This window comes from Salvia hispanica, chromosome 1, assembly GCF_023119035.1.
Source record: "Salvia hispanica cultivar TCC Black 2014 chromosome 1, UniMelb_Shisp_WGS_1.0, whole genome shotgun sequence".
NCBI lineage: Eukaryota > Viridiplantae > Streptophyta > Magnoliopsida > Lamiales > Lamiaceae > Salvia > Salvia hispanica.
Window position 1 is genome coordinate 49,717,138 of NC_062965.1, and position 71,140 is coordinate 49,788,277.

The 71,140-nt window shown below is 35.2% G+C and overlaps 6 protein-coding genes, 1 long non-coding RNA gene, 1 other non-coding gene and 1 pseudogene across 13 annotated transcripts; 5 read left to right on the top strand and 4 right to left on the bottom strand.

Annotated features, from left to right (window-relative positions):
- Window positions 1-7,791: 7,791 nt before the first annotated feature.
- LOC125200557 (DNA-directed RNA polymerase I subunit 2) lies at window positions 7,792-19,700 on the bottom strand. Its single transcript, XM_048098206.1, has 27 exons — window positions 19,350-19,700; window positions 19,050-19,129; window positions 18,840-18,959; window positions 18,326-18,405; window positions 18,179-18,242; window positions 18,026-18,096; window positions 17,489-17,566; window positions 17,368-17,413; window positions 16,473-16,653; window positions 16,341-16,393; window positions 16,043-16,116; window positions 15,779-15,896; window positions 14,903-14,990; window positions 14,317-14,432; window positions 13,323-13,450; window positions 13,128-13,207; window positions 12,553-12,791; window positions 12,198-12,362; window positions 11,889-12,053; window positions 11,722-11,796; window positions 10,659-10,762; window positions 10,511-10,586; window positions 9,537-9,665; window positions 9,317-9,457; window positions 8,876-9,088; window positions 8,543-8,791; window positions 7,792-8,454 (listed from the first exon to the last, which is right to left on the bottom strand). Exons 1-27 carry the CDS (start codon window positions 19,564-19,566, stop codon window positions 8,050-8,052), a joined length of 3,555 nt encoding a protein of 1,184 aa, XP_047954163.1. The 5' UTR covers window positions 19,567-19,700; the 3' UTR covers window positions 7,792-8,049.
- Window positions 19,701-25,919: 6,219 nt separating this feature from the next.
- On the top strand, window positions 25,920-25,992 carry TRNAA-UGC. The gene has a single exon. It is a non-coding gene; the product is annotated as a tRNA-Ala (tRNA).
- A 202-nt stretch (window positions 25,993-26,194) lies between these two features.
- Window positions 26,195-29,428, top strand: LOC125201730 (non-structural maintenance of chromosomes element 1 homolog). The gene is made up of 6 exons (XM_048099965.1): window positions 26,195-26,367; window positions 26,685-26,893; window positions 27,630-27,710; window positions 28,070-28,309; window positions 28,768-28,845; window positions 28,931-29,428. Exons 1-6 carry the CDS (start codon window positions 26,253-26,255, stop codon window positions 29,174-29,176), a joined length of 969 nt encoding a protein of 322 aa, XP_047955922.1. The 5' UTR covers window positions 26,195-26,252; the 3' UTR covers window positions 29,177-29,428.
- A 401-nt stretch (window positions 29,429-29,829) lies between these two features.
- Window positions 29,830-30,766, top strand: LOC125218197. The gene is made up of 3 exons (XR_007175902.1): window positions 29,830-29,963; window positions 30,456-30,529; window positions 30,646-30,766. It is a non-coding gene; the product is annotated as an uncharacterized LOC125218197 (long non-coding RNA).
- Window positions 30,767-32,875: 2,109 nt separating this feature from the next.
- On the top strand, window positions 32,876-42,299 carry LOC125200640 (histone-lysine N-methyltransferase ATXR7). Of its 6 annotated transcripts, none has more exons than XM_048098330.1 (17): window positions 32,876-32,960; window positions 33,049-33,586; window positions 33,670-33,789; window positions 34,214-34,918; window positions 35,017-35,307; window positions 35,486-36,025; window positions 36,115-36,517; window positions 36,612-36,704; window positions 36,847-37,265; window positions 37,343-37,465; window positions 37,809-37,889; window positions 38,356-38,409; window positions 38,506-38,657; window positions 39,308-39,454; window positions 39,841-40,467; window positions 40,606-40,667; window positions 41,893-42,299. In XM_048098330.1, exons 2-14 carry the CDS (start codon window positions 33,236-33,238, stop codon window positions 39,327-39,329), a joined length of 3,354 nt encoding a protein of 1,117 aa, XP_047954287.1. In that variant the 5' UTR covers window positions 32,876-32,960; window positions 33,049-33,235; the 3' UTR covers window positions 39,330-39,454; window positions 39,841-40,467; window positions 40,606-40,667; window positions 41,893-42,299. The 6 variants fall into 6 exon arrangements, with proteins under 6 accessions (XP_047954287.1, XP_047954288.1, XP_047954289.1 ...); XM_048098331.1 differs by having other exon boundaries at window positions 32,903-33,586; window positions 39,841-40,056; window positions 40,338-40,467; XM_048098332.1 differs by having other exon boundaries at window positions 32,903-33,586; window positions 39,841-40,056; window positions 40,397-40,467.
- A 331-nt stretch (window positions 42,300-42,630) lies between these two features.
- LOC125202404 (tRNAse Z TRZ4, mitochondrial-like) lies at window positions 42,631-46,631 on the bottom strand. Its single transcript, XM_048100794.1, is given in 10 exon segments — window positions 42,631-42,980; window positions 43,222-43,753; window positions 43,836-44,160; window positions 44,163-44,199; window positions 44,334-44,357; window positions 44,449-44,567; window positions 44,647-44,701; window positions 44,791-44,835; window positions 44,921-45,010; window positions 46,112-46,631. Coding segments are annotated over 10 exon segments (1,668 nt in total). The 5' UTR covers window positions 46,259-46,631; the 3' UTR covers window positions 42,631-42,686.
- A 1,587-nt stretch (window positions 46,632-48,218) lies between these two features.
- Window positions 48,219-49,752, bottom strand: LOC125196949 (protein FAR1-RELATED SEQUENCE 3-like). The gene is made up of 3 exons (XM_048095654.1): window positions 49,328-49,752; window positions 48,634-49,257; window positions 48,219-48,543 (listed from the first exon to the last, which is right to left on the bottom strand). The coding sequence occupies exons 2-3, from the start codon at window positions 49,243-49,245 to the stop codon at window positions 48,394-48,396; spliced, it is 762 nt and encodes a 253-aa protein (XP_047951611.1). The 5' UTR covers window positions 49,246-49,257; window positions 49,328-49,752; the 3' UTR covers window positions 48,219-48,393.
- A 1,992-nt stretch (window positions 49,753-51,744) lies between these two features.
- LOC125199559 (protein FAR1-RELATED SEQUENCE 5-like) lies at window positions 51,745-52,706 on the bottom strand. Its single transcript, XM_048097546.1, has 3 exons — window positions 52,608-52,706; window positions 52,360-52,524; window positions 51,745-52,275 (listed from the first exon to the last, which is right to left on the bottom strand). Exons 1-3 carry the CDS (start codon window positions 52,704-52,706, stop codon window positions 51,745-51,747), a joined length of 795 nt encoding a protein of 264 aa, XP_047953503.1.
- Window positions 52,707-60,013: 7,307 nt separating this feature from the next.
- LOC125202458 lies at window positions 60,014-68,160 on the top strand (annotated as a pseudogene).
- The last annotated feature ends 2,980 nt before the right edge of the window (window positions 68,161-71,140 follow it).

The following is a 71,140-nucleotide window of genomic DNA, read 5'->3' on the forward strand; positions in this document are numbered from 1 at the left end:
ATAGCGAGAATATCGAATGTCAACAACTCATATTAAAATGTCAACAACTAACAAATAACACTTAGGGTTAGTTTGGTTTGCCATATAGTGTTACTCCTGAAAAGGGATGGACTCATTAAAAAATGTGCTTTATTGAATCAGCCTCTTATCAGCCTATTGTTTGGTTTGTAATATTGCATTTCATGAGGCTGCCAAATTGGAAATTGAAATGACTTAATTACCCATTCAACTTTCTGCTATTGACAAAAATATCCCTGTTTGCCCTAATTTATATTTGGAGATATACCCAGCTTCAATTCAGATTGGAATTGCGCCGCACCCTCCTTCACTGGGTTGTCTGCGCTGCACACACCACCTTCCCAACCGTTCAAGGTGAGTTCTATATAAAATCTCCATTATCTCTGCTTGCAACTGGGGCCTCATTGAAATATCGATTATTTGCAGTCGCCGATTTGAAATGTATGTTGGTCTGTTAAAATGACAAGATCGATATTGATCAATTTGTTCTTGTTTTACTGATTGCAAACTTTCTCTAGTATCATTTTTGTATATATGTTATGTTTGTCTGTGATTCAGTGTTGCTTTGTAGATGTGGTGGAAAAATGTTGATCTTTAGTTCTGCAGAGTTTTGTTCACTGTTTATACTTGCATTCTGCAGAGTTTAGTTCTGTTCTTACATGCTATTGAACTTCATTTATTAGATGCCTAGATAAATGAAGAAATGATTTCAAAGGTGTGTGTAACTATTCTTGAAACAGATTTGAGGATTTCAAAGCTTAAATATGATTGGTTTCAGTAGCATTTGCTTCCAGTCATTTGTAATTGTTAATTCAAATCAAATAGATCCCCAATTACATCTGACTAAATATGATTTATTTAGGTAGTATTTAGCTTTTCATATATGCAAAGTGTAGGTACTCCAATGATTTTTATTTGTCCAAATACATCTGACTACATTCGTTCTTCATTGTTTCAGCAAGATGTCTGGATTACATCAGTCTGTGGCTTTGGGAGACAACAGTCGGGGTACTCGAAGTAAGGATTCAGCATTAGCCTACTTTGTTAGCCAATGTTTTTTAGTTTCTTAAATTTTCCTCAGCATCCGTTGACTCCATTATCATTTGTGTATGCATTGTATGTCTCCTTTCAGTGGTGAATGCCTGTCTTGGCCGCCGCCGACACAAGCCCAAGGGTGACCGCACACGCCGGAGCTGGACTGAACGGGAGGAGGAAACGCTAGTTGTCTGGTTGAAGGAGATCTCTGTCACCGGATGGAAAATTGACAATGGATTCCGGGCAGGCTATCTCACACAGCTTGAAAATGCAATGAAGCAGCAGTTTCCGAACACAGACATAAAGGGCACTTCGCACATCAACTCCAAATTAACCGCTTGGAAGAAGTTATACAATCGTTGGTATGAATGCTTGATCGCAGTGGAGTGGGCTTCAACATCGACTACAAGATAGATTGTGATGACCATCAGTGGGAGCAGATTGTTAAGGTGTGAATATATTGCATTTATTACATTCTATATTGCTTGCAATTTCTATATGTACTTTGACGTGTAGTTTGTTTATGCATAGGCTGATCCTAATGCACGTTTGATGAGGGACAAGAGTTGGCCGTATTTCGAGCATTGGCAAGTAATTTTTGGCAAAGACCGTGCTGATGGTACGTTTTCAGAGGAGCTGACGGACGCGGCCAACACTCTCTCCAGTCGTAACATTGTGCGCTCCTCACCAGCCATGGAATATGGCTCCTCGATGGGACTGGAGGATGAGAATCCCTTTGTGACTCCCACTGGGTCTGTGCCTCCCGAAGGTGTGCCTCCCGAAGGTGTGGCTGACAGTACTGGGCAGAGTACTCAGCGAACAGGATCTTCAATGGGAACTGGGAAGAAGCGCAAGAACGATGATAGCATTGACGGCTTGGTAGAGATGCTTGCCAAGATGCAAGAAGATACAAATGCTAGGCTCGACTGTCTCTCTCTTCGAATTGGCTATGAATTTGATTTGAGCAAGGCGCGGAAGGAAGTGTATGAGGTCCTTGGCCGTCTCCCTCTGACTCGAGATCAGAAGTTCGATGTTGGTGAAGTCATCCTCGAGAAGGTTCAACGTCTTGACTTCTTCCTTGGGATGCCAGAGGAGGACAGGTTTGCTTATGCGATCCGCCTCCTCGCAAAGTATGGATAGGTAAATTGCAAGTGATCCCATGCATCGGAGGGAGCTCTGTATTTTGCTTTTTACCCTCCATTCGGCATCTAACCCATTTGAACACTATTATGTGATGTTTTATTCTGGAACAAGTTGGTTGTCTGCACAAACTTTAAGTAGTAGTTATTATTTTTTGATGGGTATGACCAGTCATGGGATATGTCTAATTTAGGTGGAGTGTTGGTAGTTATTGAACTAATCCTCTAGAAGGTGCTATATTTTGTAAACTATTGAACAACTTATGTTCGAAGATATGGAGTTAGTTTCGGATCATCTTGCTCTATTACTTTGTTTTGCATTCATACATGCTCTCTTTTTACTTGCATCATCAACATATTCACTGTCTTATTTTGTATTCATACTCACCTTGATCTAATTAAATTTTTTGTCTTCAATGTTTCACTGATATTAACATATATAGAAACATTTTGTAGAAAGTCAGACTACTTTCATTTATTTGTTTACTTATTTATTTATTGCTAACACAAGAAATCAGTAACATAACATAAAAATGTACTAAATTTATGGAAGATATATTACTTGTTGATAGTGCTGCGAATTATTGCTTGATTTAAACTGTTTTAAATATTTCAGTATTTTGATATATATTAATCCTCTACTATATTTTAAAGCATTATAATTATTACGTTTGAATTTTTAGATTTTTTGCTCCTTGCCATTTAATTTTTTTATCATATCACTCTATCTTCTTAAAGTATTTTAATTATTATATAATGCATTTAATTTCAAACTTTTCGGTTTCTAATGCATTAATGTTTTTTAATTTGATCTATTTTTTAAAATTTAAAATTAATAGAAACATACAAGAATTAAAATAAATTGTCAATAATAGGGCTTGAGCTTGGTCTTTGGGTTTGAGCAAAAGATAACCATCTCAATACAAATTCATAGCACATAAGAAACGAAATACAAATCACACACACCACAAGTGGTGTCTTCTGGCAACAAACCTAGAAACTACAACACACAACAAACATATAATGATAAACCACTCTTAATTTCAGCTAACAAACCTACGGTGATAGTTCTTCATTAGGTACATGCATCCAATTTACTTGAAGTTGTTTCTCCACCATTGGTTTGGGCTATTGGACCCACAAGAGCTGCCACGAGGAGATGCAACCGGGTTGAAAGGTTTTGAACGCGACTTCGAGCGGTCAGAAGACGAAGCCTTCCCCTTCAGATCACTTTTATTTCGTGGAGCTAGAAAAACATGATCACTTTCATTGCCAGACTCATTATCCAAATTTTGGTACGCATCAGCAAACAATTTGCGTCTTGGGGGTGCTACATTGTGAAGAATCGGGGAGCACACGGATTCACTTGCCGCTCCGGGTGGGTCATACTCCCCACCCCTAGGACTCGGTGGATATTCTTGACCAACAATGCGATTTACTACAAAAGCGGTAAGTAATAACATAATTTTAAGATCCAATCGGTTTTTGAAATTCAAAAGAACGAACCTTGGACCAAATTAAAAAACGAAAGCACCTATCTCCGTCGAATTTCGACCAACTGTGCTCGATTAGTAGCTTCTAGGGTTTCAAACGTAAGCTCGATAATCAAGCTCACCAATCTCTGCAGATTTTCGACCACTTCACTCTTCTCCTCGCAGCCTCTAGGGTTCCAACTTCTCTCTTGGTAGTTTGTGGAAAAGATCGACTTTGCAGCGTGAATGGGAACAGATAAGAGAGGGTAAAGTGAATTTGGTTTACTAAATGGACTACTGTTCAAACCCCTTTTGGCTATCGGAGGTTTTTACGCAGATATGTAAAATGTGCATTTCAGCATTTTTTGAGTGGGCCTTCACCAATTTGCCGGGTCAGACAGTTTTGTTATATTGCAAACCAAACGTAACTTATTCACATTTAAAATCACCTAAATGCCATTATATGGCAAACCAAACGGACTGTTATAATTCACATATCAATGGCGAGAATATCGAATGTCAACAACAAACATTATTTATGTCAACTACAATGTCAACAACAAACTTTATTTATGTCAACTACGATGTCAACAACAACTTTATTTATGTCAACTATTATGTCAACAACAAATATTTTCATGTCAACGACGTATATTATTTATGTCAACAACAATGTTTTACTTATAATTCATGTCAACAATAATGTTTTACATATAATTTATGTCAACAACATTTTTCATAAAATTTATACCAACGATCTATATAATTCATGTCAACAACAAACGTTATTATGTAAACGAGCTATATAATTCATGTAAAAAATAAACATTTTCATGTCAACAACTTATATAATTTATGTCAACAATACTATTTTAGGCAATATCACAAACACCTTATCTACACAACTCAAAAATTCCAGCAACATAATCGAATTAAAAACTGCATCCATATATTTCACAAATTTCATCGTACAATTAAACACACGCAAATTTAAATCTACAAATATTGACAAACACCAAACCCAGCATGGCTCCGAACAAATACACAAAAAATACAACCTAAACTCAACCCTTCTCACCATCACCCACAACTCCATCTCATCCACAACTCCCACACCTTCCACAACATGACTCTCCACATCTTTCTCCACCACCAATCCCACTATTTCTATTCAATTTTTACAGTGAACAAACACTTCATTTTATTGCTCAACATATGAACACAACAATCACTTATTATCTCTTTGCATCATCAACAATCATATACACAATAATTAATGTCAACCACAAATATTTTCATGTCAACAACCTATATTATTTATGTCAACAACAACGTTTTACGTATAATTCATATCAACAACAATGTTTTACATATAATTCATATGTCAACAACATTTTTCATAAAATTTGTGTCAACGACTTATATAATTCATGTCAACAACAAACGTTATTATGTCAACGAGCAAATGCAAGTGATTTACGAAGCAGATTTGAGAGGCATAAATCGAATTAAATAAAAAATTGCAAGATCTGTGCTGAAGTCGCGAGATAAAAGCGAAATTCAGCATTGAAATGAGCAAAAATCAGTATTTTTAGATTTTTTCCCAAATGTTCAAGCATTTTGATAAAAACAGCGAAAATCGTGAAGATGAACCTCAAAATAGTCGACTTTTACACAGAGCTCCGGCGAAAAAACAGAGGTAGCAATTTCTCTCACTAAAAATCAGTTCACATCCAACACAATTGATAATGCAAAGCTTAATACCTAGAAGAGGATGAATCTAAACCCCTTTCCTAACTAAAACATGGAATTACTATTCTACCCTTTCATAATAAATTAATCTAAAATTATTTTTTATGTGGCAAAATCTGGACCACTCATTTAATAAAAATGAGTGGCTGATATTGCATCTCATTTCTCAATTAGCATAAAAAATCTCAATTGATCACAATCCTATATATATATATATATATAAACAGTATTCCGGTTCAACCGGTTCGACCAGTGAACCAGTAACGACGCCAGTTCGCCGGCCGATCCGATTTTTAAAACATCGATTAAAAGTCAGCATAGTATTTAAGTTATTAACAAAATGTAACACAAATTTAAATTTTGTAAGTATGCTTACAAAGTACTACCTCTGTCCCTGAAAATTTGATACATTTTACCATTTCGGTCCGTCCCTGAAAATTTGATACACTTCACTTTTATCATTTTTGGTAGTGGACCCCATATTCCACTAACTTATTCTTACTCACATTTTATTATAAAACTAATACTTTAAAAGTAGGACCCACATCCCACCAACTTTTTCAACTCACTTTCCATTACATTTCTTAAAACTCGTGTCGGGTCAAAGTGTAGCAAATTTTGGGGGACGGAGGTAGTATAATTAAGTAACCATTGACACTAAATTAATTACCCGATGTATAAAGATGAGAAAGTGGTCAAGACAATAAATGGGCTTGCAATAAATTAGCTATTGCTAATCCAATTAACTACTACCTCCGTCCACGATTAAGAGTTTCATTTCTAAATGGCGCGAGTTTTAAAAAATGTTAAGAAAAGTGGGTGGAAGAAAGTCAGTGGAATAGAGGTCTCACTTGTATATATTATTTTAAATGATATGTGAGTGCAATGAGTTAGTGGAATGTGGGTCTCTTTACCATTTATGGTAATTATGAACCGGGACTCTTATTCGTGGACAGGCCAAAATGGAAAAACGGGATTCTTATTCGTGGACGGAGAGAGTACTAGTTAGTGTGTTAACACACTTTTATTTATTTTACTTTATGGCGTGGCCATAATATATAGACAATGGCTATATATAACCTTGACAAAAAAAATTAACATGTTTATGATTGAGTAGTGAATTAAAAGGCTATATGTCGTTACACGAACTTTCAGTATTTTCTGATTTTTTTTCTCCAAATTTATGTATTTTAAAATCTAAATATAGTATAAAATAAAACTCTATCTAGTGGGACCCCAACAAATAACGTGCATAATCTTCTCGGCCTTCTCAGCTTCCCTTGCTCTTCTCGTTGCACAATCCTCATGCTCGGGATGAGATATCCTTGTGCTCTCCGCACCACCGCTGTAAACCCATCTAGCACGGCCAGCATCGGCGGATTCCCAGGCGGAGATCGACGGTGGAGAAGGAGTGATGATTGCCATGTTATTCCTCTTCAACATATTGAGCAAACTTAGCATATTTAAAGAGATTATGAGTGAAGATCAAAGTTTAGCTTCACCCCTTTTGCTATTTGCAGTTGTAGTAGAATTGAGTGGAAGAAGAGGTGTATTTATATAGCTAATTAATGCCACAAGCCAATCATTGTGAAACACAGATTTATTAAAAGAATGAAATGGAAAACACGTTATGACAATATGTATCCCTTTTGACTGTTTTCATAATTAATTATTACTTCCACTAACCAATTATTGTAAATTCTTAAAAAATGAAATGAAAAACACGTTGGGATTACTATTAGATTACTAAGGAACTAGCCAGGAAGATAACATAAGCTATGATTTGATATTATTTATTTTGAATTACCAATCACATGTACATCAGTACATATAACATACCATATGATTTGAATATATAATGATTCACTACATAAGCTACAATTAATTAAAAAAAGCCATACCAACAAGTAGTCAATTTAAAATTATCGAGGAAATTATTTTATACTACTATTTGGATTTAGGAGGTACCATGGGATTAAATAATATCTAGACAAAATGGATAAGCAACCCAAAGTTGACTTTTCAAGAATCAAGATGCACATTGTAAACTTCTGTTGCAAGACGTGGTTTGTATTATTAGTAAACCCACGAGATAAAAATTATCACTTGAATATCTTTTCTCTAATCAAGAAGCTATAATCCTAAATCATGTTAATACACTCTAGTCATATTATCATAAAAAAATTCATTTTTATTACTCATTCATTTAATTTAATGAGGTTATTAATTAAACTGTTAGTACATATCAAGTTAAGAATGTAAGGGAGCTAGCAACACTACAGACTTTCTAGATCCATACGCATTTAGCATGTAAGAACATTCATGATCAACTATCTTACAATTATCACCAGAAAAAATTAATGATTCAAGAATAATTCATCAGAATAAAACTAAACATAATGAACTCAGAGTTTACAATGTTACACTAAAAATCTGGACCTCATTACAGATCAGGACATACTGAATTGAGAATCCAGAACAAAATCGACAATGAGGCAAGCAAGGTTGAAGCAGAAAAAATGCTCATCTATTCTACACACTGCATCGTCTTCCTGCCATCATCGAACGGTGTAATAATACTGTTTCCAGGGAACATTAGGTTGCCCCGAAGCACTTGTGTCTTAAGCTCCGGCTCAGTTACTTAGTTCAAGAGTCATTTTGATGTTCATGCCTGCCAATTCCGCAGCTAAATATCTGAAGACGTAAGGCATGGCAACGGTCTCCATGCCCTTACTAGTCTTGCAGGAAACACACGTAACCTTTTTCGGAGCCTTGCTAGGCAGCCTCATACCAATCATTTCACGCACTTTTTTCTGATCCGACTGGATTAGTGATGTCGTCAGGATGCTTCCACAAATGGAGCACACGTCAGCAATGTGATAGTCGGAACTCTTGTGGAGCCTGTCGTGTAACAGGTATGCAGCACCGTGTGCTAGAAGGGAATCACGTTCCATTTCCCCAAAACGCACACCACCACCACGCTTCCTTCCTTTGATAGGTTGTCTCGTCACCTGGTCAATTTTTCCTGTGGAACGAACCTGAGAAAAAACAAATACGACATGACATTTGAGAACCGAGCCAGTAGGAAATATGCAACTGATTGTGCTCCGAGAGAGAACTTCATACCTGAAATTTATCGGAAACCATGTGACGGAGACGCTGATAATATACAGGCCCAATAAATATTTCGCATGTCAGCTCCGTCCCATAAACGCCACTGTACAGTACCTCCAGCCCGTGGTGATTAAACCCACGTTTAACCAATTGCGAACCAAGCTCATCTATAAGTGAACTGTCAGATTCTGACCCGTCAGACTTCTTCATTGAGCTCGAAAAAGGTGTAGCATCCACAAAATTTCCGTCCAAGGCGCCTCCCTACAACCACACACGATCACATACTCTAAAGTCAGGCCAAGTCTGCTGATATCGAACATCAGATGCCTCACTACGTGCACATACCTTAGCAGCAATTGATTCTAAAAGCATAGCAATTGTCATCCGAGAAGGAAATGCGTGAGGATTGATGATAAGATCTGGCCTCATTCCGGTGGCTCCAGAGAAAGGCATGTCAGTATCCTGCCAAAGCTGAGAGCAAACACCCTTTTGGCCGTGTCTGCTGCTAAATTTATCACCAATAACTGGATTTCTCGGGTGCCTAAAACGAATGTTTGCCTGCATAAAGAATGAGCAAACAGTTATCAGAGTAATACCTGTACAAGCTTACCATAAGGAATACTACTAGTAGGCAGATATGAGGATTTTCAAACAGTAACAAGTGATATGTTAAAATTTAGAGATAAAAACTGAACATGATATTTCAACAAAATGTATCCAACCTTTATCTGAAGATATATTAAGAAACAAAGAATATTTTATAAGTCGAAATTGCGTACTACTTACCTTTTGCAAGTGTTTTTTGTTTTTTGAATCAACAGCAACATAGTCCACATATGCGTGATCTGAACCTTTTAACTTATTAGTTGATACTGAACTTGTAACTTCGTTATAAACGCTACAATATGGATCACCAGGACCTATGCTCTGAAATTACAAAAAACTTATGTAAGATTCAATTAGTTAGCTGAGAAACTTAAAGGAAACACATCTATACACTATCTACCTGCCCAACAAATGGTAGACCATCAGAGTCAATAAACTGATGACTTGATTTATCCACATTGCTTCTCCCAAATGATCTTTGGAAGCGATCTCCCCTGAACTTATCTTCAGCCAAGTCAACTGTTTCTGTCTGCAATGAAGTTATCGTAAATGTCAGCAGCAAACTCCTCCTAGCTAAATGTGCTATGCAATCTTCACCATCGGTACATACACAATCTGAATTTTATGCAGCACAATTTCTAAAGCAATGACTTAGTGTGACACATCAGATCTATATGAACTAGTAACCACTCACTATTTCTAAAAGAATATTGGCAGTGGACTACAGAAGCAACCCCTTCATCTTTCATATGAATTGCTATTTAATTCTTTTATTTTAAGGATGATTTATTAACACATTATAATCTTTTTTAGTTGACATTTTTTTAATAGAGTCCTGGGGTTTACGTTGATTCTATCTTACTTCACAATTGTGCCTTGTCAGCTCATTCAGTGTAGAAAAGTTTAATCAACCTCGAGCCTCGCGACTAAACATAAATTACATTCTCAAAATATTTTGGCATGTGAAAGTAGCAAGAAAACATCAAATCCATACAACACGACGATTTTCAATGGGCAAAGACACCTACTCAAATAACATGATAGCCTATTCAAAATTGTTAACTCTTTCCATCCATGCCTTTCTATTTATTTGATTGGATAAACAGAAACTATAGTGGCAGCATGGAGGGCTTGAGCCTCATACCTTTGGCATGTCTTTCTGTGGCTGAACCAACTCACTTGCACAAAACAATTGTTCCATCTCTACCTTTGTTAGAGATTAACGATAAACTAAATGCTCTCAAAACACAGAAAAATAGTGGTTCTCTGAACTCTATTAAGCATTTTTGTAGGTGATTCTAAAAGATATCCTATTCAAACTAAGATATTAACATATTGCATTTCAGTAAATAAAATGATAAAGTCTAGGTAGACCTGGTATATGTATCCACGGAACATGCCACGATCCACAGATGACTTATTTAAAACCATTGCATCCTCCATGTCATATCTGAAATAAAGAAGATATTAAATGAAACCATATTCTAATAGGTGGTCCGGAAAAGAAGAAACAATATTTTACCCGGAATATGCTAAAACTGCTACAATTGCATTAGTTCCAAGTGGACAGTCATCGATATTGTACTTTTCATATGTCTTTGTCCGCACAATTGGTGTTTGTGGGGTCTGTAAAAAAAGAAATTCACAATTACAGTAGAAAGTGAAACTTAAGCATTGAGATGCATTTTCACCTACCATACTTCCACAACAGTAATATAGAATAAGTGAACTCCTTAGGCAAGAAGGCTCAATTTATTAAAAATTAAATTAAATTAACTTGCACAAGTTATTCAACAAAGTTTCTCAATTACAACTTAAAATAAAAATATTTGGGAAAATACCAAACTTTGTGTGACATCCATAGACATCATTCCATGTCCTAAAAAGGAATGATTGAGAAAATACCCCAACATTTAACCCAAATATGTGGCATAAACCATATTAGAGTAAGAAATTAATACAAAGAAAAAACTTCCTGATTAGTTAATGGACCATAATATTAGGATTGATGGAGTGACAGAATGATAATTCCGCTGCACATTTGCGAAGGAGTTCTTGCTTGTTTAAGCCATTAGCTATATTCTATACACTAATTCACAACCACGATAATAGGGCAAAGATCTTAATAGCGCATTTCCAGTTTCTTTGAATTCATTCTCAGCAGTTCTAGAAAGTAAAACCAATTGCAGAATATATAAAACGCTTCCCGGCCAAAGAAGAATTCCGAATTATGTATAAAAATGGATTGAGATTCATAGTTGCTGAAACTCTCAAGTGCTCGACCTTGCAAATGGGCTACCTGATCACTCTGCTAACTACTATACTTTGAAAATGCATATATACTTCAGAGGCACCAAAAATATTCAAATTTTATGCTAAACAAAGTTGGGTCAACCACAACAGCCATTTTGTAAACATCTATTTCTAGAATTAAACTAATATACAATTGAATTCAATGTAACCAGGATCACCAAAAATGTTCAAATATAAGACATAAAACCCTTTCATAAGTTAAGGATAACAGGAAAGCACATGGAAGAATTCACAGCCACCAATTTGGAGGGCATGAAAGAACAAGGGCTAACCTGAAGATGATACAGCTTTTGATCAGCTCGAGCATTTAGAGATTGACAAGAAAAACCCATTGTTTGTTTTGCCATCTGTTCAAGTTATTGAAAAGTTTAAAAATGCAAACTTTGCATGGGGAAAGGGAAAGATATTAATCCTCGTCCAAAATGAAGAGATGAAAAACCTGGCACTGGTACATATTACGAGGACTCTGATTGTGGTCAGACCAAGGTGTAAGATTTCCAACAACACTCAATATTCCAGTTGGATGAATTTCAGCATGAGTTGCAGGAAAAACATCCTTCCTTCCACCATTTCCTCCATCAGGACAACTTATTTCCATGTAAACCTAGACAAGCACACGAACATGTTATAGCTTGCAAAATCTTGATAGAGGATACTGCGGATAAAGAAGAAAATTTAAGTTTCAGCCTATTCATGTATCACAGAGATACAGACAGGCAATGCAATGTCACAAAGAGCTTCTACCCACCTGCTCAAAGGGACCTATGAGCTCAATATTATTGCTCTTTTCAGAAGGTATTTGGAGATTCTGCACTGGACGAACAAATCTAGATGCAGATGTGAACAGGTATAAGCCAGGGTAAGCCCCACCCATGCTCAAAGGAACATAACCAACCTCAAGATCTTCAGGTATCTGCAACATTTTAAAGAATAAAATGGTGCAATTCAAAATAAAACAGATAGATCAGGAAAAATTATGAACCCACGGTGAAAGGAACATAATCAACATCAGGATCTTAATTTATCTGCAACATTTTAAAGAATAAAATGGTGCAATTCAAAACAAAACAAAATAGATCAGGAAAAAATTATGAATAACTCACCTCTGAAGCTTCTGCCTTGAACCTCCGCATATGGGAGACAGCCTTTTCTATTATATTAGAAGCAATAGAACCCACTACACGACCATCTAGAAGAACAGGAAGTACTTCAGGAGGGCCAGCTAGCAGAAGCTTCGGCAATGCTGGAGTCATTCCAATGCTTACCAAAACTTTTGATATTGACTTCCGGATTTCTAGGAAGTCTTTTAATTTCCCTTTTGAATCATAATATGAAGTTAACCCTGCCAAAGAGTAATATATGCCATCACATTCAATTTATTTCCACAGAAGAATCACTAAAGTAGTAAGCCTATAAAACTCATTCGTAAGCAATCTTGTATCGTAAATTCTAAATTTTTGCCGATTGGTTGTCTTTGTTCCTATCTGCTGTGACTGTCATTAGACTAATTACAGAATAGTTTCTTAGAAACATAGTAATGGCAATTCTGGAACTAATTAAATCTTCATATACTTCTACTAATAAAATTCCAGTATGTTTTACCGTCCAATTCACTGAGTGGAAGGAATAACTCTTAATAACCCCCAGATGAAAATATAAATTTAAAGTGAGTACTTACGGCAAGAAGAAGTCATATGGTTCAGCAACCCACATGGCTCACCATCGGGTGTGTGAACAGGACACATAAAGCCCCAAGATCTGCACCGTACATATATCATTAAGTAGGAAACAGATAAAACGACATGAAGAGACGAAGAACATGCAAAGAAACTATATCCACAGAATCTCCAAGTAATAAGGTACTAGAGCATACTCAGGCAACAACTTCCGAACACTTGTTGTACGAAGCCCAGCAAATGCAGCACCCCGATGAACAGCTCGAAAGTGTGAAATGAAACGCAGATAGTTTAATCTCTCAGCCATAACTGTCATCCCAGCTCTCTGCAAGTAGCAACCGAGAATAGAACAAAGACCAACAGAAAATTAGTAATATTTCATGGAGTTAAGAATCAATAAAATAATCAGAGTAAGGTGACATCTAGTGCCCCATAGTCAAATAGAAGGTGGGAATTTGTGTCACTTAGAGATTCCCACCAGTACAAGCCATATGTAACGTAACAAAGATATATAATCTGATCTAAAATGCAGCCTCAAAAGCAAAATTTTAGACAAAAGAGGCTGGTGTAAAGCTTAATGAAGTTAGAGATACTCCAGGTTCTACACTATGTTCTAAGTAATAGTAGTTCATACAAGAGATAAGTATAACCAAGGAAGCATACAATGTATCAATGTGATTTTACAGTGGTATGGTTCTTATTCTCTATAGCCTAGAAATTGCACAAGACATTTTTAGCATGCTTATGATAATAAAAACACCAAAAGTTTGATAGATACTAGTACATATGACGTTCAGAATCTTAAGATAATAAATTAATCATGTATCCTTTCAAATCAAAACAATCAACTTACCAATTATTAATCTTATTCCCCATTTCTATTGCGAAGATATGTGGTACTTATCTTATCTGGCATGGTAAACTATATTATCTATAAATATTCAGCATGTGTTATGTGTGAAACATTTGAAAGAAAAGACTGTTATTTCAACAAGTAGATTACAAGAGTTTGCTTATATTTTCCAGTAGTTTAGGGGTAAATTACGAATTTATATTGAAAGAATATGATACTCAAATAACAATCACAAGATATATTTTAAGATGAAATGGTATATGAATACATTCCAAATGTTTTTAATGCGCATAAGTTGTGACTTAATACAATAATGGAGGGTCCTGTTGCTTCTGTACCTGCTGTAAATCTAGACCTGATTGTGTGTTCAACCTTCCAGTCTTCAGCAAATTTTCAATAGCTGCCCCAATTTGCTTCGGACCACTTTTATCAATGACTTTCCTAGCATCTGCCACTGCCATTAACATATTCAAAGCACATAAAATGTCAGGACAACAACGTATATTACAATTCTTAATATATCCTCAAGCTCTGAGCACAAGACACCATAAGAGTTCAAATGACAATAGCAGATAATTTCCAGATAATCATTGACAATTTTTGACTGATCAGCATATTACACAGAAGTTTCAAAACAGTGCAATGACATCATCACCACTCTATTCGTGGAAAATCTGTTATCCATTTTATTCCCATAAAGTTTACTACGGAAATGTAATTGTTTGTAGCAAATCTAACATCCATGTTGAATTTGCAAAATTGGTCAAAGACCATGATTTATCTGGCAATTAACCCCTTATAAAAAGCCTACAAGGAAGTTTTATCATCTGTACAAATGTAATGCTACATATCTATAAAACTACAGATACCACACAACAAAATCAAAAGGACACCAAGCTAAATTATATGGGAAGTGTAGCATACCACTGCTTAATTCAAATTTTTTGTCGTCTTTGTCTACTTCATCTTGTAGTAATCGTTTTGCCCTCAGTAACCAGTCTTGTAATTTTTCCTGTACGAATTACGATACCGAAATAATGATACCCTAAGAAACACCCAGGACACCAGAAAGATGCTAGAGAAATCAACAGAACAAATATTCTGAGACAGTGGATGAAATTTCTTTATAATGTTACAGCAAATAAGCCAATTAAGTAACAACACACTGTGTCAAGATCAATTTAACCAACTGTTTAGAAACACTCATTTTCTGCTTTAAGAAGGACGAAGAGGATAAGATAACAGTTACATATTACCAATATGAAGCTTCTTAGGAAATAAAGGCAGTGACAAAATTACAATTCCAGGGTACTTGCCTAGTACCAATTACAACTCAATTAAAGTTATACACCGTATTAAATACAGAATCGATAGAGGATAACAACAAGGGATTTATTTTATACTGTTTTGACTTATCAGGGTTGTCTGCTCATCCATAAAGAATGAGCATATCCTGCAACAGGTTCACAACTCAAGGCACATGTGAATGAAAGTTCATGAGTGAACATGAATATTTTCAAGAACAGTTCATCGCTCATACTAGGAGTACTACTATGGCATCCATGACAATTCGATTCACAGAGCAGTTCGACACATTCTTTCTCTGAGGAATGATATTATGATAATAGTCCTCTTTTTAGTTTTTACAGTTGGAATTGTAACATGTGGTCCTATATAACCAGTGATACATCAACAATTACATAGAAAGTGAACTTAAGGATGGAGTAAAACTAAACCAGATGGATATTGAAGTTATCCAGAAAATAATGTATCCATGGGTACTAAAAAACAGAGTTTTACCTTGAGATAAATAGTTATTAGGTGGCCAGGCAGTAGAACCTCATGGTGTTGTAAAGAATCAGGGTTGTCTGGTACTGATGTGTGGTCAACCAGAGAAAACAATTTCTGCAGCATTAAACTAAATTGAAAAATGAATCAGCAAGAAAATGTCGTGTGAGCCTATATAAATGTGGAATAGCCAAATAAGTAAAAACAAGACAGCAGATTATCTAAAAATCTGTCCATGTGAAAAACTAGAATGAGGTGAAAACAAGAGACACTAACATGAGTAGATTGAACTTGTCAATATTGTCATCTAGATGGACAAATATGTAATCTCTTAACACAGCATCCGCAACCTGCAAAACCAAGGCAGGCACGACTGAGAAGTGGACTTGTACACTCTTTATATTATATTTACAGATTTATAGAAGGGGTGCGAGCAGCTTGATAGCATATTTGGATACATGATTTTCTGAGTCTAATATGAAAGGTTTTTATTGCATGAGATATGTTATTTGATCAACTTTGTATCCTTTAGTGAGAGCAGTAAAAACAATTGCCATAGAAGAGATGAACTTACATCAGAGTAGCTTTGTTTTTCCAGTCCCACCATAACAGCCTGGAAATGCTCACCTGATAATATAAAAGCGTTAGAACACAAATGCAATAAGCTCATGTGGAACGCAAACAGGGTGTAGTTATCGCTCAGTACCAATATGTTGTAGACACTGAGTGCGAGTATAGAGTTTGAAATTCCGAAGCTCATTCAAAATAATTTGTGCTCTTTCACCAATGAGTTGAGTGCCAACAGATCCCTTTCCTCGGTCATACTTTTCATTGTAGCTGGATGTTATACTCGCAAAGATTTCAAGATCAGTCGTCTCTGTCAGAGCCTACATAGAGCAGAATGTGAGGAAAACAGAAGCAGTAGCAACGATTTGCCTATAAACTTTCCAAGAGCCTCCGAGTCCATGTATTAAGATTAACCAACAGATCTCATGCTTTAATAATTTCACAACAATTTACATCTGGCCTAAATATAAATCGTCTTGCACTGCACCCTAATTTCACTCCCGCAGTGTTCCTACACTAATCCATTATCCTTTTACCTAGTCTCTGATTTCCTAAACTAGCCTATAGAGGTATCATAGCTTGCATAAAAGCCAAATCAATAGTTGATTTTCAACCTTAGGACCAGAATCAAAACTTCGTACTGAAACATAGTGCAGAGTACATAGGCATGAGTCATGGCAAGCATTATGAGAAAGTTCTCTCATTTTGAGTTACAAATCCAATATTTATCTAAATCAGAAACAATATTTATTCAAATGGTTCTTTTATTCCATTCAATCTAAAATGACCAGTTGACCACCATACTGCAGGAATGATAATCAATAAAATGATTCTTTACCAAATTACTTACTCCATAGTCATTAGTCAATCATTTACAAACAGTACGAGCTGAAAGTTATCCACCAATGAATAGAAAACCAATGACATGTATAAGTTTACACTTATTTGTAACACATAATACGACAGGTACAGTGAAACTTCAAGAGCAAATCAGAATAATAAAAGCCCCAAAAGAGACAAGAAATGCACATTACCATTAATATGATTCCAACAGGAAGCAAATACTCCCTCCCTTGTATCCTAGCAAATAAAACAACGTTAGACTTTCATAATTTCACCATATGAGAAAATTTCACTAAGTACTGAAGTTCTCACCAGAACCCAAGCCTTGCACTCCCACTATTAAGGTAGTATAGTTTAACTGAAACGGCAGACTGGTCTTCTCTAACACATCTGAACGTTATAAAGAATACCAAAAAATATCAGAGTTCAAAAGAACTATACATAGGACAATAGATTTGCGACTGGAAAAGTATCAGGAAGTCTTCATAGAAGTTTAGAAAAACAATGAGCATGTGAATTTGAAGAACAACAGTAAGCATGTATCTACCGTACCCAGATAAGATGGAACACAAACAGATATTACCTTTTTTCATTTGGCATAATAAAAGCTAATAACATGCCTACCACAACCCCAAATATAGCTATGAGATAGACCAATGAGGCTGTCGACTAAAAGCTACACAAATTTCAAGCATCAAGTTCTGACATATATGATGGTCGATAGAAAGGGAAAGAACAAAAAATGACAAAGCATCATACAAAACCCCACTACATCTACTAAATCAGATTCCTAAACATGCACCTTGAAGCAATAACAAATTAAAACAGTCAGATAGAAAGGAAAAGAACCTTATGACTACTGCTTTATCTGTATAACCTTCACGCCGTTCACGAAAAGAATTCCGCACCATGCTCGTTGGCTATGCAAAATTACAAGAAGGTGAATAGACAGTAAAAAATCTACAGCAACGTACACTTAGGGAATAGGAGGATTTTACTTACATAATTTCTCTTTGGGAGTACCACAAGACGAATAACTCTCTCAAGTCCATTCAGGATAAAGTATCTGAAGAAAACACAATCATACGGTAAAGAGGTTAAATCATGTCCAGAACTTAAAAGATTCATTTAAAGGGGCAGCATACTTACCCTCCCATTTCTGAAGGCTCTTCTTTGAGTGAAACCAATTTCTTGGGAGTTTCTGCCGCCCTAAGATGACATTTTTTGGACTACACAAAAGCAAAAGTGTTGTGTCAAGTTTAGAAGCCTAAACAAATTCAATGAGAGCTCATACCTAGAGATCAAACCAATTTACATGCCTTGCTCTTAAGGAGTATCACACTATATCTTAGAGATAATCACCTATTTTTATTACTTTCTGTTTAAATCATCTCTTTCATTAAGTCTCTAATTTTAGAGGATTGAGGGAGTACTACTATTCAAACCATCTTTTACGTAATTTGTATCAACAACTTCTATGAGTATGGTCAAACAAGGTAATACTACATAGAGTTTCTCTCTTCTAAGAGTATTTTTCAAATAAGGATCAATACTAGTTAAAAACAAAAGATAATTTAATGTAAACTCAAGTTATAATATAGAGCTTAACACACATAAAACATCCCCAATTTAAGATTGGGCATCAAGTTATCATATCAATTACCTTTAACATGATAGGAAACTGCCCAAGATTAATTTGATCTCTTATGACTCCTCCATCACCGTACTGAAAATTCAAATTCGCCATGAATGTCCCAGAATACGAGAGTTTTGCTTGCCTACACTGCTCCAGCCACACACAGATATAGCATTAGCCTCTGGCATAGGGTTTGATTGGATATAGATACCAAAGCGTAACAATAACAATGCATACCTCAAAAGGATATAATGGATCTGTCATAACTTTAGAAAACTCCTTTTGAGGATTATATATTTCCGGATCAGAGAGCCAAAGTATGTCGGGGTTAAGAATCAACCAATAAAGATCAAAACTTGAACTATAGCAAAGCATAGTAAGCTCAAAACATGACCAAGAAAACAATTTTCCACCTCAAGCTACAATTTTTATGTCATATTTAATCAGAGAAAAGAAAAGCAACCAAAAATCAATCCCAAACTAGAAAACTCAACTAAAATTCAACGGAATTTGATTATAAATCAATCAAAAGGATATTTCTAAGCTTGAGCTTGGTTGCAGGATCGAGGACTTCGACGGGTTTGACGTTCTGCATCATGACATAGAGGCCTTGCTGAAGCATATAGTCGAATGATTCAATATGGTGGCGGAAAATATCGCGTAGAGCTTCATAGTCCTTCTCCTCCGCCAGGTGCGGCCGCCTTACAGCCTTTCCGACCTTGTCTTCTTCGTTAACTCCCGTGCTCGCACCCATTGGCGGCGTTGGAGGAGCTTCAAGTATTAAATAATTTGGATGGAGAAGGAGGGGGAAGAGACAGAGGAGTTGGAGAAGTCCGGCGCCGGAGAGCAATTTGCGAGGGAGAAAGGGAGAAGGAGGCGCTGGAGAATTTGTAAGGGTTTAACGCAATTCTCCATTAATATAGGAGTAGTATTTATTTGGTTTTTATTTGTTTTTATTATATTGTTGTTTTACCTTTATACATGAACAAATAATTATAAATAATACTGACATAAAATAGTCTCGGGAATATTTTTTTTCTAATTTTGTTAACTTTACATCTATAATATCGATACTCTCCTTTTTAGTGTGTTGCACACCGTGATATTCAATAATATAGAGTATTGATTTATTTTTGAAATATAATGAGATTGAAAGATAATTAATCCTTTTTCACTTATCTTTCCCTTAGTATAATTATTCACTAGGAGTAGTCTATAGTACTCCCGCCAGGAGTAAAAACTTAGTAGTCAATCCTCGTCAAAGTGTCAATCCTATTTGGTATGCTCCACTAATAGAAATTTGACAACTGGAAAATACATATAGTCATGTTTCCAACTAGATATATAAACAATGGAAACATTAAATTATATGGAAAGTTTCTTTAAATTCCATGTATAATAAATAAATACACTACATATGAAAGAGATATTCATTATTCTATTTATTTAAATAATTAATCATCATCACAATTATTGTAAGTCATTTTATACTTAAATATACATGACCTAGACAATAATCATGAAAATTGATTAAATATTGGAATATATAGTAGTGTTAACATAAATACGGAAAACGATCACGTCACCGTTTTAGATTTTAGGTGATTACTTTTTTTTCTCTTTATTTATATATACAAAAGTTTAGATAAATAAAACATGTAATTATAACTGCAAGTTTATTAGCGTTGAATACTTATAAATTAAATTAAAATATAAAGAATTATGAAGTGTATAAATTAAATTAATTATATGACTAATTATATAACGTATTTTTTTGTTTAATATTTTCATTGCACATTGATTGCATGAATATTATATACTGAGTGCTATGTTAAATTATAAAAATAATTATATAATAATAAGATGATCTAAAAATTAATACTAGTACATTTTATCCTTTTCAATATACAATCAAAAAATTCCATAAATAACATTTAAATTTAAAATTATAAAAAACTAAAACTACTATAGTAAAAGTGATAGTGATCCCCAATTAAAAAATTTAATTTTATCAAAGTTAATTGATAATAGTTAATACCTGAAATGTCACCATGGTTTCATAATAAAATAAAACAAATAATGTTCTAATATAAAACTACCATTTTTGTATATTTATGTATAAAATGACTTGACAATAATTGTGATGATGATTAATTATTTAAATAAATATAATAATGAATATCTCTTTCATATGTAGTGTATTTATTATACATGGAATCTAAAGAAACTTTCCATATAATTTAATGTTTTCATTATTTATATATCTTGTTGGAAACATGATTATATGTATTTTCCACTTGTCAAATCTCTATTAGCAGGGCATACCAAATAGGATTGACACCGTGGTGAGGATTGACCACTAAATTTTTACTCCTCCCGCCGGCTCCCAGTATTAAATATTGACAGATTTTCAAAAATATAATAAAAAGTATATTTATAAAAGTTAGTGGAATGTAGATCTTATATTATTAATTTTATACTCTATCCATAACAATTTTAGTCCATTTCACAAGAATATGCACTTTTTTTATTTTGGAACTCTTTTTTATTCTACTGAGAGGAGTTTATTCTCCATAACAATACTTTAATTACTTTTCCTTTTTATCTCCCTTTCACTTTTTCAATTGTGCAACTCGTGCTCAACCCTTAGTGCATATTATTGTGAGGCGGGAGAGTAATGAAATATAGTAAGTGGAATGTGAGTCCATTAACAAAAGTAGCAAAAAATAATAGTGTCAATTAATTGAAGATGGACGAAAAAATATTTGGTGGTAATTAATAGGGGACGTAAGGAGTAATTAATTGTACAGGGCCCAAGCCCAACTGAAGTCTTCTTCCCCAATTTTATGTCTCTCATTCTCACAACTAGTGCTATGCACTGGTCATGTGATTTTCATTATTAAAGAATAGTAATAATTTTAGAAAGTGTGACATAAATAAGAATAATATCATATGTAATTTTAGAGAATAAAAAATATAATTCTCAAGTTACATTCTAAGTAAAGCATTTTGTATTCTGCATTAGATTTTATATTTTATGAGTTGAGAGGAGAAGGATAATGTATGAGATATGATATAGTGGAGATAATGATAGTTACATTATAAAAAAAACGATAATTAGGGTAAGAAATCCAATCCCTGACCCCCACCCTAAAAAAAGAAAAAAAAATTGTATCGCTTACAATGGAGCAGAGGGAGTAAATACTACTAATTCTTTATTCTCTTTGTCTCATTAAAAATGAAACGTTTTTCTTTTTTAGTTGTCTCATTAAAAAAGAAACGTTTCCTAAAATAGGTGTTCCTTATTGAGTTTTTCCTTATTACACTTAAAATTATTAATTAAATTACACTAATTACTCAATTCTTAATTTACGGTTCAAAAAGAAAATGTGCGAGTAGCATGGGATGGAAGGAGTACAATAATTGTGTTATCATTATAGTACTCCCTCCGTCCCGTTTAAGATGACACGTTTTCCTTTTTAGTTTGTCCCAACTAAGATGACACATTTCCTTTTTTGGTAACTTTCTTTCTCCAATTAATACACTCAACCACTTTTTCTCACTCATATTAAAATATCTATTTTTCTTTATCTCTCTACTTTAATACTTACACACACCTTCTCTCTCTCCAATTAAACACTTTAACCAATAACCACTGGCGGACCCAGTAACAAGAGAGGGAGGGCTTAAGCCCCTACCCAAAAGATTTTTTTTTGTATTTTTCTACTTATAAAATTTTCGAAATCATGGAAAACTAAGTTTAGCCCTCACTAAATTAACGCTGCAGAAGGTTAAATCGTTGAAAACTGAAGGATGATAGGGGCTGATTTGAAAATCTTAGAATTGCAGATATAACAACAAGAAATGATTTTGGGTGTCTTAAGGAAGAAGATGATGCAGGCCCTATAAAAATATCATTATTTCAATTATTATTGGTCTCGGCAAACGTGATATAGAGATATAAAGGCTATTATTGGTTTTCCAATTAATTCTTTATTTAGTTTAGCATTGGAAACTTTTTTTTAGGCTCTGACTTTTATAGTTAGTATTTTCAATTTTCCAATTCTTTCTTTGCTCAGTTTAAAACCAAAGTGCAGATTTGAGAACACCAAAATGAATGTGTAAATATGAACTATTTCATTATTTTGATTAGGTATAACCACATTTGTTGATTAGTAATTTTTCGAAAAATATGAAGGAATATTTTGAATCAAATCCACTTTTTAAGAAAAAAAAATCACTTTTTAAGGATGCATGGTGTATTTGCTAAAATTAACAAAAATGAAATGATATATGTATATAAGTCATTTCAAAATAAAAAGTGAAAAGTATATTTTGATTATGTAAAAAATTTAGTAAAGCTCCTATCGAAAAAAATTCCTGCGTCTCTCCTTTTTTGCAGTCTAACAGATCTTAGGACTCATGAAGAATGAGTTTATCCAGTGAAGAAAAATGGATACGACACAAATAATAGTATAATAATATTAAATAATAAAGACAACAAAAAAAAAACTGAAAAAAATAGCCAAAATCGGATACAAATGCAAGGGAGAAGCAGAAGTATGTAATTTTGGAGAAGAGAGTGAAATGGACATGGAAAACTAATTGATGGTGATAGGTATTTGTAGAAAAACTTAGTGCCTTTGGCTCTGTTTTTAAATTTTAATCAAATAGTCACAGTTTTCTAAAATAAAAAACTTTCACAATAACCCAAAAATAAAAGCTTTCACAATAACCCATGCCATGCTCTGTCTTCTGGCGTGCGAGTAAATTTTTATTACTATCAACAGTTTTCCCGCCAAAAAGGGCATAAGTGGTATTTCTAAAAAGTTTCACAAAACTGTCTCTTTATATATTGATAGATTTTGCATCGCAGACAATGGGTGACGGCATCCATGAGCCATGGCGATGTGACTGATCTGGCACCGAGTCAAGAGAATAATTCTGGAGGCTGTGGGGTCAGGGACGGCAGTGGGGTTGGCCGACGCCACCTCCCTCCACGCTAGAGGTATATTCCTCCAAATCTAGACTCAAAAGATTCATTCAGAATTAAAGATTACTGACAATTTTTTTTTTGACCTGATTTTGGATATATATGTAATAATTATTTTTGCTCTCTTATTTTTATATACGAGAATTATAATAATGTTTTGAAATTTTTATTGTAGATTGTTGACAAGGACTTTATTATTACCAAATTCATCTACTATAACAAAAGGAACTCATAATTTACATTAAAATAAGAATAGATTAATAAAATGTGCATCCCTCATGTGTTACATTGATTCTTAGTTAGATTTCATCTGTTAGATGTCATATTTTTCTTTCTATATAATAGTACATTATTTTTTTTAATAAATAGTAATACAACCAATTACGTTTTATATCTCTCTCCAATATTACTCCAACTACTTTGTTCACCTTACAAGATGCTAAACAATAGAAAGTCATAACAATATAATGACTTATGCGTGGTGTTTGATCATACAAAAAATACTACGCATTTAGCTCAATAATTTTGTACCGCCATACTTTATGAAAGGATATGCGAGGTGGTATTCTGATTTTAATTTCTTAGATTTTAAATTCTTAATTTTGTATGAAAAGGGGCATTAATATACTCGTAACATTTTGTCAGAAGTATCTTGTTGTTATTTCAAATACTCGTGTGGTCGACCACAAACATATAGTATATCATCCCTTTAATTGATGTCGTAAGATAACATACTAAAATGTCAAATACACACACCATTATTGGATCTTCAATCAAAACTGATGGAATATTGAGTAGAAAATTGTCTCCATTTTCTTTCTAAATCTGTATTTTTGAAGATCCATTTATGAAGTGTGTATCATGTTTTATAATTGTGAAAGGGATTTACCCTAATTCTTTGCCAACCAGTTTGCAGTGATAGATGGTTTTCTGAAAATACGTATAAACTAGAAAGAAAAAGAAAAAAAAAACGAAATCTAACTAAGTAGCAATTGACATGAGATTATACAAACTACAACTCCGAAATTTATGATAGTATTAAAAGTCATAATTGAGCATACTAAGTCATAAAGAAATTGACACAAATTTAAATTTTGTAAGTAAGATTGCAAAGTAGCAATTGACACTAGATTATCCAATCGAAAAATCATAAAGTGTTCAAGGAAGAAACTGACATAATAAATCAAAACCTAGTTAGCAATTAGTTATTGCTAATCCAGTTAACCACATTAATTCAATTCTATTTAAGAACTAAGTAATGCTAGAAAAATTGATCCCACCATTAAAGTTGAAGAGGCTTTGAGACTTGTACCCCACGAGCACCGGTGGTAATAGCACCAGTACCACTTATTCGGCGGCATCGGCGGCAACGGCGGATTAACAACTTGCATAGGCGGTGGCTCGCAGCCTCGGCCCATGACAGGTGGCAGCGGCGGCGGCAAACCGTAGCCGGGGGATGAAAGTGAGGGGTGGAATATTAGTGAAACCATGGTGATGAAAAGCATGATGGGATAAACCCTCATTGTGTTAGGGTTTTAAGTTGTAACACACCTTTCAAAATTAGGGTGAGGTAGAAATTGAAATTTGAGACTATAAATAACCTTGGCACAAAAATTAACATGTTTATGAATATGCTTAATTTGATGATTTGTTAAATAATTTTTTTTGGTCTTATAAGTTTTATGGTAATATGCCAAACTTAATTAAAAGACAGTTATGGAAATTATTGGAGTGAAAAAAGTTACTAAACGGCGTTGCATTAGTTTGTTAGTGAAGTAAATAAAAAAAATATTTAGTTTCCGTATCAATTAGTCATCTATGTTAGTAGAAGATTGATTACCATCGAGACCTCTTTGATATACGTACCTCAAATTAAAGTAGTAACAAATTAAACCGGCTCTCAATGTAATGAGAAAATTAACATTGTTACAAATAATGATTGGTTTTTTATATTTTTAAGTAATAAGAGCATGAAATTACATGATAATTATAAAAACATTTTCCTTTTATTCAATAAATCGATGTTCGAGTCAAGGTAAATGAAAAATTACTCATATTGATAATTTGTAAAATAAACTTGCTATATAAGTGTAATTTCTGGTAATACAACCAAAGGGGATGTAGCTCAAATGGTAGAGCGCTCGCTTTGCATGCGAGAGGCACGGGGTTCGATCCCCCGCATCTCCACATTTTTTAAAAATTTATAAATTTTATATTAGTAGTAATATTGTGAAATTAATTTTTAAATATTCTTTCGTCAATAAAGTTGCTCTAAAAAATTTACGCACTAACATTTTCCCGCCAATTCGAAATTCAGTGATAGTCATTCCATTAATCACGCATCTTAGTATTAAAAATAAAACAATTCTCTGCAAGTGAATATCTGTCTTCCAATTTCCTCAGCGAGAAGGAGAAGAAGCCATTTCTGTACTCATCGTTAAAGAAAAATGGCGCCGCTGAGTTGGCGGCACCATACCCTAATACAGTCGCTGCTGTCGCGTGGCCCGCTCAACGAAGACGATTTCTTCTCTATTTTCTCGCAACTCACTGTCAAAAATTCAGGTTAAATATGTGGAGTATTTTCTTCGCTTATTATTTTGTTAGATTCAGCTCTCTCTCTCTCTAGAATATTACACCGTGATTGATGATAAACTTGAAGGATTTTCCTAGGGTTTCGGAGTATTTTTTAATTTTACTCAGTCTGAGAATTTCGTATCGGTATACTGAATTACACTTTCCTGTTAGTGCAAGTTTGCCGCTTGTTTATGAATCTGCTTGAGCTGCTGAGAATGTTGAATTTTACTTGATTTGGGGGAATATGTTTACCTTCTGACTTGAATTTCAGAATAGTGAAAAATTTCATCTTATGTTGTTGTTAGGGTCACGGCAGCAACAAGAGCGGAAACTGTTCAATGAGTTTCTCAGGAAGATAAATGCAGAGTTGAGCTTTGTGCAGTTGGAACTGCGAGCATGCCGGAACCAGTATGATGGCCATGTGTATTACGGCGTTGTCAACAATGTCGAGGATGACCAGTCCAAGCTTGGGACAAAGTACACAGTTCCTCAGATTGCTTTCTACAAAGGCATTGTAAGCTTCTTTATGTTTTTCGTTTCCTTGTTCATGCTTTCGGAATACTGTATGGACATTCAGCTGTAATTTGTTCTATCGAGGCTTGAAAATCACTGTCAAAAAATAGAAGTAAGGGATATGACAAAGTGACTAGATATTAGTATTCGAGAAAGCCGGGAGGATTGCGGTGCACATTTTCTTATGAGAATTTGCTGTTGATGGGCTGAACAGTTATAGTACTTCATTGGATAGCTTTTCTTAGTTTGTGTGTCATATAAGATGGCGGCATTAACACTCACCCCAAGTTTATCACAGACATTGACAAATCATCCTTGAGCCTTGATAGAATGTGGGATATATTTTCCTTGAGGATGTACATAACAATATTAATGATAATGGCCTTTTACATAAGTGAAGCAAGTTTAGTTACTTTGTTATAGCCGACATATGTGTCTGTGATTTGTTGCAGTGAACCACCAACCATGAAAAACAATTTCGAATCATGTACTAATAAACTTGTAATATGAGCTACAATTTCGAAATTTGTTCTGCTTCTGATGGATTTACTATTTCATAGTTATCTTAGAATATTAGGTGGATAATGCTGTAATATAATTTTCCTATGTTTGTGAATTGGCTCTTTATCTGCAACATATTTTACTATATATTCATATATGCTAAATTTGCATACCTACAATGAAATTGAGCGTTTTCCTTTGTGTCGTGCTTGGATTTTATTGGAAATTGATATTAGGTTGAAGCTATTATACACGATGCTGAAGGTGAAGGCTGCATTTTCAATACAGCTGCTCTATACATAAGGCTAGAAACACAGGTTTGTGTCTTGACGCCTACCCTTTTTTGTTATAAGGATGACTTGATATCTTGAGGAGCAAGTTCCTGTCAGCCATCCCTGTTCTTGTTCCAAGTATTTGTTAATTGTTTGTTGAAATATGATTACAATTAGAGCAGGAGAGCGAAGTCCAAGATATAGGGCAAATAAATTTTGAAATATAGAAACCTTGCTTCCTCATCAATTATTGACTGGATGAATATGATTACATCATGCATACATCTGGGATTGAACTCAGAACAAGATTCTGAATAATATCGTAATTTATTTAATTATGTTTTTCCCATAATTAATTTTTAAATATAAGTACCATCTATTGGCAATTTCTTGTATAACTGCAGGTTCATGGGGCAAACGATTCCCAATCTCAGGGAGTTGCTAGCCAGATCCCCCCTGCATTTAAGAATTTCTCCATGGCACAAAAGGAAAAAACTTTAGATCAACTAGTGAATGACCAGTGGCTTTGCTCAATGCCAGAAGGAAAAATTGGTATTGGAGTTAGATCATTTCTAGATCTGCGTAGTTGGTTTCGGACTAATGAGGTTCCTGCATGTGAAGTTTGCAATGAGGCTGCCATCAAGGTACCCTGATTTACATCTATTCTTCCTCCATTTTTATCAGTTAATTGATATGGATCATGCACTTAAAATTTTGGATCACTATGCAGATGTCTTCTGTTTCATAGTTTACATAAATGTTGGATATATATAAATCTCTTTAGCTATTTTGAACTATTACTGTAAAACAAACTATGCATTAGCTCATAAACATCATAAATCATCATTTTTCCTTTTTCTGGGAGACCGGTCATTGGTATGTTAAGGTTTACAGAAACTCAGCAAGGCTCTTGATTATATGGGCTGATATGTTCTCTTTGGAAGGTCAGAACTTGTCTTATTAGACACCAACACTCCGTGTAACAACCTTTATTACTGGATTAATCACAAAGTCTTGAGAGCCCGTCTTACCAAATTATATAGTAGTACTTACTTGCTTTTGCATTTGAAAATGATATCTCCGCACTGTTTACCATGAGCAGGCTCAACTTTGCCCCAATGAAGCTTGTAACGTCCGACTTCATTCCTACTGTCTGCAAAAGAAATTCTCTGGACAAAGGGTACCAAGATATCTCGTACTACTATATTTGCATCAACAATATTGTTGCTGAGGCTGTGAATTAATGCATGAACGGCGCTTTTCAGGTCGAAAGAGTTTGCTCGGGTTGTGGCACGCAGTTGCAAGGCTCAACAGTTAAAGAAGAGCTCATAGAAGAAATAAGCAATGCAAATGGTTCTTCTCAGAGACGTGCAGAATCTTCTAGAAAGAGGAGACGTAGACCAATTCAGGAAGCTAGTGCTGACATTGACACCGCAGGAGATGATTCTCCTCCTATGTCGAAACCAAAAAGAGCGACTAGAAGCTCTGCTCGGCTCAGTGCTGGTGAATGAGGATGCTGCCTATTTTTTGACTACTTTCCCCATATAGAACTAGTTCTGTGTGGTGCTGAAAGTTAATACAGTCTTCTGTAAATGTTTTATTTCCTTTTGAATCCTGTAAATGGTAGCCCGGTAGATTTCGTGGTATGGGCTCATTCGGCCCGACCCATTTGACATCACTAGCTCGAACTGGCGCCTCGAGTTTCATGTAGATCATCAGCGAACTTCGCTTCTAGAACCTTTCAAGTATCATTGAAGATTGCATCTCTTAGCTGGTAAAATAACTTTTTACAAATTAAGTAGTACTAGTAATTAACCACACGAGGTTGGCTGAAGTCTTTACAAACTTTTTTTTTCTTCAATGTTAAAATCAATTGAAATTATAGTAAGGGAATCAATTAGAAGACTATTAGCAATCTATTTGATGAAATAAGTAGTTTTAAATTTTGTTAACTGTAAGTTCATGTACTCCCTATATATAAGTACATGAAAACAAAATTGTTAGTTTAAGTTTATATTTTCATTTCAAATAATCTATACAATATATAAAAAGGGGAGTTTTGGAAAAATTTACAAGATTGTCATTTAAATTAAAAATTAAATTAAATTAAATTAAATGTATATAATTTAAAGGTTATTAAATATGTGATTAAATGGAGTGAGTGGGAGGTTTTACTATGAGTGGAGTGAGTGGGAGGTTTTACTCCATTTCTTAATTTTACTCATATAATTTGCATCGTTTTTGTGATTTAATTCACCGGTTTTGGTGATTGTGATTATTTTGTATATGATTTCTAAGGTACAGATCACTCTTTGTTGACATTAGACCAGCGAAAATTGTTCCAATTTTGTGTTATTTGTTGTTGATATTAGTTCTTCACCGAATATTGATTGCAGGTTCCTATATGGAGTTTAATTTTAGAAATCTTAGATGTATTGATCATCGAAGTAGGTTTTTTAAATTTCTGATTTGTTTGCGGTTTTAGTTTTGCTATGATGCTGTTGTGATGTTGTGATGATGTATTTATTCTCTACCTCACCATCTTGTTCTAAATGCAATTCAACTACTTGTAACTCAGTACAAGATAATTGGATAAATTCAGTCTGAATTATTTTTATGCTAAAATTACAAATTCGACTGATTATATAAATTGGACCCCATCTAAAAAAATTACCATTGATTATTGAGACTACAAAAAGAATTTGTTTATGTTGGCTTCTCAGCTACAGTTATTCCTCATGTTGATGGTGTTTTTTCTACACTTAATATTTTTATGTTTTTTGGCTTCAGGTGCTTCTGGGAGATGGGCTGGAAAATCGAGTTTAGTTCTTCGTTTCGTGAAAGGTCTTTGAGTGGCTATGATGGTACATTGTCAGTTAATTCTTTTCGATTGTTGTTCATTATTGATAAAGTAAGGTGACGTTGATGAATCTGGAAGTAGGGATGCCTAATCTACTTATACATTTTTTTCATTCTGTAGGCGTCCTTTGATCGGGCTAAAAAATGGGTCGAGGAGCTCAAGGCACAAGGTAGATAACAGTTGTAATGCAAATTTGACATTTGCTATTTCCTTTTATTTTCTGTAGCCCATTTAAATGTTGTGTTTGAGAGTGAAAACTGAACTATGAATGATGCTAAGAAGTCACGACTCATTTGTATTGTTAGCTGAAGAAAGTAATAGGAGTTGTTGGGGTTACGTTGCTTTAGACCATCTCCAACCGTACACCAAAACTCATTTTTGGTTTAGATAATTTCTCCAACCATACACCAAATTCAAACTCATTTTTGGGTTTTTCGATGGAATAACACTAAATTTGGTGTTTACTCCAAAATTTTGTTAGAGAAATACAAAAAATGGTATAAACTTAAAGATGGTGTAAATGGTTAGAGTAAAACTATTTTTTGGTGTGACATATACTCAAAAATGGGTTTGAGTTTGGCGTAAATGGTTGGAGATAGCATTAGAATGCTATAAGTTTTTAGTTTTTATTTTTATTTATTTTTCTTTTTGGAGACAAAAGTGTTGCTTAAGAAGAAATGGATATTGAATGGAAATTAAAACTCATTTTGTTGATTCGTGACAAGAGTTATTTCGCAGAGGATAGACAAGCAGCTGACCTCCCGATGTAAAAGGGTGATCTCGTGCCACAGTGCCCACTAGCCACTGCTCTCCCCTTCATCGACTCGAAAACTAAAAACTTAAATAGACGACAAGAGTCTTAGATGTCCATCTTATTGATTTTAATTTTAAAATTAATGTAGTATATAAAGAAGTTTCTAAATTAATTTGCAATTATTCATTATGTTTAATTTTTTATTGTGATATATTTTTATCTTCCTACCCCATGATTTAATGTTTAAACATTATATTATACAATTTGTTTCAAATTTATTATGCTTCAATGTTTTTGTTAGACTTTTTATTCTCATATAACATATTGTTCATTGTTAATATTGTTTCTAATTTTATTTAATTAATTTAAAATTAAAAATTAATATTTTAAAAATATATTAATACTAATACATATGGAATTTGTGAATGAGGTATTGAATAAACTACTAGGAGCATCATCAACGCCGGACTTCCGCTGGGCATCGGACCGCCGTCCCCGACGTCCGCGGCGGAAGTCCACCATTGTGCGAGGAAGAGGGGCGGACGGACGTCCCGTGTGGACACGGGAGTTCCGCGGGTATCTCGCAACGTCCGATAAATTATTATTATTATTATTATTATTATTATTATTTTCAAAGTCTATATATACGACTCGTTCAACTTCACTTCATTCGCACCACTTGTGTTAACAAGTTTCTATCTCTCTCTATATACATTTCTTTTGGCAAAATATGTTGCATTACGATAGTGATTCCCCCGTCACGAGCGAGTCACAAATGCAGACAAAGGCATGGATCAGTGTAGTCGAGGATCCATACGTCTCGGCCAACCAGGTCATCGACAGAATGTGGTACCGCATTAGCCAAAGCTACCTCAAATGGAAACCGGCCAACGGGAAGGCTCACGATGCACATGTCCAATCGGAAGTTCCTTCGCAGATCACTCCCCAACTGACCAATCTCGCCGAACCGCAGATGACGCAGTTCATGATTGAAACAATGGAGAAATGGCATGCAGCGACGGATCCCATGTAAAAGCGGATGTTGAAGGATGAGATCGACACTATGAGGAGAAATCTGAGGTTGCCACTCATGCCCGATGCCGACACCACAACCGCCGAAGGGGAGGACGAGTCTGATGCCGGGGAATGAGACGAGGGAACAATTTGTCGAAGCTTGGGTTTTTTTTTTGTTGGTTAAGTTTTTTTTAATAATTATGTATTTTTAAAAAATAAATTAGTTGCATTTTCTCCGTATTCGTGCCGAAATTTTAATACCGTACATTGTTTAATTCCGTAAATTATTTAATTGGGTGCATTTGTGATTTTTTTTTATTGCGGGAAGGCTATGGGATGTCCTCCATTGTGCAGGGAAGATTATGGGATGTCCTTATGACGTGGCAGTGCTGAGAAGGCTATAGGATGTCCTTGATGACATGGTAGAAGGTGTTTTTGGGAAGTCCGCCGATAAGGCTATGGGAAGTCCGCACCAACTGGGGATGCTCTACTGTTCCATCATAAAATAAAAATGTAATTTACTATTAAAAAATTATCTTAATTCATGGGTATATAAAAAAAATTTCAGCTGTGTTGGTAGCCCTAGATTTCTCTCTCCCTCTCTCTTCTCTCTCTCGATTTGTTACCTAGCTTCCTTCGCAGCTCAATTCTGCATTCTGTAACGGAGGTAAGCTTTTTACTCCACCCCTCTCCAATCTCATGAATCGAGAAGAATATAAATTGAAATTATCTAATTAAGGATTTCCTATTTCAAGTGATAATCAATCAAACGGACAGCTACTCGATTGAATCAGTTACGGTTTCGATAGCGTTGGAGCTTGAGGTGATTCATTGTTAAAAGCCAACATCTTGTGAGGAAGGGGGCGAATAATGGAAACAAACTCCACAAATTGCAGTTTTGTAGTTATCGTAGATTATTATCCGTCTTAAATTGGGGCCACGATGAGTAGTGAATTGAATTCGAATGGGGACAGCGCCCTAGTTTCGGGAGTTCACGATGCTGCCGCCGCATATGTGAGCGGGTGGATGTATGTGAATCAAAGCGGGCAGATGTGTGGCCCTTATATTCAGCAACAGTTATACGAGGGTATAAGTTCTGGTTTCTTACCAGGGGAGCTCCCCGTTTATCCGATTGTCAACGGGAATATCCTCAATGCAGTGCCCCTCTGCTACTTTAACCAATTCCCCGACCACGTTGCCACTGGTTTTGTCTACTTGAACGCGAAGGAGTCTACGAGTGATGCCCACGGCTCCATCCCGAGCAACAGTGATGCAGATGAAAGCTTCCCTTTGGTATGTGTGGAAAGAGATGAAGAATTAGGTTGTTAAGCATTGAGATAGTAAATTGTTGACATGTTTTATTTTTCTGCTGAAAGACAGGAGATGATGAGTCTTCTTGGCTGTTTGAGGATGGTGAGGGTAAAAGACAGGGACCACACTCGCTTAATGAGCTTTATTCCTGGCGTGAGTATGGATATATGCACGATTCTGTGATGGTAACTAACTACGATCTTCATATTGGAATAATTTGTAGTTACTCCTGGTGCCAGTATACATACATTAGAGCGTCCTATTATGATCTTATTTACTCATCCGAAATGAAAGATAGTTCATTTCAAAGCACATTAAATAGGGTTATATTGTGGAAAATTAACACTTAATTTGAGTTAAGTGGACTTTAATTTTGGGATGGTCAAAAAAGAAGAGTGGAATATGTTTTTTAGGACAGAGAAGGGAACTATTATGGAAAAAGAGTATTAGGGAGGAAAGCAGCCAATATATTGTGGACCGGTAATAACACTGATTATTGTATATATATATGTATCCTCAAATGTGTATTTGGCGCTTTCCCTTTTTTATGAGTAATCTTAGCTGCTGTGTCATCATTTTTTTTGTCACTCTCATGGTATGCGTTTGCAGGTGTATCATACTGAAAATAAAGTTAAACCCTTGAATTTGGCAACATTGCTGAACACTTGGAGAAAAGCTAGGATTGGAGGAGCTGTCACCACGTATGATAATAATGATGAAGGAACTGGCTTAGCACTGAACTTGGTGTCTGAGATTTCTGATGAAGTTTGTTCACATCTTCACTCAGGAATTATGAAAACAGCCCGCAAAGTTTTACTTGATGAGATAGTTATGTCCATAGTTTCTGATTCTATTGCCATGAAGAGAACTCAGAAAAATCCTAAGATTGTACCAGTCATTGAATCTGTGAAATCTGTTTCTTCAGATGGAAGAGTGTTAGAAACTCACATGCCAAAGAAAAATGAGTGGCAGCCTGAAAACCCTGTCGAGAAGGACCATGCCATTTGGGATGAAGTAGAAGTAGAGCATACTGTTGATAGTGAAAGATGTAATGGTGGTGACACCATGAAACCTCCTCCTAGCATGAAATCAATTGGTAGTTTTGAAAACTTTTGTGCTGCACATGCAGTTGTTAGCAGGACGCTTTTTTATTCTTGCCTGGAAGTCATGTGGAATGCCATCTGTTATGATCCTGTAGCTGACTTTACATCTTCTTGGCGAAGGAAAAGGCGCTGGTATGATCCTGGTTATGTTGCTAGACAACGCTTTCACAAAGAATTCTCCCAGCCAATTGAGAAGCTACCAGCCGACTCTGTATGTATTGATATTTTTCACATCTTTTTGTTTGAAGTCCTTGTAATATGTATTTTTCTAAAATTTGATTTATTTTCTGACGGCTAGTACACAAACAGGACTCCTCTAGCTCTGAGGTAGATTGCCCTCCAGGTTTTGGACCAGAAAGAATTTCCGTGGATATAGAAGCAAAATCACCATCAGTTTCACAGCATTCTGAAAGAGAGGAATCTTCTAATAAGATACTGTCCCATAATACTTCTTATGATGAAATTGGAGCCATCTTGGAATACGTAATGAATGATCTTCACTCTTCCTCAAAGTTGTCATTAGAACATCACTTTGAAAGACTTGTGGATGAGGAAGTGAATAAAGTAATTGATTTTCCTCAAAATAGTCCAATTGATGAGGTAATTTTATTGAAGCACTGTCCTCTGAGTCACACATACGTGCATGTGCGCACAACAATCGTCTGTGCACCCACCAATTCTTTAGAAAAAAACATTCTCATGGTGCTTTGTTTTGTTCTTTCTTGATATGTATATACTATGTAATCATATTTTAATCTGTATAACCAAATCCTGGCAGGTTGCTTTCTGCTCGTCACCTACATGGTCAGATGACCACCTGGGTTCAGCTCAAACTAAAAAGTATCCATTGCCTCAAACTGTTGCTCTCAGTCATGAGGTTATCATGCCCAAGGTTGCATTTCAGAAACTGCTTATACATTCAGATGATCCAACTAATATTGAAGTAGATGAATTGTGCCCATGTCTATCTGAAGAAGATAGAGTAATAAATGGTCCACTAGACATTTCCAGGGTGCAATTTCAGCATTTGCCTGTACATCTTGAAAATGCTAGCAATGTAGCAGTTAGTGATGAATTGCGGCCACCTAAATCTGAGGAATTGACCGAACATTGTGCTTTATCACCAATTTCTCAAGTAAATGCGTCAAAAGTAGACGAGCACACAAGGAGAACCTCTTTGCAGGTAGCACTAATGATAAGCCGGTTAAGAATATATGACTCTGTCATGAGAACATGGAGACCTTCGTATTCTAATGATTTCATTGAAAAAGCTATAACAGTGGCATGTTCTTTGAGAAGTCATGAATTAGGAAACAATGTAAGTTTCACAGTTCCAGATTATTGAATTTCTTAAGTTAATTGAACAGGCAAATCTGTTTGCTTAATGTATTTATTTTGCTCTATCAGGGATCTGCTGATTGCATGGATATAGAAAAATCTTATGGTGCTGGGAGATTCTCTGAAGCAACGTTACTAACTGGAAAATATGTATATTCTCGGAGGAGTAAATTGGGTTGTAAAAAGTCAGAACCATTTTTCAAGGCTCTGATTAAGGGAGAAGATCGCCATCCAAAACTGGCACCGAAAAAGTCAAAGAAAAGTAGCACACATAAAAAAGTTGTTCAGGCTGCACAAGTTGACACTATAGTTCCCAATTTAGAGAAAAAGGCCTCAAAACCTGACACTGCTGTTCCTCATTTAGAGAAAAAGGACTCAAAACCTGACACTACTGTTAGTAGACGTCGGGTAAAGGGATCAGCCCGTCATATTCGCAGACAGGTGTCCGATAAAGTTATTTCTCCGCTTCAAGGTATCCTACTATATTTTATTCTCAAGTCTTAGAGCTGGTGCTAAAGGTGTTTGATGATCTCTTCATGAATGCTTACAAAATTATTTGTTTGAAGATCTTTCAGGCAATAAGACAGAGATTCCATCCCTTTCTACTAAGGACCACTCTAACCTTGAGCAGATTACAAGTGCCTCAAAAGTACCAAAATGTTGGTCTCATAACTCAATCCTGTTAGATTTCTTTATTTTCCTCAAATTTCAGATCTATAAAATTAAATCAAGTTGTTGAGCAGTAGTCCATTAATAAAACGTTTGTGCTATAAGTAATCTGACTTTGGTTCTTCCATGCAGCAAATAAGCTCTCAAAACTTAAAAGGAAGAGTCTGAATAATCATTCACAACATTCTCGACCTGGTAAGGTCCAGAAACTAGCAAATGGCACTCCAAAAGAAGCCATGCCTAAACAAGTTGAGGGGCACCAGACTAAGAGAATTAAGACTAGGACGCCGAGACCTTGTCCACAGTCTGATGGCTGTGCACGGACATCCATAAATGGGTGGGAATGGCGTAAATGGGCTTCTGAGGCTAGTCCAGCTGAAAGGGCTCGTGTAAGAGGAAATCATATCCGTTCTCTCTATATTAGTTCTGAATGTAATGGAAATCATTCATCCAGTGTTAAGGGACTTTCTGCAAGAACAAACAGGGCCAAGTTGCGCAACCTTCTTGCTGCTGCAGAGGGTGCTGATCTTCTTAAAGCAACACAGTTGAAGGTAATTCGAGCATTAATATTTGTGGTATTTCCTGAGCCCTTGTATAAATCAATAATTAATGATTTTCCTGGGCCCAGGCGAGGAAGAAACGGTTACGTTTCCAACGAAGTAAGATACATGACTGGGGTCTTGTTGCACTGGAGCCAATTGAGGCAGAGGACTTTGTTATTGAATATGTTGGAGAACTTATTCGCCGTAGTGTAAGATTTCCACTTTTTCTCTTGTTAATGGGCGTGTCAATAGGTCTTCCTTTAAGTTACATGTTATGGTAAAGGTTCATGAAGATGTTAGCAACTTAAAGACAGATCTTGAATTTATTTGGAAATTAGCTTTTTCTTTGAGTTGATTGTACCACTGACGAGAACACTTACTACTGTGATTAGTTTTCAACCTAAGTCCAAAGTTTGGGTTGTGAAAAGTGCACTACGGCACCATTAGAATGTGGAAAGTATAAAATGTCTCTGGAATCTGTCGTCATTTCAGTCCAACTGTCCAAGTCAATTTTTCTTTGTATTAACACCTTTCTCTTACTTGACTCTCTAGATATCTGACATACGAGAGCGCCAATATGAAAAGATGGGAATTGGGAGCAGTTATCTTTTCAGATTAGATGACGGATATGTGGTAATTTACATATTAATATTTGAATTCGCTTAGCTTAACACCATAATTCTGATAAACATTTGACCGCATATGTGCTAATTATGGTTCTTTGGTTATCCCTTCATTCTTTATCATAGATTTTTGACAACACACTTCATTAGTTTATTCTCTAATGTAACTATTACTTCACGCCATTGTCATATTGATTTCTGAGATTGTCATTTTACCTTGTCCAGTTTTTCCCTTTCATATTCATGTTCCCTCATTTCATGTTATGGTGAATTGATCTGTTAGGGGCTCTTCCTTTGTTGTTCAGTTAGTTCCTGTCAATGTTTGCTAGTTTTCCTTCTTACCTGCACTGGTTAATTGCTTAGTATTAATCTCTACATATGAAATGTCTCAAGTAGAATGTCATGATACTAGTGTCCCAGTATGGTGAGATGAGAAGTCACAGAGAGAAATATCACTAGATGCATTTTACTTGCAGGTTGATGCCACCAAACGTGGAGGGATTGCTAGATTTATAAACCATTCTTGTGAGGTAACTTTTGCTAAAGGTTATAAATATGTTGCATTGAGTCACTAGTGTGACGGAGTCACCCTAAATGAGACAGCATTGGTATTTTGTTGATCTCAGCCTAATTGCTATACAAAGGTCATAAGTGTGGAGGGGCAGAAAAAGATCTTTATATACTCAAAGCGTCATATCACTACTGGCGAAGAACTCACATACAATTACAAGTTTCCATTAGAGGAGAAAAAGATACCTTGCAACTGTGGTTCTAAAAGGTAAGATAGTATACAAATTAGTACTAATTACTGTATTTATAGGCTTCTATCCTTACACTGTTCTACCATCACACTCAAATATTTGCATCATTGAGCATGACTGGGGAGTTTAACTTTACTTTAACATATCCAGATAAAACTGAAGTGTATTGATATTTGTAATTTGTTCGGACCTGTTTTCTGTATTTTAATTTATAAGCAAACTTCTCAAAAACAGGTTTTGTTATTAGTTGTCTTGTTATGATGGTGCTACTTATTTGGTGGGAAGGCATGTTTGACTTGTTTAATTTATCATTGTTCTCAAGGTTGAAATCCAAGATGTATTAGAATTATGCCATCCTGTTACAATGTCATTATCTCTTGATGTTCTGATAAGCTACATGTGATTTATTAAATCCACTTCTCTGCTAACTAGACCTCCTTACGTATAAGACTTGATTATTTGTATGAATGTATTGATAAGCTAATATCTTGAAAGCTCTGCCATAATTAGGTTTTAGCAAATAGTGTTATTTTGGATTCTAAAGGGCTGCTAGCTCTAATTCATATTTTCTGTTCTAAATAACTGATCTGTGTCTGCTGCTAATATTTGTTTACCTGTTATACAATGGCATCTCTGCTAACTGGCCTGCTAATGGTTCATCTTGTAGGTGCCGTGGCTCATTGAATTGATGCTGGATTGAATATTTTACTGGTGTGTTGTAACCATCAATGACTGGAATAACTTTGACAGTCTTCGCTTACTTGGGGCTATCCCAACTGTAACTAGTGGTGGCATTTACTTCGGGAAAGTCTTGGTAATTTCTGAGTCTCTTTAACTATTTTGAATTCACTAGCTCATGCCCTTATTCATCACAGGTAGAATGAACCAAAGTTGTAGTTCAGCTCCTTTACCTTTGATTGCTTGTTTCCTGCATGTGATGAGGGATTATCATCCACGAACTGCAATATTTGTTTGTTGTTCAAATTGGGAGGAACATGCATTGTAAAATTGGGCAACAGTTCGTAATTTAGATAAGCCCACTGACCTCTTTTTCTCGAGGAGCTACAGACTAAACTCATTTCATCCACCCCATTTCTTCAGAGATATTCTGATATATAATTAACCAAAAACGGTCAACTTCTGGTCAAGTATCTTCCATGGATTTAGAGATGGTTGATCCTACTTATTTGCTCTTTTCAGGTCATGAACTGCTTCAGCAAGGATTACTCGAGTTGTGTTCCAGGTCTCCATTTGCGTCGGTAGTCAAAAATGATGATCACTACCAACTCAACCCATGTGATTATTCTTGTAGATATCTTGCAGATGAGTTTCTCCTCTCAAGAACTGAAAATTTGTTGTTCTTTTCATTTCTTTCCGCAACAGTTTTGGGATCCAATGCCTTGTACAAAGATACTGGTAAATTTTCAAATATTCCATAACTTATACAAAGTATTTTTTTGGTAAAAGTTTGATTATATTCTGCTATATATGGGCAGTTGTGCTACATAATGCTAACAAAATTTCTAATATATCTGTTGAAACAGAAAAGATAGTCTGAAATTATACAAATCAAGTAAATTGCCTGTTTTTATCAGCTCATTCCCCTATCAATCTCTTGCATAATATTTCTCAAAGAATTTCAGTCACTAAGTGCAAGATCTTTGTATGACTAGTGACTCCCTTTTTTCTATGGATAGTTGAAATTTGCATGAGTCCAGCCACTCTTCAATTTTGACATTTTCCCTCGGAGTTACAGATGAAGAAACTGATACCAAGAGTCCGGCCAATTTCATACCGTAGGCTACTTGCGATGAATTGACACATTTGGTAATTTTCAAATATAATTTTGTCGTTGCGAATCTTGATCATAGAGGCTAATATACCCAGTAGCGTTTTGGTTGGTTTAAAGAGAGTGCGAATCCCAATTACTGTTCCTTTAAAGTTTTTCGGTTTGGTACTGCGCAGGGAGAAAGAAGTAGTCCGCTTACATGCGCAACTCCTAGCAGATTTTTTGTCAAGACGTGCTGGTACGTCTCTTTCTACTTCTATAAGATAATTTACATGCCAAATGATGCATTTTAAATTAAGGGTTTAAGAGTTTTTCGGGTCTAGGTTTCGGAGTTGCTTTGAAAGAGGGAATGGGGTAGTGTGTCTAGTGTGATAAGAGAACTTAATATACGTAGAATAACTATTAGTTTACCCTCAATAGACTTGAGTTATCAAATATCGTCGTTGGTTTATTGGGTTAGTTTAGTATTCAACCTATTTCATGCTCTTTCAAGAGAATGGATTTTACAATTGTTTCTTACCTCTTTGGTCACATTATTATCCAACAAAGATAAACACGAGCGGTCTAATAATTTATGCAAGTGGAAAAATTGTATTGTTAACTAATTTCAACCCAATTTTTTTTTTATGAAATCTTATGATCTCTGCCCATCATCTACTTTTGCTTGTTGTTTTCAATATGTTCAGACACGCTCATTTTGTAACTAATCTACATTTCATGAAGGAAAAACAGCTCTTTGATTATTTCTTCCTTCTGTAAGGGCGTATGAGAGATATAGGCTACAAATCCCAAACTCCCTTATCCCAACTTAACAAAATAGATGGAATTTTGGAAATAAATAAATTCAGATATAAACATTTATAAAAGCATTGTGAGTAATATTGCAAAGTAGCTGGATTACGACAATCTCAGAAAGTACTCAATTTACTATAGCAAAGACGAATAATATCCATTCTTTTAACGTATAAAAAATACTCACTTTCATGAAAACACAATGAGAATGTAGTAATGAGGGATAATTAGGTAGCTTCATTAAATTTTCGTGAAGGCTTAATACGTCTATTAACACAAAGTGTGTAGTTTTACAGTATGTTTTTCTAAGAGGAAGTACCATTTGTCCTTTTTCTTATGTATTTCTAAGAATCTGTATCATTTGTCTTTTTCTTACACACGTACTAAAATTGTTCTTTTTTTATCATCTTTCTTTATTAAATAACCATATCAAGGTAACTTGAATGAATGTTACACTAAATTTAATGAATGGGACATTGGTTTTAGGAAAAAAAAAGTATCTTAGGCCAACAATTTCTTTTTCTTTTTGTCATACTAATTGTTTGTGCTTCTTCATTCAGTAAATCTGAGTGTGCAACCATTAATTCAAATCTTGGATGAATAAGTTTGTATATTCATCAACAAATATAATATTATATTTTTCATGTTCTCAACTATGAATTGATCTACAGGGCTATCCATCAAATGCTTCAAAACTTGACTATGAAAATACTATATTTTCTCAAAGAACATAAATCATCACCCTCAATAGAGTCAGTTTACATGAGATGATAGTTGGACTAATCGTAAAATGGAGAAATTTGATTCATCGATGACTTGTGCCCGACCTTAGCTCAACTGGGAGAGTGAGGAATGAATCGCTGCATCAGGACTTGCCACCTGATGTTGCTGCATCCTTGGGTTGCCGGTTCGAATCCGGCAGGTCGGAAAAGTTTTCCATATCATACTGCATTTGCAAATTATCTCTATGTATAATATCACCCTTGTAGTAGTAACTTTCTACCAACAAAAAGAAGCAAAGTGATTTGAATTTGACAGTGAATTTCAGTTAGCCGTATTTAGCATCTTTTAAAATCAAGATATGAGTATATTTTCTTTTGGCAATAAAAAACAAAAAATTCCAAACTCTAGGCTTTGATTATGTATTGTTTTGGCTACAATGCAGAAAGGAGACGCTGAGTGTTCTTTTAATCTACCTGAGATTAACAAATTTTCATATTATAAAACAATAAGACAGTATAGCATTTACTCTTATTTATATTAGGTACTTTTCGAAAATTATTTGATATTATGAGATTTTGGCCGAATCAATTACATATTATAAATAATAACGGCTCCAAAATCAATTTTTTTTTGAAACCAATGTATTTACATATTGCACTAATGAAAAAAGGTTAAAGATACCAAAGTGAAATGAAAAAACAGTGGCTTCATTAAATTAAAAAAATAAGTGCGGTATCTAAGCTCACACATCTTCAGAGTCATCAACAGTCATTTCACCTCTAAACAAAACTGAGAGATATGGCAGCACTCTTGGCAGTGCATGAACATCCGCTAAGTTGACACTCATCATGTCGAACACGACGCACGTTTTGTGCATATGCACTTCATCGAACACCGGGATCTTCGGGTATCTCTGGCTGAAATTAGTCAGAATGATCCTATACGCGCCTGCAGAATTCCCCATTTCCACTGCCTCCATTGTCGTGCTGTGTTTCTTAGACACCGCCTCGTCCATCATCCCGTCTTCGAAGGACGCCTGCAAATGGGAGTCAATAAAATGGTGAACCGAGATCACAGAGAGACTGGTGTGCACCGTACATCCAGATGCTCGATACATCTATCTTAACTAATAATTAGAGATTAATGTGCACCGTACATCCAGATGCACGGTGCATCTATCTTAACTAATTTCTAATTAGAGACTAATGTGCACCGTACATTCGGATGTACATAAGTATTTGCCATGTAGAAGTAATAGTAGTAGTGTCATGACTTGCCTCGTGAATGAGCACGGTCGCACGGCGGGCAGCCCAAACAAATTTCGGGCAGGGTCTGGTGTCGCCTGAGTAGACGACTTTCCACCCGGGAATGGTTTTACCAGCACTGTTGATCCTGCTCGCAGCCTGCAGCACGACGCCATAAGCTCCAGGACAATGAACGACGGAGAAGCTCACCAGCGCTTCTAATCCAAGTTCTCCGAGAATCTTGCACAGAGATGAATCGACGCCCTTGCTCGTGTGATTGGTCGGTTTCCCTTCATTCAAATCAAAAGCCTCCAATGCATCCTCAGTTGTATGAGAGCAGTCGAGAAACCGCATGTCCAGATCCTCGAGCTTCTGGTAGGCACTCAGAAACCAATTGAGTTGATACGGGCCAACGACGAGGGCCGGCTCGTGTGGTAATCCCTTCAACAGATCACGTCGTCGAGCAAGGATACTTGCAAGGCCCGTGTGGTGATCAGCGTGGATGTGCGAAATCCAGATGCATTTCAAACCTTTTATAGCTTCGTCCGCACCTTGGACTCCGAATCTGCAACATATCAATGACACGGGGTAAGAGAGACGATCCGGGATGAAAAATCTCGAATGCAGAAAAGGGGTGCACTGTTGACCTTCTCTTTAGCTGTCCCAAGCTTCCTTCACCACAATCTAAGAGTATGCTTCCTTTGGAAAATAAATTGATGAAAATCGAACTAACGTTTCGATACTTAGAGGGTTGCGAAGAACCGGTACCAAGAAGAACAATCTCCATGTCTTCTCTGGTTATATCTTCGAGACAGCTAGGGACAGCATCTTCGAGCAACCATGGTTCCTCGCTCACACTCGCACAATCCGACAATAAACGGGTCACATTCTCGGAGGCGTCTCTAGCCTCCGGAATTTCTGACAATAGCTCTTGAATGATCTCGGAATGAGATGTTAGTTTCGGTATACTGATCTGTCGAGCCCCATATTCGCGTAGGGACGCAGATGAAACTACATATATAGCAAGGGTACAGAGCCATCATCAACAAGTAGAAATGAGCTATAATTGCTTCACTTTATATGGCAAAAATCATCTATCCGGGCGCAAGAAAAAAAAAGGGTGTCGTCGTAGAGATTTCGCATACCTTGAGAAGATTCTCAGCCGAAATCTGTTTGAATAGAATCGAGATAACGAGTAAAAAACAAAGAATCGTGTAATTAGGAAACCATCGCATGATTTGAAAATATTGTCATGCGTACCTCATGTGATGCCTCTGTCTCAGATGGTAAATCCATGTTCGGCAGTGTCAGCAAACCAGAGACGGGAAACACCCTGTAGTGAAAGAGTAAACGTCGTAACTTCCAGCAACACGATGGTTCTATCACGGAAAGTAGTTGGAGTGGAATCACATGTATCTGTACAATCGTTCTCCACATAATACGAAATACGGTGGTTACCTGGAAGTCCACCAGCTGTTTCTGAGCAGACACGTGAGAGAAATATGTGATCAATCTGGAGAAATTTGACACATAAAGAAGTATAACAATCTGTAGAATTGCTAAAAAGAGAACAAGCTACGTAAATGTTTATTCAAAAGATACCTTCGACAATGTGATCTTATGCTCGGTGCAGAAGCGTTGAAGTCCCTGTAAAGAAGTATAAGATACATGGGAATTATTTAAGAAACCATTATGCAATACAAGAATTTAAACAAGATTGAGGTAAGCTCACTTCTCCAGCATTAAATATAAATCTTTGCTGTTGAAGAAACAGCAGGACTGCTGGGGATGTGTCTTGTGTATCCATTCCAGTTCCAAGGATCTGCAAGATAAATGGACAAATTGATCGATATGAAAGCATACTATTTATCAAAAAAAGTGAACAACGTAGACCATACTATTAAATCTAATTGCACCGTAAAAGAAGGAAAAGGACACACAAAAGTAAAAACGTATGGCTGAAGTATAATATAATGTAAATGCATTAAACGAGAAAATTAAATTGTCCTTCTCCATGACTAGCTCATCCGAGTTAACACATTTTGCTCTCTTGTTGACCTTCAGTTTGTACAAAAGACAGGGGCACCTTCCTCCCAAGTGCAAAAACTGGGAAAAAAACTTCAAATCTCGTTCATATACCGTAATGTCCATTCTCTCCCACATCACAGCTACTTGTTCTTTTCGGCTGCAAAGATACATCTAATAGATTGAGAGAACCAACATCTCAAAGAGTGTAAAATTCGGTGCTCATTGGGAGCATGACAGTTATATATACCGATTTCCTTACTATAGCTTAATTAATGATTCTTATGCATGTATTTAAGCATTCCTTGGCATCGGAAGAGCTAAAAGCAACAAAATCTTAGCACATATACAACTAAATATAGTACTGAACAATTTTTTTTATCTCTTGAGTCCTCGATTTGTCCCACTTTCCCCGATCAATTTTCATATTGCAACAGCCTCAAACCTCCACGGATGTATCCATGATGGAGCACCAGAAACCAAAAGTTATGGCTAATATACACGGTTACACGCTCAAATAAGCCAACAGAAAGATACTATGTCTTTCCACTATATGTGCAATTTTAACAATCCATAGCTGCAAAAAAGAGGATATACTCGAACGAACAAAATCCTAGTCAAATTTTTAGCAATCTTAACTAGCCTGTCTCTGCATTAAACTTTAAACTAGATTAAAGATAATGAGAATACCTACTGCATATGCAAACTAATCATCATTGAAACACAAGAAACATGTCGACTTTCACTCCAATAAAGTGATGATAAAACATAAATTAAGTCCATTAGCAAAAGCAATCAACATTTTATCCAAGCAACAAACAGAAATACCACAGAAAGAAACAAAATCCGAATCAAGATAAAATGAAATAAAGCAAAGAAACAAACGATTTGCTTTTACCTGCACATAAGCAATGGTATTGGTATTACCAGGATTGAGCGGCTGCTTTTTCGGCCTATCGCTCTCATCCCTTCCTTGAGCCCTCTTGCTATTTCTTTTTCCCTCCTCCATCGCCAAGATTCCGCCTTTTTCACTGCCACCGTTCATCTTCTTAGTGGTCTCTCTTAAACCACTTTTGTTCCTGCTAAATTGCCGTGAAGCTGACAGATGGGCGGACCCAGTAGGAAGGGAGGGAGGGCTTAAGCCCCTACCCAAATATTTTTTTTTGTATTTTTTCTATTTATAAAATTTTTGAAATCTTAAAATATGTAGCTCAGCCCTCACCAAATTAATGCTACTGAAGATTAAATGCTTGGAAATTGAAGGATAAAAGGGGCTGAAAATTGAAAATTCTTAAATTGCTAAGTAAACAGTTAGAAACGGTTTGGGTGTTTTAAGGAAGAAGATGACGCAGGCTGATAAAAAAGAATAATATTATCATTATTACAGTAATCTTTTTAAGTGTTAAGTTTCTCGGCAAGATCGTGCAACACTATCCATGGAACCGGATCCTCTGCTGTGATTAAATCACAGCAGGTGCTGTGGTAAAAAACGCCGTTGTATCCTTCTATTAAAATAATGCAATTTATTTAGTTTTTAAATCTCTCCAAATCGGCCAACAAACCAAAAACGTGTATCCCTCCAAATCTGCCAAGTAGATACGCTTCTTCCAATATCAACTATATCAATTGCCGATTTCTTTCTTCTATTTATTCATGGACATAAATTGTATATATTTTGCATTCCCTGTCCTTGTAGTTGTAGATGATTGAATGCATCAAAATATTTTTTTCCAAAATTTTGCTGAAGAACACCCATCAATTGCTCGATGAAATAACTAAGAGAGAATATACTTATTGTGAATTGAGTTGGGATATTGAAAACTTGCTGCTGTATTCAAAATCTAAATTTTGATCTTAGCAACTTAAAATTTACTCATATATCTTGCTTTGTATCTGATAATTGTTTGATGAGTATAAAATAGTTTTGATAGCTTATGCATTATAAATAAGATTGGCTACATATGCTTAGCAGTAAGTTTTCGATGAGCATAAATTGCTTTGACAGATTTGCATTGTAGTTAATATTTGCTGATATAGTTAGTATTAGTTCAATTTTTTATCCTTAAAGGCAACAACAAAGATGGCTACGGCAAGGATAAAAATCAAACTAAAAATAATTAGTTAAAAACATCTCAATGATCTCGGTCTCCATCTCCATCTCGATATTGATAATTACCACTAGATGTACCTTCGGAGCTCTATATAGTGCTGCAAGACATATAAATCAAATACACATATATTATTAAATCTTGAGTTATAAGTGTTAGAGTTGAATCAACAAAGTGGTGTATACTAAGAACAAAATATACATTTCAAAAAGGGAGAAAGCAATGTACATAGAACAAAAAATAATACCATATCGGAGTTGAGCATGTTGATCCATCAAAATATGTTCCATTGGCAGCATATAATGTTTGATCTATTGGTGCCTACAAAAAAAAAGATAAATTACAACCAATTGCACCAGAAACTTTGTACTATAAATAGTTAGAGCATCTCCAATGGTACTTCGGCCAGAAATCGGCCAGAAATCGGCCACTGCTACGTCAGCTGCACTAAAAATCCACCTGCCACATCAGATTTAGGCCAGCCGCAGTAAAAATAATTCAAAAAATACTACATTTACGGAATTAAAATCACAATACGGAATTAAATTTACGACATATATACGGGAAAAATTCGTTAATTTTATTTAAATAAAAAAAATTACATTAACTAAAAATAAAAAAAATTACATAATAAAAAAAAATTCGGGCTTCCACACACGAGCCACCGCCCCACTCTACTCCTCACTAATTTATTAAAAAAATACATAAAAAAATGTTAGTATGCCTTGAATCAATTATAGTTTGCCGCTAGCCGAACGGGGGTCTATTGGGCCCAGTTGTTGTTGTCCATCGTTAGATGTTGCTCTTGTACAGAAATTTAGAGAGAGAGAAAATCGCGTTTATATAGATTTAAAAAATAAATAATAAAAAAATTGAAAATCGGCGCTGGCCGATCGCTGGCCGATTGGCACGCCACAATGGCGGCCAGCGCATCGGCTAGCGCCGGTCGATCGGCCAGCGGACGCCGATATTTTGGCCGATTTAGCGCTGGCCGACTCCAATGGTTCGGCTAGCCGATCGGCCAGCGTAACGAATCGGCTAGCCGGTCACTAGCCGACCATTGGAGATGCTCTTATACCAGTAATAATTCAGTGAAACTCAAATGATCTGAAGTCCTTTCGGGCCACGGACGAGGTGCTGGAATTGCCGGATTTTCGGGGCACGCACGAGGTGCTGGAACTACCGAACAAGAAACATGCAATGTACCTCGTGCTCCAACAACCTACAATTAAAGTAAAATTTATATTTAATAAAATTATTTTCCAAACACATAACAGTATATACCTTTACTTTATGGTTTGTGTATATATACCTTTACTTTATGGTTTGTTTTTCTTTGTTTTGACTGAAGTTCTACCCAACTCTTCAATCGTTTCGAACCTTTTGCACCAATTTTTTTCTTGAATCCTCTTGATGCCATTAGAGAAGAGACCGTTGAAGAGGTATTCACATTGTCACTATATTCTTGATCTTTTTCTGCTAAACGCATTTCCATTACCTTTTTATATAGATCCGACATTGTTTCATTCACCAAGGTAAAAGTGGATTGATGGATAGAAGCTTCATTAGCCAACCTTATAAGAACTTGACATAGTCTTCGATACCGCTCAGTACTTTGTAATTTAGAATCTTCTTCAACTTCATTACCAATAAGGTCATGGACTACACCAGTTCTAGCTTCTCTTGTCCACCTTTTAAGAATATAATTCTCAGGAAGCAACTTCACGTCTAACACATCAAACACTTTCACAGAGTGACAACATATTAATCCAACCATCTCAAACCTTCGACAACTACAATGAATCATCTTTGTATTGGGATAATATGTCACCCTCCATTCCCTATCGTGATCGTTTAGTCCAATAACATACTCAAATGATGATCCCGATTCATCTTTATGCTTGATGTATGCAGCTGCAAACATGATAAACTCATTCTGGAATAAATCAAAAACTGATGGAGTATAGATCTTAGAAAGTTGTCTTAATATAGGAGAGCTCTCTAACCTCAATCTGGGTAACTTTTGGTGTGCCTCAAAATCACACTTCAGTTCATTGTACCGTTTATCCTCCACAACCCGCTCAAAATTCTTAAAAAATCGAGCAATGTTTAAGTTGGGCATCGTACAATTCTTGATACTAGAATTGATGCTCTCACTAAGTTGTGTGCTTCTCATACCAAGTTGTTGGAAAGAAATCAATTAGTGAAGTAGCAATCAAGAAAAGAAACGTGTGATTTGGAGAATAATTGCAGGAGAATCCTTACCATGTTTAGCTATAGTTTTACCTATTAAAGGACATGTAAATCAGTGTGTAAAACATACAAGAAAATGAATAGAAATCTCCTCCTTTTATCATGGCATCAGAGCAAGGGCTCAGAAAAGAATTCATCCTAGCCTGAAAATACCAAAATCTCGGCCAAAAGGCTTCAACCAAACCTGCATCACTGATAAAAATGATTTTTCTGCATTTACTGAGGCTACAAAGAATTCGATACAGACTGCAGATGGGGAATTGACTGTTGTTAGTGGGAGTGGGACCATTGAGATTTCTCCCACCTTAAAACTCTCCAATTGCCTTTATGTGCCAAAATTGTCTCATAAACTCATGTCCATTAGCCATGTTACTAAAGAGCTAAATTGAACTCTATTGATGCAGGGTTATTTAAAAATTTTGTTTCCTAAGTTTTCTAAGTTTGAGAATATTACTTGTGAGTCGTGTGTTTTAGCCAAAAATCATAGACAATCCTTTAAATCTAGTGATACTCGAGTTAAGGATATTTTTTCCTTAGTACATGCTGATGTGTGGGGCCCAGCGTCCATTTCTGGTGATCATGGTTTAAAGTATTTTTTGATTTTTGTTGATGATTGCACTAGATTAACATGGGTATATTTTTTGAAAAATAAATCTGAGGTTTTCGAAAAATTTACCATCTTTTTTACTATGATTCAGACCCAGTTTCAAACCTCTATCAAAATTCTTAGGTCTGATAATGGTAGAGAATTTGTTAATAAGGAGATGACAAATTTTTTCCGGAGTAAAGGATTGGTTCATCAAACGAATTGCCCCAATAGTCGATTTTGGAAATGACTCGGGCTTTGTTTTTTGACTCAAATGTTCCAAAGTTTCTTTGGCCGAGCGGTAGCCACTTTGCTTTATTTATAAATCGTCTACCTACAAAAATCTTAGGTATGAAAACTCCTTTGCAAATCCTTTCGGCCTCAACAAATATTCCTGAACCCCGACTATTCCTCGATAATCTTTGGTTGCTCTGTTTACGTCCATGTTCCCAAGCATGAAAGAAGTAAATTCTGCATGTGCTATTAAATGCGTCTTTATGGGATATGGGTTAAATCGAAAGAATGCAGGGGTTACCATCCGTCTTCTAGGAAGATTATTACAACCATGAGCTGTAACTTCTTAGAAAGTGAGTATTTCTATCACAACCACATTCGGGTCGGGGGAGAGTGTTCCAAGTCGGGGAGAGTGTTCGACCCTCCATTGGGTAGCGCTACAATTAGGTAACTCGAAGTGGAGCCAGAGCAAGCTAGTGTCATCGCCGAGCGAGATCACGTCATGTGGAGCCTCCTCGGTCACCATTGCTGAACATCCTCCTTAGTGATATGTGAGGTAATTCCCGAATCTAGCTCGCATGATACGGTTATTAGCTCCCACCCAAACCGTGCGAAGAAGAGGAAAATCGACAATTGATGGTGATCGGCGGTATATCATGCCAAATAGAAGCACCCGCGGGTGCCTCCTAAAAGATACATTCCGGAGAATCGGTTCAAGATCGGTACCCTATGGCAAATCGGCGAAAGCAAACTATTGAAATGGCCGGGGCATTTGAAAGTGCTCTTTATGAAGAAGAAAGGCCACCGAACGGCGGAAGAAGCTATGAAAATTGCCCCTTGGAGGAGGCAATGTTAGTAGAGATGCGGGCCACGGGCTGTGGATTCAAGAAGCTTCCGCGAAGTACTAAGCAAGTTAAGAATGGGTGACCCCATTACTTAACTTGAGGGGGAGTGTTGGAAAGAAATCAATTAGTGAAGTAGCAATCAAGAAAAGAAACGTGTGATTTGGAGAATAATTGCAGGAGAATCCTTACCATGTTTAGCTATAGTTTTACCTATTAAAGGACACAGTGTGTAAAACATACAAGAAAATGAATAGAAATCTCCTCCTTTTATCACAAGTGTGAAGGCTTTTATGTAGCATCGGGCCCATTTTTCCTTCACACTGTACATATGCTTCAACCATGTATTGTCTTGAAGACTAAAATGTGTCAATAAGTTGCTCCAAGCCTCCTCAAAATCGGTTTCATCCTCAAAGCCATACATACACCTCTTAAAATTTGTCAAGAAACACGATCCTTCCTTCATAAGGTTTCCCAGATGTTTGATTCCATTTTGCATTAAATGCCATCATAATCCATGAAATGTCTCTGGCATTACCTCATGCAAGGCTTTTCCCATAGCTTGATCCTGGTCAGTGAAGACGGTGAGAGGCCTTTTGTGTTTGTGTCCATCTAAAAATGTTTCAAACAGCCATTTGAATGATGCTGTTGTTTCATCGTACAAAAATGCTGCGCCAAAAATGACAGCTTTTCTATGATGATTGAAACCCGAGAATACGGCAAGTGGTCTATTATCACGATTTGTATAGTATGTCGTATCCAATGACACAACATCACCAAAGTACTCATAATCAATCAACATTCTTGCATCTGCCCAAAAAACATTAGTTATTTGCTCTTCCATATCCATTTGGTTCACATGGTAAAATGATGGATTTTTAGATAACTGATCTTGAAAGTATCTCATCAAACAACCAACTTCTCCATACACCATGCTTCTTTGTCTCTTAGATCGAAGATAATTCTTAGCGTCTAAGATAGTGTAACCAATCCCATCTCTTCCTCCAGCGTGTCTAGTCATCAAATCAAAAGATGATTTCTAATTGAGCCCAACATCATCAGCTAAATCAATCTCATGTGCTTGAACTTCAGTAATGCGGCGTTGAGAAGATAACATATGTACTGTCTCGGGAAGGTGGAGGGGATGATTATGCTCTTCCTTAAACTCATTTACTTTATATATACCCTTCACATAGGTCACCCCCAACCTTACTTGGCAATTTGTTCGAGTCTCAAGTCGAGGATTAATCGTCAAAGAATCCCTTTTGTCCTCTTTACGAACACCTTCCTTACAACAAACATATTTATATGATGTTATTCGACCAGTTTTTTGCATTTGTTAAAGTAATGTTTTCGAACTCCGAAGCCAACTTTTCCCCCATATTGAACCCAAAACATCCAAGCATCATCTAAGCTATCAAATTTCATATCGATTCTAGGCTTGAAATCAGAATCAGAGCTCATATTCATCGGTTTGGAAAACTCTGTTGCAACCACTAAAACATGAAAATATTAGATGATATGCAATGAGAAATTTTTATTCAGATAGAAACATCAATAATAATATATGCGAGATTAACTTTTGCTTCTTCAACTTCAATACAAATTCTAACTCTTTTAACCTATCTCACTTTCTCTTGGAATTAAATGGTGGAAAAAGCAACATTGGTTAGCTACTTTCAATATTTGGCAAGATCAAATAACAAGTTAAAAATATTCATGGACTTGTTATAATGGTTCGTTATATTCATAAAGGAAAGCAATAATCCCACAAAGTCTTAGGCATAAAAAATAATTAAATACCATCTATTCATAAAAAGAAACAGGATTAACAAATATTAGATGAATCACACTACATTCATTAGAAAAAAAATTCATACCTTGAGATAACAGAGAAGAGTGATTAATTTTTTCCACAACCGGCGTAAAAGAAATAGAAGCAGATTAGAAAGAAGATGAAGAGATTATTTTTTTGTTTCCGGTGTACGCAAAGAGAAAAAGGAGGGAAAAGAAATATTTGGCTATTGATATATTGGATTCGGTTCCTACACATTTTTGGTTTGTTGGCCGATTTGGAGAGATTTAAAAACTAAATAAATTGCATTATTTTAATAGAAGGATACGACGGCGTTTTTTACCACAGCATTGGTTTGTTGGCCGATTTGGAGAGATTTAAAAACTAAATAAATTGCATTATTTTAATAGAAGGATACGACAGCGTTTTTTACCACAGCACGCCCTGCTGTGATTTAATCACAGCAGAGGATCCGGTTCCGTACTATCCATTAGTTTTAAAAACTAACTTTCTATTTTTTTAATTTTAATTCTTTATTTCATTTTCTATATTGGAACCTTTAATTCTTTTTAGGCGCTATTTTTCTTTTAATAATCAATATTTTTAATTCATTCTTTTTATTCAGTTTTAATTAAATTATGCAATTTTTTATGTCATTCTTTACTAACATTCAAGGATAAGAAAAAGAATGTGTAAATATGAATTGTTTCATACTTTTGATTAGGTATTAGCTAATTAGTTTCTTGCAACAAAAAAAATATTTATGAATTTCCATAGATTTTATAATTGTGATTTTTTATAATATGCTATTACTCTGCATATATTTTACTATGTGCTTTCTTTTACCTCTGGAATTTTTGAAAAATATAAAGAAAAGCTAGCGAAATTTTTTGGAACCAGTCTAGTTTTTTAGAATGCACGGTCTATTTACCAAATATAATAAAAATGAAATGGAATATAATAGAAAAGTACAAATATAATAATAAGCAAATGTATGTTTTAAAGTAACAAACACACACATATATATAATGTACAAAATACTATATCCGTCTCCCCATTATGTGTACAACATTTTGGTTCGTCCTTATTAATTGTTCCACTTCATCTTTACTACTTTTGGTCATATACCCCAAATTCTACTAACTAATTTCTCTCACATACAATTAATATTTTCAACTCACTTTACTTTACATTTTTTTAAAACCCGTGTCACATCAAAGTGAGACATTTATTAATTGGGAAATGAAGAAATTATTAACTAATGGAGCACCTACTGGAAAAAATTCCTGCGTCCGCCACTTGAAGCTGTGTTGTGTCTTTGGATAGGAGAAGGTAGCGAAGAGGGACTGGGGATTTGCCATTCCTGAGGTGGGTTTTGAGCGAAAAGGGGAAATATGCGGAAAGGGAAGTCAAGTGACGCAAACGGCGGGGTAATTACAATCTACTCGTAAAATATTGAGTACAAAATATTTTAAGTTAACAAATATTAAATTTTTGATTAGTGTTGTAAATTAGTATATTCCGTCTAATAATCACTAATCTCGTTTCTTTTTCATCTTTTCATCGTTTCAATTCATAACATTAATTACTTGCTTGTATTTACCAAACTGTACAGAGCTAAGCTTGGAAATGGTGCAGAAGAAGAAATGTGGGAATTATAAGCTTGTGGTTGTGGTGTTGTTTCATTTTTCTATTGGGATTGTTAAATTGTTATGCTTTTTCCTTCAAACTAGTTGCTGAGATTATTATTTTGATCTGGTATAAATCCATTCTGCCAGTTTCATCTTGTTAATTATTCCAAGTATTAAATTAAATCTAGAATAAAAAGTTTGATTTTGACCATGAAAAAGCTTTGACATTCAATTGCCAATATGTTTCTTTCAGAAAATCCGAAAAATGAGTTTCGAAATCTACAGCTTAAATGAGCAAAAGAATAGAAAATCAAAAAAACTTTTGAAAATAAAGATTACTTTTGCTTATGTAAAAATAATTGGGATAACAATATTCTTCTAGAAAATCCGAAAAATAAGTTTCCAAATATAAGCAAAATTGAAAAAAATACGTATGGAAATAGAATTAATTTTGTAAGCGAGCGAACCTAAAAACGTGGATAAAAAGAAGGGTTATCCTTCCTTCGTCCCATAACAATATGAACTTTAGGATTAGTACGGGTTTTAATGTAAAAATTGGTAAAGTAGGAGAGATGCAGAAGGAAAAAGTGATTGGAGTATTGTTACTGGAGAATGGGACCTACCTTATAAGAGATAAAAACTTTACAAAAACCATCAGGAAATCGATCATTTTGATGATGATCTCAGTTCCCCTGTAGCCGAAAGAAGAGGCAATTCGTCAAAAAAAAATTTATAAACCAAATTATAATTTTCATAAACAGTATCAAAATGTGAGAGACAGGAGATGATATGGGTCATGTCATGTCACATTATCCCATCATTTCAAGTGTGCATTGAACATAATTTGTTAACATAGATAAATTAATTCATGGTTCCTTTGCAAATATAGTGTGCATAAGTTGGTTCGGTAAAATTTCTGCCCATCAAATATATATTTCCCCCATCAAACCTTAATTATATATAGTCGACTGTATAAACTATTTGTCACCCAATTAAGTTAAGTTCATTCATTTTGTAGGTTCATTTAATATTTATGAACTAGTATTGATTTGTGTCATCAAAAAGCCATCTAACAAGTAAATTGCAAGTGATCGATTTGTGAGAGTTATATTTTGATTGGAATATTGCAATGTTGTTAAGAGTATAAGTGACGTGGTCAAAGAGCAAACAAGTCCACCAAATTACATCAAAGAGGCCCAAGGCCCAACACGAAAGGAGATGTAAGATACACTCCATTAGTCCATCTATCCATGAAAAATAATCTCATTTTAATATTGTCATATATCCACGACATATAGTCTCATTGCTAAAAATAGAAAACGTATCTCTTTTATTTTACTAATTTTTTCTCATCTTTCATATTTTAGCTATTTTTCTGCTGCTCTATTGCTTCATCTAATCAAATATCAAAGGTATTTTTCCCTACGACTACTTGCCTCAGTTTTTTAAAATGTTTTTTCTCTATTTGGGAACTTTCCCTCCATATAGATATATTTATCCACACAATCTCATGTGGTATATAAGTGCTGAGGGGTTATGCGAACCAATTGGAAAAAAAAAATTGGATGAGGTTGCAGATGGAGTGAAGACTATAGAATCCTTTATGTTCGATAACCTAGGAAAGCTTGCTAAGAGTTATCATCTTCTTCTATATGAATTTGATCCGTTATCTTGGTTTTTAAATGAAAAATGTCGTGTGCATTCTTGCTGGCAGCACTTGTTGTAAGAAAGAAGCTAGTAAAATCAAGTTCTTGCATGTTTTACAAAGTTGCGACGAAGTTATGATAGACCAACGTCGGGTGTGTGCCCATTTCAACACTTTATTTGCCATCAAAGAAGTGTATGATTCAATAAAAAGTGATTGTTCATCCACTTTACGTTCTCTCCTTTGCTATGGTCCTCTCCATCCTTATCCATTGCCAATACATATGATAGATTTCAAGTTGCCCAGGGTACTAAATGCTATTAGTGTTCGATATTATCATATTCCACCTGAAATTCTAAAACTAGTTTGTCTGAAGTATCTTTCTCTAACTTGCAACAAAGAGCTCCCTGTATCAATATCCAACCTTTTACACCTTCAATTCTTGAGCATCGATTCATATGTGCACGTTATAAAGCGTGGAGTTCTGCCATATATGCCAATGGAAATATGGAACATGCAAAACCTACAACATCTTCAAGTCACAGCAAGAGAATTACCAACCCCGATTTCTGATTCTAATGCTATGTTGGGAAAAGTCTCTTATATTTTAGGCGTAGGTACAAAGAGTTGCACTGTAGAAATTCTTAAAAGAATCCCGAATTTAAGGCTTCTAACCATTATTAGTGTTAGGAAGCCTTATGATGAAGACGATGCTAGCAACTCATTAAGTGGCTTGGCTAATATCTCAGAGGAACTCCAGAATTTGATCTATCTTGAATACGATGTAGTGTACCCAGATATGAAGTGGAAGAGTATGATTCCTCTTTCAATGTTCCCATCAAGTCTTCAAGTATTGAGGTTGGGTGGATTAGGGTATCATTGGCAGTATATGAACGACATTGGTTTGATGCTACCAAATCTTATTATCCTCGGGATAGAACATTATGCCTTCCGAGGCCCAAAGTGGGACATAGAATCGAGCTGTTTTTTGAAACTTGAGTCACTTATAATTGAAGACACCGATTTGGTGCAATTGAGAGCTAAACATGGGAGCCTCCCAAGGCTTAAGCTCCTAAGCATACGACATTGCTACAAATTAAAACATCTCGATTGGTTGTGTTGTAACTCAGAGGAAACACCTGTAATTGAATTGGTAGATTGCAATCCCTTAGTTTATGCATCTGCCGAGGAAAAATTATCAGAATATCACTTTGAAATTCGTGGCCACCGTTCTTATGAGTGATGAGAAGTGGTTCACAGGTTAGCCTTCTTACTTTTTATTTTTAGTTTAATTGGTTTATTTTCTATCTCAAATGCATGTGCTTGTGATTTACACTTACATGTTTTTCTTATACACAGTGTTTCAGGCAAATGGGAGAACCAAATGCTTCAGATGTCGCATTATCCTATCTTTTCAAGTGTGTTTCCATGTTGTTGGATTTTGTTGAGAATTGTGAAACTAGAATGTTGAATTATGTTTGTAACCAACACTATTGTCAGCTTGAATTTCTCCTAAAACATTGCTTGCTTTTTTCCCATATTCAATACTCTTTCTGCTTTATGCATGATTTTCACTTTGTTTTGATTGTATATTGAATTAGTTGATGCTTTTTTGTTATATTTGATGAAAAATTTGAAATTGTAACAGCCTAGAATTTACTTATTCTTGATTAGATATTAATTTGTGTAATTAGAGTCTTGGCCGTATAGAAATAGAATTAATTTTGTAATGGAAAATGTACCAATGCGAGCGAACCCAAAAACGTGGATAAAAAGAAGGGTTATCCTCTCTCCTTCCCATAACAATATGGACTTTAGGTTAGTACGGAAATTTGACAAAAGTGAAAGATGGCTATTTTTGTGGGACGACTCAAAATGGAAAAAAGAAAACTGTTGTTATGGGACGGAAGGAGTCCAACGCTTTGATTATTTCAATTTCAATTTATGCCTCCACAACAAAACCATAAGGAAATCGATCATCGATGATGATATCAGCCCCATGCAGCCGAAAGAAGAGACAATTCTTAAACAAAATATATAAACCAAATTATAATTTTCATAAAGCGTGGCTAAACCGATCAAAATGTGAGAGGCAGGAGATGATATGTTGTACTACTAGTGTAAAGCAGAGAATGTTTAATGGGCAAAATTTTAATTCTAGGGTTCAGTTTAACATGGATTGGGTCCATAAACACTTTTTCATGGTTTAATATAGTTAATAGTGTAGGGTTTAGTTAGGGCAATCTAGGAATTAATAAATTACATTAATATTATCACTCAAACTTCATTAATATCTCAGATTTTCAGCAAAAACATCAGAGGTGGAATCAAACTTTGAAATGCTATCTGAGTTCAAATAAATACGATCATCCAAATTTAATACTCCATCCCTCCGCTAATAGAAATCCTTTTATATTCTGCACAAATTTTAAAAAATATTCAGAAAAATAGGTGGAAAAAATACTAAAATATGGTCACTAGCAGATGTGAATGCCAACTGCGGTATCGGACTTATGTTGTACGACAGGGTTAACATATGTAATACTCCCTCTATCCACGAAAAATATAGTACATTTGTCATTTTTTGTTGTCCACGAAAAATAAGACACTTTCAAAAAATGAAAGTTTTCAACCACTTCTCTCTTACTTTTTTCTCTTCTTTCTTACTAATAATATGAACCCCACATTCCACTAACACTACTTCTCTCTTACTTTTTCCCTTTCCCTCTTACTTTTTTCCATTCTCCCTTACTTTACCAATTCTACATTAAAACCCGTATCATTCACAAAGTGCCTTATTTTTCGTGGACGGAGGAAGTACTATATGTCGTTTTTCAAATTGCTGGGTTCCATGGGCACACCACTCACAAGTGTAGGTCCGGCACTATACTTGTTTATAATAGTATTAGTTTTAAATGAAATATGAATGAAATAAATTAGTGGAATGTGGGCCTTTTACTATTTATAGTAAAGATGGAACATCTTTTTAGGTCCATGAACTTTGCCAAAGTATCATTTTAAGTCCGTGAACCTTAAAAATATCATTTTAAGTATGTCAACTATAAGGTAATATCATTTGAGGTGTTTTGAACTTTTTCCGGACGAAAATGCCTTTAAGACCACTCCTTTTGCGTTAGAGACCTATAGTCCAACAATTTTTAACGACAAATTTTTATATTTAAATTCAATTTGGATGGTAATTGATCTCCATTATGAAATTCATATAAATAATACTCCGAATGACAATCCAAATTAATAGTAGCTTTAATTTCAAAACAAATAAACTAAATATGATTCACAAATCACCTATGGTAAGTTCTTAAAGTGCAGTTTAGATTGAAAAAATAAAATAAAAGTATCATATCCCAATTCACTATTCCTAAATAATTGGTCATCTAATAATTGAAAAATTAACACATACGAGTACTATTTTTTAAGGAAAATTTTAATTATATTTAAATTCAATTTGGATGGTAATTGAATTAAATAGTAGTAAAAAAATTGTTGGACTCTAGGTTTTTGACACAAAATGAGTGGCGGAAGAATTGTCCAAATTATCCTTTGAAAGTCTTAAGGGCATTTTCGTTCGAAAAAAATTTCAAAATACCTCAAATGATATTAACTTGTAGTTGGCGGACCTAAAATGATATTTCCAAAGCTCACGACGACCTGAAACCTTGTTAACCGAACGCCGCGACTACATTTCAAAACCAATGTTCTTCATCGTTCTGTTTTTCCCTCGCAAAACAGACAGAAATTGGCTTTGAATGCTAAGGTGAAGCGGGATTTACTAAGGATTGTCGAGTTGGTTGGTATTGGCAATGGCTTCCGCAGCAGAAATCAACGAAAGCGCCACCAATTTGAAGCTTAGAGAGCTGCTGAAGGAGGTGCAGCTCGATTACTCTCCACAAAACACCTCAATCGTAGACGGCGTCGTTTCAGCCATCAGAGATGCCGTTGGTAGCATCCCCGACGGCCTTCCGGTAACATTCTCTCTGCTGCTTCGTTCAATTTAGTGACGCTTCTATTATTTTTACTTTTAACAAATTTGAATTAGGTCACAGCAAATGTTGCACCGAGCTTTGTTCGAGACGTCGGCGCTGATAAAGTCGATTTCAAGTTCAGGAAGCCGAAATCTGTAGAGATTGGAGGGAGTTATTCGTTTCAATGCGTCGCGAGGCCAGATGTTAGCGTCGATCTTTTTCTTCGCCTGCCTAAGGTTATTAAATTCAATTTTTTCTCCACAATTAGGCAATTTTAGTCTCTTTGAGCTCTAGGAAATTTTTAATTAATTTTAGTCTCTTGAAAACAGTTATGCAGTCATTGAATTTTTTTTTTATGTTTATTGATAGGAATGCTTCCATGAGAAAGACTATCTAAACTATCGTTACCATGCGAAAAGGTTTCTTTATCTGTGTATAATCAAGGAGCATTTGAAGTTCGTCTCCTCTCGTGAAAGGTGTAGAATGGTCGGCTTTGCATAATGAGGCACGCAAGCCTGTATTGGTTGTTTATCCAGGTATGAACACCTGAGTATATTTTATTTATGCTTTCATTATGGTTATTGATTTCTGTCGGGTTGCTAACGAATCACTAGCATGTCAATCATTCAGCTGTACAACTATCCGATAATATAGCATTTTCTGTGAAAATAATTCCAACCGCACCCTCTCTTTTCGCCTTCTCAAAATTGAGCTTTGAGAGGAACAATATTCGCTCCCTGAATCAAGGTACTATAGCTGTGAAAAGTTTCTACTTTATTTAAATGGTCAATCATAAATTTGTGAAATCCTTTCTTTTAACAGCAACCCCGAAGTACAACAACAGTATTCTGGAGGACATGTTTATTGAGGAAAATGCAGAGTTCATTAAAAGAACTTTTAAAGGATGCAAGGAATTGGGGGAGGCATTGATCCTTTTGAAAGTATGATAAGCTGATAATGTTATGAATTACTGTAACTTTTCCATTCTATTTTTTTTTCTCTCGTTCTTTAGTGATGGAATATTTTTTAAGCATGGCCATTGTATTTTTGTGTGATATGTAGGTTTGGGCTCGGAAGGCTTCTCTGTATGTCCATGACTGCCTTAGTGGATTCATGATAACTGTTATTATGGCGTACCTCCTAACAAAGTCTGGCAAAAATAGCATCAGTAGTTCGATGAATGCAGTGCAGATATTGCGCATCACTCTGGATTTCATTGGTATATCAAATATTACTTTTGGCTACCTTATATTAATACATATGTAATTTTTAATAAGTAATGCAAATGTCCTGCCTATTAGCATGAAAACATTAGCCGAGAATTTCCAGATTCCTTCGTTGGCATATGATATTCATATGACTACTGCAGGTGCAGACTTAACCAAATATTGTGCATTTTAAAGCATTTAATAACTGCCTTTGTGTTATTTGCAGCCAATTCCAAAGTATGGGATGGTGGACTTTTCTTTCAACCTGAAGGTGAGAGAAATGTTTCAAATAAGGTATTATGCTTAATCTCAATTGCTACTAATCACTTTACTTGAATCCATACTACACGGTATTTTCATACTGCCAGTTATCATTTTTGTTCGGATCTATCTCTAGTCATGCAACTTTGTGCTAAATCCTGTAGAATTACTAGTTAGAAGTATGAAATACTCCTAGACATGTAGAGCGCCTAACAAACCATTTGAACTTTAAATTTATGAGAAATCTGTGCAAATTTTACTTGTTGTAGAAGTGGCTATATGCAGTTAGGGTGTAAGTAAAATGTTTTTGCAAAAATTTGTGACCACTATCTTTGTTGTGAAGCTATTATTATGTGGAGGATGCTTCTTGTTTGTAATTCAATATGATATTGTTTCCTCTGTCCTTTAAAATTCCTATAGCTTCGGATCCTATACTTATTATGCAGTGTACCTAAGAGGGAAGAAGAGTGAGGATGCTAGAAATTAGCTGGTACATAGAACAGAGAGAAAGAAAAAAGCAAACAGGAAAGAAATCAAATGACATATGAAGAGATAAACAAAAGATAAATTCTCCTCCAAGGAGGCTGTTCCGCTGAATAGACCAACTCAAAATATATTTTTGGACAATAAAAAACATGGGAACATAATCCCTATTTTTAAACATCTACTATCAAACTCCCAACTGAAATAGGACCCCTAACTCGACTCTTTACTCTAATGGATATAGATAAAAGCTATTTCTAATAAACTACTAACTCCTTAAAGCAATAAACAAAGATAACAACTAAAATATAAGCTGTAGGGAATATCTATAGGAAACAATCCCTATCTGTCCCTGCTACTAATACTAGACGATATGTATTTTAAGAAGTGTTGTCCTTGCTTTCACTTCCTCATTTTAGTAGTCCAATTCTTCTTTGGATTTGCAGGAGAGGAAGACACAGTTGCAGTCATTTCCAGTTATGATCTGTGATCCATGTGGCAACTATAATGCGGCCTTCCGAATGTCACCTAGTGGTTTCCAAGAGGTACCTTCATTTTGTGATTAAATCTGTGTTTGGCATATCCATGTCATGTTTGCTAACATAAGAGATCTTTAAATTTGTATTTAGCTACGTGATGAGGCTGCTGTAGCGCTAAGCTGCATGGATAAATGTGAGTATGAAGGTTTTGATGAGATTTTCATGACCAATATTGATTATCCTGCCAAATATGACTATTGCATAAGGTAATTTTTTGAAACCCATACATGTATGGTGGGTGTGTTTTCTTTGTGTAAATGTGCTGGTTTGGATCTTTTGATTTTTTTTTTTAATTCAGATATTAAACAATTACAACGCACAATTTTTCCAATTGTCAAACAGCTGCCATGTTATATTAGCATTTACTATTTAGTACTGTTAAACCAGGTGCTATCTGTTTGTGCAAGAAAGCAGAATGCTAAGTTGTCATTTTTTCAAATAGTATATTCTTTTGGACAAGTGTTGGCTTATATTATGTCAAAGATTCAAAGATAAAGAGGCAAATTCAGACAGCATAATCATCTCATACCTGAAGCTGCAAATTAATAACTAGGCATCAAACAGCTTTGGGTGAAAAACTAGCATCATTGTGGTTAGAGTAGAATGTAGATAGGGTCATTCATATGCAATATTGCTTTTTGATTATGATGTAAACATTGATGAAAATTCACATCTAACCTAATTATTATTAGTTTGATGAAAATTCACCTGTAACCTTTTAGGTTGAATTTAAAGGACAACCATGATTTCCATGTTTCCGGATATTGCTTGGATGATGAATGTTGGAGGTCTTATGAGCAGAGGGTATTGTGTGTCATTGATCAAGCCCTGAGAGGAAGAACCAAGCTCATTAGAGTGTTCTGGAGAAATGCTTCTTCCGATTGTAATTTTGAGAATGTATGGTTCTGATTAATTATTACTTGAGATACTTCAGTTATTGTGCCTAAAGGATATGACTCATTCAAACTTGGTTTGATTGCTTAAACATTTAGGGTTTATCTATGCTTGATGGTGAACCTTTATTTGTTGGGATCGCAATTGGATCTGTGGAGGAAGCCTTCAAACAGGCTGTTCTGGGTCCGAGTCCTGAAGAAAAAGATAAGGTGGTGCACAATTCCTTACATCATTTTTATTCTCTGTGGTCACTTTATGTCATTGTTGTGGTAGGATAGCATGTATATATTCTTTTTCAACTCAACTCGTTTCCTCACCTGATATTTATGTTTAAATAGGCTTTGGAATTTAGAAATTTCTGGGGGGATAAATCTACACTTAGATGGTTCCGTGATGGTAAAATTGCAGAAGTTGCAGGTAAGGAATTATGTCACATATTTGGCTGATTTGGAGTACTGATGATAATAAAATGACATTCTCATGCATATCCTTGATTTCAGTATGGGAGCACGAAGCATGGGAAAAACATCTTATCATAAAGGAAATCTGTGAGCATGTTCTTATGCGGCATCTTTCCCTTCCAAAACAAAATATAATTACGATTGTAGATCAACTTGATTTTGTACTTCGCCACGGCAACAAAGGTATAGTGTTGCCTTCCTTAGTTTTTTTCTAATGGTTTTTAGAAGCTTGAAGACAGTAAAATCATTGAAAACTGTAATATATTTTCAGATCCTGTATCCCACGCTGGAAGTTTAATGAAGGCTTATGATGACCTGTCGAAGCATCTGCGACTTCTTGATAACATTCCCCTAAGGATATCTAGTGTACAGCCTCTAGATTCAGGTTCTTGTCCTGATTTATGTCCCTAACCCATGTTGGGATTCTATCATGTTCCATGCTTGTCAAAGATCTTTATTATAATAGAGATAAATTGAATATCAACAAATTTTCCCCTGATTTAATGTCCCCAACCCCATGTTATGCTTCTCTCACATGATTACATGCTTGCCAAAAATACATTTTTTCTGAAATATAGAGATTAAGTTACAATACCCAAGTAAAAAACTAGAGTATTTCCTTTTTGCTGAGTAGTATCTGCGAGTCCTCTAATCCCAGCTTACCATGGTCAAGAAAGCTTCTTAGGTTATGTATTCCGAAATATCCCCAACTCTATTTTGTATTGCACATGGAAGGAAGCCCTTAGCTTAGCAACATATTGCAATTTTTACTTCTAAACAATTATCACCCCCCCTAGAGTATAGATTCCAGCTTTGCCAAACAAGGAGCCCATCCTTTTTGGTTTCTTGAGTGGATATACTGGTGAAGTTGGTGCTTTCTGATCCAATTCTGTAGTGTAAACATTAGTCCAATGGCGTATTTAGTTTTCTGAAACTTGCAGTGGTAGCATTTAAAAAATGAAAAAAGGAAAGAAATTGAAATGAAAAAAGAAATTTCAAGTAATTAACCATCTATATATCTGATCTCTCTCCCTCTTCTCCTTGTAACTCATTCCATATCTGTTCCTTAGAGAGCATTCCACTACTACTCTGTTCCTAAAAATTGCTTTGTGCTTACATTTATTACAGCATTTAGGTTGACATCAGTCTTCCCCCCTGTTCCACACCCATTAGCAAATAAGGAAATCGCTAGAATAAAGCTGGAAAAGCATACTGCAACATGTGTACAGCCGTTAGAAGTTATGATTCAGGCAAGAAAAGTTTATTTATGTCTAGGTTTCTTATGCATCAACTTTTTTGACATTGATTTCATTATAGCTGGAAGGTTCTGGAAATTGGCCTATGGATGAGAAAGCTATGGAGAAGACCAAGACTGCTTTCCTTCTCAGAATTGCAGAAAGGTTGTATTGGTATTATTGATTTGATTTCTGTCACTATACCAGAATGTATGACTAAGTTATCCGATGAACTGCATGACAGCCTTCACTCGAAGTTTGGGATAACATGCGCAGCTACAGAGGATGATGTAGATATTTTTGTGTCTGGGTATGCATTTCGTCTCAAGATTTTGCACGAGAGAGGTTTAAGCTTGGTGAAAAAACTTGGTAATAGATCCTTTTATCCTGATCAATTGCTACATTTTGGGTGTTTGAATGTTCTTCAACTATTTTTTTATTTGTAGGTGGCCAGACGAAGCATGTACTATCAGCCGATAAAAAACTTTTCCTTCGTAGTCAACATTCTAGCATGATTGATGGATTACGAGGCCGTTATCCAATTTATGGGCCTATTGTCAGGTAAATTTTTTCCCTACCCCCTCCCTCCCAGTCTTTTATATTTACACACGTGTAATCTTTCCTCTCCATTTGTAGGCTTGCGAAACGGTGGGTGTCTGCACATCTATTTTCGAACTCATTACCTGAAGAGGCTATTGAGCTTTTGGCTGCACACTTGTTTTTGAAGCCTTTACCATTCAGACCCCCATGCTCCAGGATAACTGGATTTCTGAGGTTGATTTTCTCTTTCATAACATGGAACACATTTCACATTTTCTTGGATGCGGTTTGAATTATTTGCCCACTCCTTGCTTCACTGGATTTGCTTATAGCTTCCATAGGTAGTTGGACCTTTTGATAGTCTAGAATTTGATGCGGTTAGTTGAACTTGCCTAATAAACTTACAAAACTTGATGTTATAGTCTCTAAGAAGGAAAAGATTTGGGAAACTGGCTTCGAAAGGAACATGTGCCCTTCATCATTTGTAACATGAAGAATACTTTGTCTGCTGTTTGGAGCAGTTGTTACATCATTTGCATTCTTAAGTAGTTGGATATCTGTACCACTGTTTTTCAGCTCTTTTATATTCTTTGACTTTCAGTTAATTGTTTTAATCCGAATCTGATGATTTTATTTTTCTGCAGATTCCTACGTTTGTTGTCAGAGTACGATTGGAGTTTTTCTCCTTTAATTGTGGACATCAATGGCGATTTAACTCCTGATGATGGCAAAGAAATCAATGTAACTACTGCAATTATAATTTATTATCATATGTTCTCATTTCTGGAGAATTTTTTGTTGATACATCTTATCTTTGTTCAGGAATCTTTCATTTCAAACAGAAAACAATACGAAGGGAATATGCATAATGCTAAGCCTGCTATGTTTCTGGCTACTAGTTACGACAAGGAATCTGAAGCTTGGACCATGCAATCGCCTACAGTAGCAGTTAGTAGCTCTACAAACTCTATTTTATTTGCAATTAGAATTTTCTACACAGTTGATTTTTATTTATGTATTTGGTATTGGCAATACGATGGTTAGATAAACCATATATGATTGGGTATTTGAAGTTGAAATCTTGATTGTCTTCGAAATTGTCATTATTTGATGTGCCAGGAGCTTAAGAGATTGGCCGCTTATGCAACCAGCAGTGCAAATTCTTTGACCAACGTTGTTATGAAGAATCAACTCGATGCATATGGATGGGAAGTGAGTGCATCGTCCCATACTATTTTCTCCTTTGTTTTACTTTTTTCGTGATGGATAGATATAAATATGCATTTTGGTTTTCTTGCAGCGCCTTTTCTGCACACCTCTGAACAACTACAATGCCGTAGTTCTTCTGCACAGGGATAAACTCCCCTATCCAAACCGTCTTATGTTCCCATCCGAAGTAAAACTAGGTTTGTTGATTGAGGGATCCTGGTATAACATATAGTGAAAAATCTCAATCTGGTTCTGGTTGTAATTGTACGTCACTCTGTGTAGGCAAGCAAGTGATACGAGGGAATGCTGGCAAAGCCTTCCAACCCTTCCTACTGCCGGAAGAGATGAAAAAGAACTTGGGCGAGCTGAAGAACAAGCTGATGGTGGGCTTCGATCCACAAAAATATCTGATCTCCGAAATAGAGGCGAGTAACAAAATTGCTTACATTTTTTTTCTGACTGATGTTACGTCTTTATGACAATGCGTTTTTGTGCCATGATGCAGAGAGAGTTCCCTGGCACGTTTAAGGTTTGGTGTGATTCTCTTGGAGGCGACGCCATTGGTCTTACATGTGGAAATAAGGTACTATGAAATTCTATTAATTCTATTGATAGAAGCAACTTAATCTCTCAACCCAATTCCTGCAGAAGCGCGAAAGAGATGACATTGACGGGGATAAAGATCTATTCGACACACTAAAAGCTGTGGGTGAATTTGGCAAAGGATTCGTGAAGAGCGTACATCTTCTCAAGACCCCAAAAGTAAGCTGTTGAGTTTTTTTTTCACACTAGTCGATCATTTAGTCCTATGAGAGGCGCTGATGAGTAGTCAGAAATCGAGAAGCGCCATTGAAACACCTTCAAGAAGAGGACTCACTCGGTTTATAGACATAGGTTAGAGATGGGATTAATTATGTGTTTGATGAACTCAACTCAGCCTGATGGCAATTTTGGTTTCAATGTTTGATTTATGACTATGTAAAAGATTGTTCAATGTTTTGAAGTGATTTTGATTAAAATCTAATTCCATATTCTTCGAATGCAGTTGATTTAATTTTTAATATAGTTACTTCATACAACCAATGCAATATTTTTAATTTTTACAATAAAAATAAGTTATGTATATAGAGGTGATATAATGCGTGGATTCATTTATATTGCGAAAACAAGAATACTGAAAACAATGTGTTGAACTTATAAAATTACTAAATCACATTTGAATGACCTATATTAATAGAGTGAATTGATGAGAATCAACGGCTCAGAACTAAGAACTTTTGATATTTTTTATTTTTCCTTAAGCTTTGTTTAATACTCACTACATCAACTTTGAGATTTTCTTAATTTTTCCCTAACAAGCATTTTCCAAAAAATTAAAGCTTATGTAGACTATATATGTCATATTACGCAAAATATGGCAAGATAATATGACAAGTTACTTACTTGTAAATACACGAGTTATTATAGGTTTCTACTTTCTAATTTTCTTTAAAATCTTTCAATTCTTATTCTAAATACATGAACTTATATAGTATTTCTTATGATTGATAATACTTATGATTTCTTAGACGGACAATTTCTATATACTTAAATTGTTTTGTGATTTTCTCTAGCTTAAAGCTTTCCTAACATATAGTACTACTTTAATTTCTTGGGCAAATTGTCAAATAAATAAAAATGATAGTCAAATTATGGTCTAATTACACACGTTTCAAGTTTGATATTTTTACAATTATCTCATCCTTCATCTTCATGTGCATCACATGCTAATGCAGCAGCCAGTTTAAAATACGCGTATTTCAAACTCAATCAAATGATGTCGTTTTGTCCAATGTATTTAAATTTTTAATTTTTTTTATATGGATCTTGATTTCTGTCGATGATACATCTCTATTTAGCAAAATGAATCTAAGCTGCAAAATGAATCTAAGCTGCAACAACTACATTGCAGTTGGTTATAGGAATGGATATATTGATATATATAAATGTGTGCATTAGAAATGTTATATGATTTTTGATAGACTACAAATGTATTTTGAAAACATCCATGAATTCAGTTGAACAAAACAGGATTATCGAAAGTGATTCCACATTTGTCAATGAACTGTTGGAATATAAAATAGTATATGTTTGGAGAAGTAATTTAGTTTGGAGAAAATATTAGACAAAAGAATGAGTGGAATATATGAGAAATAGTTTAGGAAGGTAATATAATGTGGGGTAAAACTCTCTATTTCAAACTTCTTTCAACTTATGAAAAATGGTACAACTATTTCATATTTATAGGCATTTATTTCATATTCTAGAATTCTCTACTAGATACTTTAATATTTTATATCCAAATTTTTCTCATAAAAATCTAGATATTTTACTAGGAATTCTACTAAAATATCTAAATATTTCTACTATAATATCTTATTCTCCCACTTAATCCCAGATAATTCTATAATATTTAGATATTCGTATATTCTATTACAAAAATCAAGTTTATTTATTTTAATTCCAAGATCCCCTAAACTTGATTTGTCATTCCAAACAATGTCCTAATCTTGATAAAGTTTTCATGCTTGAGTGGCTTTGTGAAAATGTAAGCAACTCATGAATCTCCTGATTCACAACACATTCTCTGATGTAATGGAAGCGGGTGTCGATGTGCTTACTGCGGTTGTGAAACACTGGATTTTTGGATAGCGCAATGGCGAACTTGTAATCCATACAAATAGTTGTTGGCTCCTTTTCTGGCCACTCAAGCTCTAATACTAAACTCCTAAACTAAATTGTATGACAAACACTGAAAGTGGCAGCCACATATTCGGTTTCACAGGTTGATAATGTGATATTCGGCTTCACAGGTTGATAATGTGACAATGTGCTGCTTCTTAGACATCCAAGTGAAGGCAGTGTCTCCGATACACATATCTATAGCCACTTGTACTCTTTCATTATCAGTGTTAGTCACTATCACTCCACTTGTACTCTTTCGATTCGGTTATCAGTGATATCACTCCACTTATACTCTTTCGGTTCGGTTATCAGTGTCAGTCACTATCTCTGTAGCCAGAATAATAAAACAAGATTACTATCTTAAATAAATAAATCAACAAAATGGATTTATTTTGTAATAAAAAAATGTACCCATAAACAATGGATAAAAAGAAGATGGGTTATCGAAAGCTTGATTGAATTTAAATTTATGTCTCCAATTTATAAAGTGCTGAATTTGAATTTTAGGGTTTTTGTTTGGTATGGGCTGGGCCCAATTTGCATTAATTAAAAATACACACAGCCAGGTTCACCAATCTTGATGAAATTACATTTTAGTTACAGAATTAATAAGATATCACACGCCACAAAATATAATTTAGCGGTCACATGCTAAAAATAGAAAATATCTCATTATATTATTTTATTCACTTTTTTTTAACTTGGAGGAGTGTCCGGTGTGCAAGACTGCATCAGGAATTAAATTTATAGTGTGTTTAGTTCACGAGATTCAACCCTACAACTCAATCCTAGATAAATAATCATGGGATAATTAGTCATAGCTAACCCCCTATGACTAAAATAATCTCACAATTCAATCCTAGATAATATCTTGGAACCTAACACCACATATGTACATTATTAATTTTGTATTATTAAAATCTGTTGTACTATTAAAATCAGTGTCCTTTACCAACAAGACTATTTTTAATATGCATATATGTACTAATACTATCAGTCTCACGAGCTATCAAATTTCATTTAAGAACGAAATATGAAAAATTAGACGTTCTTGTTTTGTCCAAATGTTCTAAATAGTTGCCTCATCAGCGCGTAGTTTACTGGAAAATGATATAATAGGATAATTGTGAAAAATTTAAATTTATTTTCAGATTTTAAAAAGTGTAGGACGAATTAGAATGTGACCATAATTTCTTTGATTAAGTGCAAAAACATTTACTAAAAATCTAAAATATGATTAAGAAGGTATAAATAAAAAGATACTCGACCTAATAAAAATTAAAAAAATGCATAAAA

What these genes read in the sequence shown, in the direction of transcription:
- LOC125200557 (XM_048098206.1), bottom strand. Translation starts at nt 19,566, where the DNA reads ATGGGTGCGAGCACGGGAGTTAACGAAGAAGACAAGGTCGGAAAGGCT. An exon ending in CAGGTCTAGATTTACAGCAG is followed by an intron (nt 13,451 to 14,316) that starts GTACAGAAGCAA and finishes TGCTACTTGCAG; the next exon opens with AGAGCTGGGATGACAGTTAT. An exon ending in GTAATATGTACCAGTGCCAG is followed by an intron (nt 11,797 to 11,888) that starts GTTTTTCATCTC and finishes TAACTTGAACAG; the next exon opens with ATGGCAAAACAAACAATGGG.
- LOC125201730 (XM_048099965.1), top strand. Translation starts at nt 26,253, where the DNA reads ATGGCGCCGCTGAGTTGGCGGCACCATACCCTAATACAGTCGCTGCTG. An exon ending in ACTCACTGTCAAAAATTCAG is followed by an intron (nt 26,368 to 26,684) that starts GTTAAATATGTG and finishes TGTTGTTGTTAG; the next exon opens with GGTCACGGCAGCAACAAGAG. An exon ending in AGAAATTCTCTGGACAAAGG is followed by an intron (nt 28,846 to 28,930) that starts GTACCAAGATAT and finishes GGCGCTTTTCAG; the next exon opens with GTCGAAAGAGTTTGCTCGGG.
- LOC125200640 (XM_048098330.1), top strand. Translation starts at nt 33,236, where the DNA reads ATGAGTAGTGAATTGAATTCGAATGGGGACAGCGCCCTAGTTTCGGGA. An exon ending in CAGATGAAAGCTTCCCTTTG is followed by an intron (nt 33,587 to 33,669) that starts GTATGTGTGGAA and finishes TTCTGCTGAAAG; the next exon opens with ACAGGAGATGATGAGTCTTC. An exon ending in AAAATAGTCCAATTGATGAG is followed by an intron (nt 35,308 to 35,485) that starts GTAATTTTATTG and finishes AAATCCTGGCAG; the next exon opens with GTTGCTTTCTGCTCGTCACC.
- LOC125196949 (XM_048095654.1), bottom strand. Translation starts at nt 49,245, where the DNA reads ATGTTTGCAGCTGCATACATCAAGCATAAAGATGAATCGGGATCATCA. An exon ending in AAACAAACCATAAAGTAAAG is followed by an intron (nt 48,544 to 48,633) that starts GTATATATACAC and finishes CTTTAATTGTAG; the next exon opens with GTTGTTGGAGCACGAGGTAC.
- LOC125199559 (XM_048097546.1), bottom strand. Translation starts at nt 52,706, where the DNA reads ATGAATATGAGCTCTGATTCTGATTTCAAGCCTAGAATCGATATGAAA. An exon ending in GGGTTCAATATGGGGGAAAA is followed by an intron (nt 52,525 to 52,607) that starts GTTGGCTTCGGA and finishes GTTTGTTGTAAG; the next exon opens with GAAGGTGTTCGTAAAGAGGA. An exon ending in CCCTCCACCTTCCCGAGACA is followed by an intron (nt 52,276 to 52,359) that starts GTACATATGTTA and finishes GGGCTCAATTAG; the next exon opens with AAATCATCTTTTGATTTGAT.